This window comes from Aulonocara sp. 'chitande type north' Nkhata Bay, linkage group LG22 (genome assembly GCF_057382095.1).
Source record: "Aulonocara sp. 'chitande type north' Nkhata Bay isolate Kocher_YH1m ecotype deep benthic linkage group LG22, A_spYH_male_GT1.1, whole genome shotgun sequence".
NCBI lineage: Eukaryota > Metazoa > Chordata > Actinopteri > Cichliformes > Cichlidae > Aulonocara > Aulonocara sp. 'chitande type north' Nkhata Bay.
The window spans coordinates 27,305,407-27,375,342 of record NC_141364.1 but is presented as its reverse complement, the minus strand read 5'-3'; the positions used below and the strand labels follow the sequence as shown (position 1 = coordinate 27,375,342).

The 69,936-nt window shown below is 41.3% G+C and overlaps 5 protein-coding genes across 19 annotated transcripts in view; 3 read left to right on the top strand and 2 right to left on the bottom strand.

Moving 5' to 3' along the window:
- The window catches only part of LOC147304359 (uncharacterized), a 6,532-nt gene extending 2,893 nt beyond the window's left edge, over positions 1–3,639 (top strand). The window contains exons 8-10 of one of the 2 annotated variants that reach the window (XM_086280976.1): positions 1,678–1,707; positions 1,976–2,017; positions 2,294–3,639. In XM_086280976.1, coding sequence (XP_086137102.1) covers positions 1,678–1,707; positions 1,976–2,017; positions 2,294–2,523 — 302 coding nt within the window. In that variant the 3' untranslated portion in view covers positions 2,524–3,639. The remainder of the gene's footprint in view (positions 1–1,677; positions 1,708–1,975; positions 2,018–2,293) is intronic. The other variant, XM_086280977.1, reaches the window with a different exon arrangement.
- An 11,781-nt stretch (positions 3,640–15,420) lies between these two features.
- On the top strand, positions 15,421–26,183 carry stm (starmaker). 3 transcript variants are annotated; one of them, XM_086280635.1, is made up of 16 exons: positions 15,422–15,566; positions 16,365–16,423; positions 16,680–16,697; positions 16,875–16,907; positions 17,059–17,094; positions 17,200–17,229; positions 17,324–17,353; positions 17,492–17,533; positions 20,289–20,318; positions 20,425–20,475; positions 20,567–20,599; positions 20,783–20,803; positions 23,223–23,966; positions 24,273–24,329; positions 24,469–24,518; positions 25,928–26,183. In XM_086280635.1, exons 1-15 carry the CDS (start codon positions 15,556–15,558, stop codon positions 24,477–24,479), a joined length of 1,206 nt encoding a protein of 401 aa, XP_086136761.1. In that variant the 5' UTR covers positions 15,422–15,555; the 3' UTR covers positions 24,480–24,518; positions 25,928–26,183. The 3 variants fall into 3 exon arrangements, with proteins under 3 accessions (XP_086136764.1, XP_086136761.1, XP_086136763.1); XM_086280638.1 differs by lacking the exon at positions 17,059–17,094 and having other exon boundaries at positions 15,421–15,566; XM_086280637.1 differs by lacking the exon at positions 20,783–20,803.
- A 9,475-nt stretch (positions 26,184–35,658) lies between these two features.
- LOC147304357 (uncharacterized) lies at positions 35,659–52,186 on the top strand. 9 transcript variants are annotated; one of them, XM_086280927.1, is made up of 29 exons: positions 35,659–35,705; positions 36,593–36,657; positions 36,742–36,807; positions 37,735–37,770; positions 38,057–38,122; positions 38,859–38,888; positions 39,491–39,559; positions 40,948–41,001; positions 42,632–42,673; positions 42,802–42,831; positions 43,572–43,628; positions 43,720–43,779; positions 43,913–43,957; positions 46,015–46,056; positions 46,245–46,280; positions 46,356–46,406; positions 46,606–46,722; positions 46,830–46,880; positions 47,093–47,119; positions 47,222–47,260; positions 48,509–48,559; positions 48,965–49,006; positions 49,089–49,121; positions 49,219–49,278; positions 49,531–49,596; positions 49,684–49,719; positions 50,556–50,591; positions 51,246–51,290; positions 51,765–52,186. In XM_086280927.1, the coding sequence occupies exons 1-29, from the start codon at positions 35,695–35,697 to the stop codon at positions 51,797–51,799; spliced, it is 1,398 nt and encodes a 465-aa protein (XP_086137053.1). In that variant the 5' UTR covers positions 35,659–35,694; the 3' UTR covers positions 51,800–52,186. The 9 variants fall into 9 exon arrangements, with proteins under 9 accessions (XP_086137053.1, XP_086137054.1, XP_086137055.1 ...); XM_086280928.1 differs by having other exon boundaries at positions 39,491–39,550; positions 51,765–52,185; XM_086280929.1 differs by having other exon boundaries at positions 43,720–43,767; positions 51,765–52,185.
- Positions 52,187–55,782: 3,596 nt separating this feature from the next.
- hsf1 (heat shock transcription factor 1) lies at positions 55,783–64,319 on the bottom strand. 3 transcript variants are annotated; one of them, XM_086279829.1, is made up of 15 exons: positions 63,938–64,319; positions 61,809–61,917; positions 60,760–60,896; positions 60,357–60,481; positions 60,209–60,284; positions 59,979–60,040; positions 59,524–59,596; positions 59,228–59,346; positions 58,966–59,147; positions 58,737–58,890; positions 58,026–58,097; positions 57,440–57,545; positions 57,306–57,359; positions 57,155–57,200; positions 55,783–57,069 (listed from the first exon to the last, which is right to left on the bottom strand). In XM_086279829.1, the coding sequence occupies exons 1-15, from the start codon at positions 64,055–64,057 to the stop codon at positions 56,900–56,902; spliced, it is 1,605 nt and encodes a 534-aa protein (XP_086135955.1). In that variant the 5' UTR covers positions 64,058–64,319; the 3' UTR covers positions 55,783–56,899. The 3 variants fall into 3 exon arrangements, with proteins under 3 accessions (XP_086135955.1, XP_086135956.1, XP_086135957.1); XM_086279830.1 differs by having other exon boundaries at positions 58,737–58,887; XM_086279831.1 differs by lacking the exon at positions 58,026–58,097 and having other exon boundaries at positions 63,938–64,316.
- A 2,874-nt stretch (positions 64,320–67,193) lies between these two features.
- ntaq1 (N-terminal glutamine amidase 1) overlaps positions 67,194–69,936 on the bottom strand; it is a 10,841-nt gene continuing 8,098 nt past the window's right edge. Inside the window, exon 6 of one of the 2 annotated variants that reach the window (XM_086279615.1) lies at positions 67,194–69,936. This exon is cut by the window's right edge and continues 252 nt beyond it. The gene's annotated coding sequence lies outside the window, so the exon portion shown is untranslated. The other variant, XM_086279614.1, reaches the window with a different exon arrangement.

Here is a 69,936-nt window from a genome sequence, read left to right as displayed (position 1 = left end):
GAGAGACAACAGGATTTACTGCAAGCAGAATCAGAATCAGATTTGGCAGTTTATGTGGTGATTTGGTGCCTGGCTATTTATGTAAGAAACATAATAATCTGCCTCATGTAGTGATACAAAAAGGGACAGTAACCCATAGCTCTCTGGTCTCATTGCACATACACTACTGGTCAAAGGTTTGGGCAAACCTTCTAATTTAATGGTTTTTCTTTATTTTCATGACTATTTATGATGTAGATCATCAAAACTATGAATGAACATATATGGAATTAAGTTGTAAACAAAAAAGTGTGAAATAACTGAAAACATGTTTTATATTTTAGATTCTTCAAAATAGCCGCTCTTTGCTTTGATTACTTCTTTCCACACTCTTAGCATTCTCTTGTTGAGCTTCATGAGGTAGTCACCTGAAATGGTTTTTCAAGTCTTGAAGGAGTTCCCAGAGATACTGAGCACTCCTTGGCCCTTTTGCCTTTGCTCTGCGATATATCTCATTCCAAACCCTGTTGATTGGGTTTAGGTCAGGTGACTGTGGAGGCCAGCCCATCTGGTGCAGCACTCCATCATTCTCCATCTTGGTCAAATAGCCCCTACACAGCCTGGAGGTGTGTTTGGGGTAAAAAATAAATGATGGAGCGGCATGTTGCTGCAGGATGCTGTGGTAGCAACACTGGTTCAGTGTGCCTTCAGTTTTAATAAATGCCCAATAGCATCACCACTAAAGTATCCCCACACCAACACACCTCCTCCTCCATGCTTCACTGTGGGAACCATTCATCTCAGTTCCACAGTGAAGGACCATCCATTTACCTGCATTGCACAAAGACACTGCAGGTGGACACAGATATCTTAAATTTAGACTCATCAGACCAAAGCACAGATTTTCACTGGTCTAATGTCAATTCCTTGTGTTTCTTGACCCAAACAAATCTCTTTAGCTTGTTTCTTTTCATTAATAGTGGATTCTCAGCAGCTATGTCCCCATAAAGGCCCAATTCATGCAGTCTCCTCTGAAGAGTTGATGTACAGATGTGTATGCTACTGGAACTAGAGGTGCTGGTATTTTGTGATTTCTGGGGATGATGACTTGGATAAATTTATCCTCAGCAGCAGGGGTGACTCTTGGTCTTCCTGGGGCAGTCCTCATGTGTGCCAGTTTCATTGTAGTGACTGATGTTTTTTGCGATTGCACTTGAGAATACATTCAAAGTTTTAGCAATTTTCCGGACTGATTGATCTTGTGTTCTTAAAGTAACTGTCACATTTCTTTACTTAGCTGATTGGTCCTTGCCATAATATGAATTCTAACAGTTTTCAAATAGGGCTGTCAGCTGTGTACCAAGCTGACATCTGCACAACACAACTGATGGTCCCTAACAGTGTTAAGAAGGCAAGAAAATCCACAAATGAACCCTGAAAAGGCTCACCTGTGTGGTGAAAACTATTTCAGGTGACTGCACCATAAAGCTCATTGAGAGAAGGCCAAGAGTGTGCAAAGAAGTAATCAATGCAAAGGGTGGCTACTTTGAGGATTCTTCAGTTATTCATCAATTTTTTCTTTGCTACATTATTCCATATATCTTGCTTCATATATTTGATGTCTTCAGTTTGTAGCTACAATGTAAAAACTTTTAAAAATAAGTACTGTACATGTAAATGTATGCTTTTTATTTTCAGTTCCAGTAATCAATCGTATAACAGCACCTGGTATGTCCCTATATATATATATATATATATATATATATATATATATATATATATATATATATATATATATATATATATATATATATGGACAAAGTACTGGTCAACCTTCTCTGCTATACATTCAGTGACATCTTTGGAACCAGCCATTATTTTACAAATGTCTGGATATGCAGACTGCATGGATAGCTGCTGGATTTTGAATTCATCAGCTGAAATTAAAAGATGATTGATTGCTTGATTGATTAATTAATTGATTGATTGATTGCAGAACCCGCTGTAGCTGCTCCAAACAGTGAGGAAGAGGAAGATGGTGAGACAATAATACTCTGATTCTCTAGACCAAAAAACAGTTTTCATATTGTGAACCACCAATACGTTAGCAAATAAATTAATATCTAACTTGTTTACCCAGCAGCCAGAGTCCATTGGAGGTGAAAACTTTGTGACTTTCGAAACTTCTTTCTGATTGTTTTTTTAGTATCAGTTCATGAGCAGAATTTTTTTTCTGTGAAGTTGTACGCCTTCTTTTTCTTTAAACAGTTTCAAACTTTGTTTTTTTTTGTTTGTTTTTGTTTTCCTTTTACAGATGACTCTGAAGAATCAGGGAAGAAAAAGTCCAGCTCTCGTTTGGCTAAACCGCGGAACTCCGCCCTCAACCACCAGAGTCCCGACCATGCCATTGAAAGCCCCGCCCTCCCACCACAGCCGGTAATCCCTCAGCCGGTAATCCCTCAGCCCATCATCCCTCAGCCCAAAACCCCGGTGAGGAGCCGAACGTCTAAGAGACGATCCAGGAACAACCGCCGCCAGATATAGAACATCAGCAGTCACAGTTAGAACACAATGTTAAACCAAATAAAACCCAAACGCACACAGATCTGTCACATGATTAACGCAGACTCATACCACACATGAACTCACCTGAACACTCACAGCAGGTTGACATTTACCTTCAATTCGCTAGAATCACCAAGCCATTGATTTATTCCAGGGTTGAGTGAAACTGCTGTCCAGAATCCAGGGGTCATATTCATTATATACTACAGGTAAACTTCACGGAAAAAAAGTATTGGTCCACTTAGACTCTTAAGGTGTTTTAAAATATTTAACATTATTATTGTGCTCTGAATCAGAAGTTGTAAAAATTTGGCTTACAAAAAACAAATACACGAAAGACACGATGTCTTTTCTTTTCACACAGAAAAAATTCAGAGAAAACAAAATTTGTCAAACCGCGTGACAACCTTGGCAGTCTGCTTGGCTGCCAGATGTTTGGGGCAGGAGCAAGAAATGTAAGAACAGGAAGAAGGTTTTGGGTTCTTGCCCAGTGATTAACATGGGGAACTTGGATTAATTTTACGGCTAGGTGCTTGATTGACTGTATGTTTACTCTGTGTAAGGAGGAAAACGAAACAGAGCTCAATTTAACTGGAATGAACACAGCAGGTGTGAAAATCTTCATCTTTTTAATTCAGGTGTTTTCAATTCCGTTATCACAGGTGTATGTAATCTAGCCATGCAGTCTGCCTTTACAAACATTTGTGAAAGAATGGCTCATTCCAAAGAACTGAATTTAAGTATACCACTACATCAGGATACCACATTTGCAACAAGTCAGAATTTCTTCCCTTTAGATGTTCTGTGTCATCTGTAATGTACTACTGTTATTGCAAAGTGGAAGCATTTAAGAACCACAGCAGGTCAACCATGAAGTGTCAGACCAAGTTTTATCTTTGGCCCTAATGTATTTCATTAGCTTTGACCCCTGGATCAAGCAGACCTCGGAGTATTAAACCTGCTCTTTGCTGTTTTTATTCTTTCTTTTATATGTGTGTTCCTGAAACATTTAAACATTTGTGATGGGAATTTCTTTTGATTGTTTCATTTATCAGATTTAAATAAAGTTAAACTGAACATGAACTGTGGACCTTGTGATGCTGTAGCTGTTATAGGTACTGTGCTACAGTGGTTTATCTAACAGACTCCAATTTGTTCATGTAAATGGAGAGTCCTCTTCACACACTAAGGTTAATAATGGTGTTCCACAGGGTTCTGTGCTAGGATCAGTTCTGTTTACATTATACATGCTTCCCTTAGGCAGCATCATTAGAAGGCATGGCATAAATTTTCACTGCTATGCCGATGATACCCAACTTTATTTATCCATGAAGCCAGATAACACATACAGATTAGTTTAACTACAGAAATATTTTAAAGATGTAAAGACCTGGGTGACCTCATATTTTTTTTGCTTCTAAATGCAATTAAAACTGAGGATATTGTACCTAGCCCTCTCAGAAATATAGTACCTAACCAAATACTTACTCTGGATAGCATTACCGTGGCCTCCAGTAACACGGTGAGGAATATTGGAGTCATTTGTGACCAGAATATGTCCTTCAATGCGCATATTAAATAAATAGGTAAGTCTGCTTTATTGTGTTTATATTTCTAAAATTAGAAGTTCATGCATTTATTACTTCTAGCCTACTGGGCTATTGTAGCATGTTATTATCAGTATGTCATAGAAATCTCCCTGAAAAGCCTTCAGTTGATCCAAAATCTGCAGCTACAGCTGCAGCAAGAGTACTGACAGGGACTAGAAAGAGAGAGCATATTTCTCCTATAATGTCTTTTGTTCATTAGCTCCCTGTTAAATCCACAGTCACAATCAAATTTAAAATCCTTCTCATTACATACAAGGTCTTCAATAATCATTTTATCTTAATGACCTCATTGTACGGTATCACCCTATTAGAGTTGAAAGCAAAGATGATTATTTAACAAGTAATTTTAGTTTTATATATTTATGTTATGTATTGTGTTACCAGACATAAAAAAATCCTGAAGAGGTGTTCCTCACAGTGTTACTGGTGGCATGTTCAGGAGGTAGAGCAGGTCATCTGCTAATTGGAAGGTGGTTCGATCCTTGGCTGCTGTACATGCCACATCTCCTTTGGCAAGATACTTACCTCAAGTTGATCCCCGATGCATCTATAGGAGTAACACTTACATTGAAAAAGCATAGCAAAAAGTGTTTGTGTGAATGAGGCAAGTTGTGTAGTGTGCTCAGTCACAGAAAAGCACTGTATTATAACCAGTCAACCACTTATCAGAGCTAAAAAGGGAACTCATTGGAGGAGGGACATTCCCCATGAGACACAAGGAAATAGAAAATAATTAATGTGTGGTATGTTCTGCATTTATATGTATATACATATATCAGAGGTTCATGGTTTGTACTCATGGGTTGTTTAACAAGATATTACCTCTTTCATACAGTCCCTGAGGCAACCTGTAGCACCTCCCGGGGGAGGAAAAATGAAAATGGAAGGATTCAGGGAGTCTCACGTGGCAAATGGGGGTTTACACTGTGTGTCTGTGTGCTGGTTTTTAAACATGCTTGTTTGCTTGATGGTTGTTGCTGCAGAAACGAATCAATAGCCTCTCCACATGCTTGCAGTGTGTTATCAGTGAAGGTAGCAACAGACAGGGAGAGTCTGGCTGTGATCCGGGTTTCTAACATCATTTCAGATCTACAGGGTGTTCAAAACACACTCAGGCTTCTCAGTTACAAGACTCAGTTTTTTTTTTTGTTTGTTTGTTTGTTTGTTTTTTTATCTCCGGAGATTAAAAATCTCTTGATAAGTGGGTCTTGGCTAAGACACACAGCAGTACAATCAGCAGTGTTTATACAGACTAATAATACACACAAGTACCCACAGCAAACAGCACAAAATAAGTTTACACAGATATCTGACACCAAAACTAAAATCAAAATTCCAAAACTTAAAGGTGAAAGAAATTTAATGCACCAGAATAATTCACAGTTATACTGTCTGCAGCCTCGAGATCACTAGAATAAATCTAATAAATAATTTTTCTGAGAACAGCTCAGGAGGACAGAGCTGCAAATTTTCCAGATTCACTATGAACTACTGAGGACAGACAGAAGGAGTCTTTGGAAAGTGACAAAAGTTGTTTTTTGTTTCCTTTCTGTCTTCCTGTCTCTCTTCATTGCTTTGGTTCCCGTTGGTCTCTCAGCCTTTGGATTCCTTGACTGAAGGCTTTGTTTCTGTAGGTCCTCTCTGAGCTATACATGCTTCTCTCCTATGCGCTCTGTTTTTGGTTCTCTCATTGGGCAGCCTCTGACCACTCTACCTGACACATCTGTTTCCTGTGTTGGTTCTAACATGTTTTCTTTTCACTTGCTACATGTAAGATATTTTTCTTAGCTCTTCAGTTGAATTAAATTGTATATATACAGTGCCAAATCACAACAACAGCCTGTGGAGGTAAGCACAGATGACATGGAGCTCTTAGTTCTCACTCCTGCTTTATTACTCTCCTCACATCAACTGAACATATCGCGCCACAAAACACAGCAACACACTTCCTCAACACTGGGTGTGAGTGTGGGGTTCTCCTAAAGGAAAAAACAGAATCCATCAGCCTGGTGGTAGGTGGGCGGCCGCGGCGGGGCCTGGGCCGGAACCACCTGATCATCCTGCAGAACATGCGCAGGCTTAAGTGTTTCAACAGAGACAACCTCCTGCCGACCTCCAAAGTCCAAAAGGAAATGTTTTTGGCCCGGTTTAATAACCCTGTACGGCCCGTCATACAGTGAACGCAGTGGAGTTCTATGGGCATCGGAGTACAGAGAGAAGCTGGATGGCTTCTACTCTTCTGCTGACCCCAGGCGGATGTGGCAAGGCCTGCAGCACATCACAGAGTATAGGGTCACCACCAGCACCATCAGCTCTACAGGCAGTCTTCTGGATGATCTCAATGCATTCTACACCCGCTTCGAGACCTCCCAGACCCTTCAGACCCCCCAGACCTCCCCGACCCCCCATGTCTTCCAGACCTGCCAGAACCCCCAGACTACCCACCCCCGCCAGCGGTCACAATAGACCAGGTGCACAAAGCCCTGAGGAGGATCAACCCCCGCAAGGCAGCAGGACCAGACAACATCCCGGGATGGGCTCTTAAATCATGTGCCAATGAGATGGCGGAGGTTCTTACCTCCATCTTCAACCTCTTCCTCAGCCAGAACACTGTCCCCACATGCTTCAAGACTACAACCATCATCCCTCTCCCCAAGACAAGCCCAGCCACCTGCCTGAACGACTATAGACCAGTTGCACTCACTCCAATCATTGTGAAGTGTTTTGAGAGAGTGGTGCTGGCCTACATCCAGAGCAGCATCACAGACACTCTGGACCTCCTGCCATATGCCTACCGGTCCAATAGGTCCACGTCAGACACTATCGCTGCTGCCCTTCACTATTCATTCTCCCACCTGTAAAACAAAGAATCAGGGTACTTTTTGTTGATTACAGCGCCGCTTTCAATACTGTTATCCCACACAAACTCACTCACAAGCTGGCAACACTCGGCCTGCACCCCGCCCTATGTGACTGGCTACAGGACGTTTTGACTGAGAGGCCTCAGTCTGTCAGGATCGGCAACAGGACTTCAGCCAGCATTATTACAAACACTGGCATCCCACAAGGTTGCGTCCTCAGCCCCATCCTCTACACCCTGTACACCCATGACTGTGTCGCCTCCAACAAAGACAACATAATTTTGAAGTTCGCGGACGACACTGCAGTGATCGGTCGCATCACTGGAGGGGACGAAGCGGCTTATAGGAGAGAGGTGGCCGGTCTGGTGTGAGGACAACTCTCACGGCAGCTGTCGGAGGAAGAGGTGGGCGAAGAGGTATCCTCCATCATCCGGTCCGAGTAAGGACAACATGTTCTCCATGAGCTCCAGAGCCGTGCCACCACCCAGGCCTGAGAAGGAGAGAAGCTTTTCGGCACGCTCTGTGTCGGAGAGGGCATATGCCGAAGAAGCAGCCCCTTAAGGACAGCGTATTTCCCTTGAGCGGGTGGGTCCCAGAGGAGGGTCATCGCGCGATGGGTGGCTAGCGGGTCCAGCAAGGCCACCACATGGTGATACTTCATGTCGTCAGCCGAGATGCCGTGAAGGGCAAACTGTGCCTCCACATGCACGAACCACGACGGCGGATCGTGGAGCCAAAAGTCCGGCAGCTTCAGCGCCACAGCAAAAGCAGCTGCAGCTGCAGCAGGAGGTGGTGGACCGACGGCTGCTGATGCATCCAGAGCGGAGCCGGCGTCATCCTTGACCTGTAGCATGTTCGAGTCTGGAGTCACCAATGTGGAGGTAAGCACAGACAACACGGAGCTCTTAGTTCTCACTCCTGCTTTATTACTCTCCTCACATCAACTGAACACATTGCGCCACAAAACACAGCAACACACTTCCTCAACACTGGGTGTGAGTGGAGCTCTCTAGTGGTCCACCACAGCCTATATTTTAAGGTAGACCCTAAAATACTACATGAAGAGAAAAACCCAACAATCATATGACCCCCTATCAGTAAGCACTTTGGCGACAGTGGGAAAGGAAACCTCCCTTTTAACAGGAAAGAACCTTTGGCAAAACCAGGCTTAGGGAGTGACCGGTTGGGGTGAGAGAAGGAAGATATGACAAACGACATGCTGTGGAAGAGAGCCAGAGATAATGCCTACAGGCTCCTGCTGAAATCTAAATACATGAAACAAACTGACCTTTATTGGCACAGAAACAACTCAGTTCTACCTGTCTGCAAGTGCTTACTTTACTTATATTGGATTTGGACACCTTGCATTAACATATTACCATAAACAGGTCTTATTTGGTGTTCATTTAGTGTACTTTATTTGGTGCTTCCCAGCAGGAAGACTTCATGACAGAGACAGTATGAAGCTTCATCTTCAAAGTAATACCTTCCATTTTGTAAAGCTGGCATTGTTTAACATATTTCTGAAACATGATCAGTCTTTGACTTGGAAAAGTTCAGAGGTCACTACCAAAACATTTAGTTTTTAGGTGAGATTTGTCACAATGGCCACAGGCCGATAGCTAAATTGGACTCAAACGCAGATAACCACAACAGAGACGGCTCGCACGTTTTACAGTGTTTGTTTATTAGATCAACAGGTGAATTTGTGGCAAAGTGTTGCTAATGGTGTGGCCGTGGGTCAGTGGGGTGAACGGGGAATTGACAGGTAGCGACGGGGACGGAGTGCGTCTGGGAAGAAAAAAAGAACGGGGTTAAGAAGGCGGCAAGCATAGGGTATTTAGCAGAGGTGGTTATGACTGATAATGCTTATGGATAGTTGGGGTAACCTTGGCTTTGAGGGAGAGGTGGTGAGGATCCAGGTGAGTAGTGGCAAAGGCTGGCTGACCTGAGTTCTGCTGTGTCCAAGGTGGTGAGTGGTGGCCGGAGGGCAGGCAGGTGAGGTCCTTTGTATTGCCCCAGAATGCGAGGTTAATCCGAGGAGCTCTGGGGGTTGAAGGCAGTGGCAAAGAAGGTCCTGGAAAACAATGCGAGGTCATTGACAAACTGGTGTTGAAGAAGAGGCTCAGTGGAGCTTAAATCCTCAACCTGATTACCCAGAATCAGCCTAAGGTGTGCAGGACTGCAGGAGGGATGATGGCTCCACCCAGGGGTGGAGACCAAGGAACTCAGGTGCCTGATGGACCTTTCCAGTCAAACCTCCAGATCCTGAAAAGATTGAGGATGTGCAGCTCTGCCTGTAATGTGGGTAAACAGTTCACGTGCACATTTATCATTTAATGTAATATTTAATGTGTCAATCAGGATGTCAGTGACACTATGACCTGATACCAATAAAACATACATGGATTTATTTACAATTAATCTGGTTAATTACATTCTTGTTTCATTTTGGAACAAAGATGTTGTGTTAATAAAGTTTATTTGAACTTCATTGTTTGGTTTAAAACAGTTTCTGGTGCTGTTCAGTTGATTATCAAAGTGAAGTGAACACAGAGCTCATTAGAGGCTGTTAGCATGCCCTTGCACACACACACACACACACACATACACACAGACACGCCCACACACATACACAGATACACAGTCTGCAGTAGCAGATTTATGGCTTTCTTTGTGTTTTGCTGTTTTTTGTCCTCAGTTGAACTCGACTGAATCTGAAAAGCCAGATTTTTGGTTTTCTGTTTTAATTTTCAAAGCTCATCGTGGCCACTAAACAAAGGTTGAAGTTCAAAGAAACAACACAAATATAAAAAAAACTTCTCTTTTTAACTTCAATAAATAAATCTGACTATGCTCAAATCAGACTTTCACCCCTGTATTTTACTGTACATGACTAACACTGTCAGGTTCCTCTCTGTTAAAAGGGAGTTTTTCGCTCCTCACTGTTGCCAAAGTGCTTGCTGGTAGAGGGTCAAATGATCGTTGGGGTTTTCTCTGTATTATTGCAGGGTCTTTACTAACAGAATGTTTTTTCTCTCCTTATTTTAGCAGCTGCTGGGGGCCTGGAGAAGGCGGATCTGTCCAAGGCAGAGAAAGTGACGGATGGGCAAGGGTTGAGCTGAGTGAACACGCCGATTAAATGTAGAGTCACAAAAATAAGAATAAAAAGTGTGAAAGAGAAAACACATTCATCTGCTGTGTGTCAAGGTGTTGCGCTGGAAAGGGTGGCCAAAGTGCTACAAGGGTTCAAGGTTCTTTATTATTTGTCACATGCATAGTTATACAAGTATAACACACAGTGAAATGTAGCCTGACACGCTCCTCGACATGTGCAAAAATTGGGGGGGGTGTAGAGGAAGAACGTTATATATATATACACACATATAGTATATACACTGGGTGAATGTGCAGTAGTAGCAGCAAGCAGGTGAATTCTGTACATTAATATGAATAGACATCTGACTATTTTACAGGATAGACAATATAAACATATTTAAAATTAAAGGAATTGAAATGTACATTGTGCCTTGGTTTAGTGTCTGGAAGAGAGTCGTGTCTCAGTCAATTATAGATGATGTGAGAGGGCGGGTGTGTGTGTTTAGGGCACGGATGGCTTGGGGATAGAAGCTCCTCTTGAGTCTCTCTGTCCTTGCCCGGAAGATGCGGAACCTTCTACCAGATTGCAGAAATTGGAACAGTTTGTTGCCAGGATGGGACGGGTCCTTCAGTATCTGCGCTGCTCTAGTCCGGCATCTCCTGGTGTAGGTGTCCTGAAGCGGGGGGAGAGCAATCCTGCAGCAGCGTTCTGCTGTACGGATCACTCTCTGGAGAGCTTTTTGGTCCTTCACACAGCTGTTCCCGAACCACGATGTCATGTTCTGTGTGAGGATGCTCTCCACAGCGCCTGTATAGAAAATCCTGAGGATCTTTGGAGAGACCCTGAACTTCCTCAGTTGTCGTAGGTGATACAGTCGCTGCCTAGCCTTTTTGGTCTGGAGCTGAATGTGGGCAGCCCATGTCAGGTCTGAGGAGATGTGGACACCAAGATACTTGAAGGACTGCACCCTCTCCACTGGAGCTCCATTGATGATAATGGGCTTGTAGTCTCTGTGCTGACCCCTTCTGAAGTCCACCACCAGCTCCTTGGTCTTGCTGACGTTCAGCTGGAGGTGGTTGTCCTGGCACCACGATGCCAGATTCTTCACTTCATCCATGTAGGCCGTCTCATCGTTGTTGGAGATGGCACACAACATCACTGTGTCGTCAGCAAACTTCACAATGGTGTTGGAGCCATGGGTGGCCACACAGTCTGAAGTGTAGAGGGAGTAGAGCAGTGGCGAGAGGACACATCCCTGAGGTGCTCCTGTGTTGATGGTGATGCTGTTGGAGAAGCACCTGCCCACCCTCACCACCTGAGTTCTGCCAGTGAGGAAGTCCAACACCCATGCACACAGACGGCTGTTAAGTCCCAGATCCCTGAGCTTTGTGAACAGTCTGCAGGGCACTATTGTGTTAAACGCTGAACTGTAATCAACAAACAGCATTCGCACATAGTTACCCTGTTTCTTGTCCACGTGGCTGAGAGTGGTGTGTAGGACGTGGGCGATGGCATCCTCTGTGGATCTGTTGGATCTGTAGGCGAACTGCAGCGGATCTGTGGTGTCTGGGATGGAGGAGGAGATGATGTTCTTCAGCAGCCTCTCAAACACCTTCATTACTACCGAGGTCAGTGCAACTGGCCGGTAATCGTTCAGGGATGAGGGTTTGCTGTTCTTGGGCACAGGGATGATGGTGGATCTTTTGAAGCATGTGGGGACCACAGACTTCGCCAGGGACTCGTTGAAGATGTAAGTGAACACACCTGCTAGCTGGTCAGCACAGCAGCGCAGCAGACGGCCGGTGATGCCGTCTGGCCCCGCCGCTTTCCTTGTGTTCACTCTCCTCAGTGCCGCTCGGACGTCATGCTCCGTGATGCTGGTCACCGGTCTCTCGCTGATGACGTCACTGTCCTCGGTAGTCAGGCGGTAGATAGCATTAGCCGCCTGGCTAACCTCGAAACGGGCGTAGAACCGATTCAGCTCGTTGGTGAATGCAGAGTCGGCGTTGATCGGCGCAGTGTCCCTGGCTTTGTAGTCCGTAATGGTGCGTAGTCCGTGCCACATACTCCGTGTGTCGCCCTGGTGGAAGCGGGACTCCACACGTTCCCGGTACCTGCGTTTGGCATCTCTCACCGCGCGCCGCACGCCGTATGAGGCCGCTTTGTAGGCACTCATATCGCCAGTGGCGAGACCCGCGTTGTAGGAGGCGGTCCTGGCGTTTACTGCAGTGCGGATCGATCTGTCCATCCACGGTTTCTGGTTTGGGAATGTGGTGTCTCTCGCAGTGGGGATAATCTCCTCCGCTAGCATATTGACGAAGCATACTGCTACTTCCGTAAACTCGTTGATGTCGACTGCGCATGCTCTGAACATGTCCCAGTCTACGTCGTTGAGTGCGTCCTGTAGCGTAGCTTCTGATTGGGCAGTCCACCGTTTTACTTCCTTCGTGGTCACGTCTTCCCTCCGTATGCTTTGTTTATACTGGGGAATGAGGAAGATGGCGTTGTGGTCAGACTTCCCAACAGCCGGGTGTGGTAAACATGCTGGTAAAAGTTTGGCATGACTTGTCTGAGGTTCGCTTTGTTAAAGTCTCCTGCTACAATGAGGGCTGCGCCCGGGTCCTTGTTACAATAACTTTAGCTATTCTAACTACTGCTAGCTTGAAGGCCTGCGGTACTTCGCCGATTAATAGAGGTAGGTTGATCATATTTAAGATTGAAGCATTAATTAATGGTAGGACTGATAAAGGTAGGGGTCTAACAGACATGTTGATGGTTTGGAGGAAGGAATTACTGAAGTTAGATCAGAAGTGTCAGGGTTAGTGCTGTGGCAGGCAGGACAAGGATCCAATTGCTGGACTCAGAACACAAGAGGGGTAAACTAAGAGAGGAAACAAAAACCTAACACAGGAAACTAGAAACTAAGATCTAAGAGTGTAGGAAACTAGAACCTGGGAAACTAGAAATGAGGAGACAAATGAACATTAAGACAAAGGAGACTAGATGTGAAACGTAGAATACAGAGGAAGAACAGTAACCTAGGGATTAGAAACTATTAAAGCACAAGCAGAACCATGAACAACAATAAATCAAAGAATATTAATTAAACCTGAAACAGTGTGTGACAAAAAGATCAACTGGAGAAAAAAAATCTAAACAAATATCAATGGCATTGAAAGCAGCTGTACATTATGTTGTGTCTGTGAGATTGTTATGAGTTTTCTCTAATGCTTAAAATTTTATTTGTGAAGCCATTTCTAGTTAATGTTAAAAGAATGGTTCTCTCAATAGTGTTCTGACTTTTTGTCAGCCTGGCTAGAGTGCTATTGGCCATTTATTTTACATGAATTTCTTTCTTCCTAATTATGTCCCTTCATCTATTTTCTTACCATATTAATTTTACCTTCCTCTGTCTTTTCCTCACTCTTTTATTGGGACTGCTGTTCCTCATCCAGCACTTCTTCATAGCTAATGTTAGCAACAGCTGCCTCTTGTGATGGCAAGGGCTTTATATTAGTTGTTGTTGGTGCTACTGTTGACTATGCAGCTGCTAAAGTTACATGTTTCTGCATCTGTTTCTAGTTTCTTTCTTTCTCTCAGCTTTTCAGCTTTTCAACCACTTCAACACTACAGTCTGTTGTACAAAGTACACAAGTACAACGGGAAGTTAGGTAAGGAGCCAGTTGTGGTAAGAGATTTGATTGGGCAAACCATTGTCAGTATTAAGAATGAAGCCTGTACCCTGTGTAATTATATATTTGGCCAGATTTCTAGAAATAGGAGCTGCTCCATCAAAGTTGGAATGTTTCTGCTTAATTAGACCCAGTTTTCACTAGAAAGTTTCTGAATTAAAAAGCTCACCTTTTTTTTCAGTCCTGGTGTGCTGACTGTAAGCTCGTCTGGAATCTGGTGCAACTAGGTTCCAGAAGTGTGACTAGCTGGCTGCATGGATGAATTCATGACTCATGAGGATAATTCACAGTAAATAAAATGTTTTCACAGAGACCACGCCTACCACACAGTTATTGCCAAATCTGTAGTCAGCTACTCTGACATCATGTTTGCATAATCAGCACTGCAGGATAACTATATTTGTTCACCCACACTGTGAGCGCCTGCTCTTTGTTTTAACAGAGCTAGCACTCTTTCATGCTGCAACAGTGGTCATGTTAAAGCTTACAAGGAGTGTCTCAAAGTCAAACAAGTTCATTCTTTCACTTCTTTTGAACACTGGAACTCAGAACTCATTGTAACCATTTAAAATTATAAAACAACTTTTGGATAGAGGGAGAGCAGGTCATCTAACAATTGAAAGGTTGGTAGTTTGATCTCCAGCTAGGGCAACTACTGAACTCTGAGTGTGCGTGAATGTAAGATACCTTGCTTAGACACTTACTATACAAGTACCAGTCCAGCCAAAAAAATAGTTTCTATACAGATTCATAGTCAAAGGAGCTTGCAAAGAAAAGCGTCTGGACTTATTTAAGTTGCTTGAAGACGTTTCACCTCTCATCCGAGAAGCTTCTTCAGTTCTAAGGTCAAATGGTGGGGAGTCCCAGATTTAAACCTAGTGGGAGTATCCCTCCACAGAGGGACAAAAGGATCCCCTGATGATCCTCTGAGCCAAGGTGTGAAACTGGGTGTGGGTCCCAATCAGGGTTTCGGGTGTGCTCATTGTGAAACCTGGCCCCACCTTATCATGCGAATTCCTGAGGGCAGAAATGAATATACAGATTCATAAAAAGATCTAAAAACAAAAGATCAACAATACAGACGTGAAGAGGAAAAGAAGACGCTCTTTGTTTTTGTGGTCCAACCGGTTCATGTCTGAGGACATATTCATTCCAGACACACACATGCTCACACACACATCTCTGTACATTTCCTGGTGGAACAGTTAGACGTGGTTACAATGCTTTGTCTCAGCGTTACGTTTCAAACGTTGGTGCTGCGATAACAATCAGCTCAGAGTAATTTAATGCTGATCAGACGAAAGCACGAGGAGTTGAAGTTGAGAAAACATGAAAAAACATTCTGCAAGGAGAAACGAGTTAAAGGCTTCATTAACTGGAGTTCAGTCCAAGGGTCATTTAAAGGAAAACACACAGGAAGCAGAAGCTCTGAGACCACCACTTTGGTTTCATTATGAACAATAAGTGAATGCTGTTCTGTTCTAACCCTGCATCTCTTTGCTTTTCGTGCTGATTCACCACAGGGTCTAGAATAATTTGGATTTAATTCTGTGCTCTGAATGTAAACAGGGCACTTTTAAAGAAGCTCAAAGTGAGTCTGTGCAGATGCCCAGGTGATCGGAGGAGGGAGCAGAGGAGGAGGAGGAGGAAGAGGAGGAGTATAAAAAGCTGCTGCTCTCTTTCAGTCGAGTTTAAATACACTTAAGTTTCACCTGATCAGAGCTTCCATCAACCTGCGGATTACCGACATGCTGCAGCGGTGAGTTCATTCTTTAGCTACACATGAGCCTGCTGGGTCAAGACTGTCTTCAAACTTTGAACCGCTTTAAATGGTTTCACAAAGCTCAAGAGGCACTCCTGCTCTCTGCCTGGAAAAAATCATGAAGCTGATGACTCAGAGTTTTTCAAGAGCTCCTTTTCAACCTTTGATCTGATTCACATTGTACAGTAACAAAGAGAGGTGAAATAATTTCAAAGTCAACTACAGCGTGAAGTCTGGCTCTGTGTGGTGCTGCTGTCTGAGTTCAGGCCGTGTTCGGTTGTTTGCTGGCTGAATAAATCCTGTTTCCTCTCACCAACAGTAACACACTGATCCTTAAAGGTTCTCCGCGCTGGCTCGCTATATGTTGGTAAAGAATAGATGCTTTGTGTGTTTCTGAGGAGGAGACACAAAGGAGCCCAGTCATTTAACCTGAGATTGATCACCTGGCATTCATCACTTCATGTTCTTTAGTTTCTTTCCTGCAGTTGTGTTGAGAGAGAAGTCCTAAAATTATGGCTTTTGATTAGATTTCCTGATAAATCTGTCCCTATTCTGGGTTCAGATTTACGTTTAGCTTTAAATTTCCATTTAGACTATTAGCAAAAACATCGAAAACATGTCAAAACCACAGCAACCGATTCATCGAAAAGCTTTTGTTCTTCATGTTTTTACCAAGATAGTCAAATTATGCAAACAGGCTGCAGTCAAATCACACTTTGCAACGAAAATTGTGTGTGTGTGTGTGTGTGTGTGTGTGTGTGTGTGTGTGTGTGTGTGTGTGTGTGTGTTTTGCAGGTCAACTGTGTTGCTGCTCTTTGCGCTTGTTGCTGTTTCACTTGCAGCTCCAGTCCAGAGTAAGCCATGACATCATTATCATCATATCATTAATCAATCACGTTTATCAGTCTGTATTTTCATATGAAATTATAATTATTTAACAATTCAAGTGTTTTTACAGATTTATTTTACAGATTGAATTAACTGTAGTGACCTAATTAAGGGTCATTAGTATTAAAAGCCCGTAGTCATCAGTTATGATTTTACATGTGGCATGTTTGATATGAAACATGTGGTCAGTGTGTCTGATGTCATCATTTCTTTTCCTTCCAGAGAGAAACTCAGAAGATGGTAAATATAAGGTCGCTTGCATTAGTTAAAGATTTGACCTTTGATCCTGCCGTTTCAAAAACAATTCAATTTAAATCAGTGTTCAGTCTGTGTCCGAGGTGGTGAGTGGTGGCTGGAGTACCACCTACAGACCTCAGAGGTCGATATATGAAAGTGGTTTTTTTTTTTCTGTTCCAGAGAGAATTCTGCCTCTGTTGGAGCACCTGAATGGTAGTGCGCGCACACACACACACACACACACACACACACACGCACACAAACACACGCACACACACACACACACACGCACACACACACACGCACACACACACACACGCACACACACACACACTATTGTTCATTCTGTTGATTTTGTTTTTAGGTGGCAGGACAAGTGAACCTGTCACAACAGAGCCAGGTAACAATACAACACACACTTCACATTGTTTACACTTCACACTAGACACACACACACACACACACACACACACACACATACATAATTCTTTTTCTGTTTCCTCAGATGTTCATGAAAGTGAAGAGCAAACTGAAGGTAACTTTTCTATTCATCTTTCTGCTTAGCTGTTTGCTTACCTGTCCGTGTGCTTACCTGTCCTTCGCTTCCTCTCTCTCTCTCTGTGCTTCAGCTCCTTCAGTTGATGCCACTGGGTCACCAGGTCAGTGGAGGAGGGAGTGTAATTTTTTTTTTCATTCTTAATTTAAAATAAATCTTATCCAGATTACAGCTGTGATTCAGTTCATCATTGCATCGCTTAATCCAAACTCTACCATGTTTTTTCTGTATATTGATTCAGATGTCAGCGATGAAGGTGTTGCCATGACTGACAGCGATGAAGGTGAGATGAAGGTTTTAGGAGCAGGTCTACTGTTTTATGTCCAGACAAAGAAGGAGGAATGAGAATCTGCACATCTGGTCAGACACAAACGCAGCTGACTGATCCTCTGGCTCAGCGTAGAGCTGTGACAGAGGCTTTATATGCCCAATCCTGCACATCACAGCGGGGCATACAAAAGTATTCGGCCCCTTGAACTTTCCCACATTTTGTCACATTACAGCCACAAACATGAATCAATGTTATTGGAATTCCACGTGAAAGACCAACACAAAGTGGTGTAGACGTGAGAAGTGGAATGAAAATCATACATGATTCCAAACATTTTTTATAAATAAATAACTGCAAAGTGGGGCGTGCGTAATTATTCAGCCCCCTGAGTCAATACTTTGTAGAACCACCTTTTGCTGCAATTACAGCAGCCAGTCTTTTAGGGTCTGTCTCTACCAGCTTTGCACATCTAGAGACTGAAATCCTTGCCCATTCTTCTTTGCAAAACAGCTCCAGCTCAGATTAGATGGACAGCGTTTGTGAACAGCAGTTTTCAGATCTTGCCACAGATTCTCGATTGGATTTAGATCTAGACTTTGACTGGGCCGTTCTAACACATGGATATGTTTTGTTTTAAACCATTCCATTGTTGCCCTGGCTTTATGTTTAGGGTCGTTGTCCTGCTGGAAGGTGAACCTCCGCCCCAGTTTCAAGTCTTTTGCAGACTCCAAGAGGTTTTCTTCCAAGATTGCCCTGTATTTGGCTGCATCCATCTTCCCATCAACTCTGACCAGCTTTCCTGTCCCTGCTGAAGAGAAGCACCCCCAGAGCATGATGCTGCCACCACCATATCTGACAGTGGGGATGGTGTGTTCAGAGTGATGTGCAGTGTTAGTTTTCTGCCACACATAGCGTTTTGCATTTTGGCCAAAAAGTTCCATTTTGGTCTCATCTGACCAGAGCAGCTTCTTCCACATGTTTGCTGTGTCCCCCACATGGCTTGTGGCAAACTGCAAACGGGACTTCTTATGGTTTTCTGTTAACAATGGTTTTCTTCTTGCCACTCTTCCATAAAGGCCAACTTTGTGCAGTGCACGACTAATAGTTGTCCTATGGACAGATTCCCCCACCTGAGCTGTAGATCTCTGCAGCTCGTCCAGAGTCACCATGGGCCTCTTGGCTGCATTTCTGATCAGCGCTCTCCTTGTTCGGCCTGTGAGTTTAGGTGGACTGCCTTGTCTTGGTAGGTTTACAGTTGTGCCATATTGCATCCATTTCTGAATGATCGCTTGAACAGTGCTCCGTGGGATGTTAAAAGCTTGGGAAATCTTTCTGTAGCCTAAGCCTGCTTTAAATTTCTCAATAACTTTATCCCTGACCTGTCTGGTGTGTTCTTTGGACTTCATGGTGTTGTTGCTCCCAATATTGGGTGGCTGTAGCTCAGTTGGTAGAGCAGGTCATCTACTGATTGGAAGGTTGGTGGTTCGATTCCTGGCTTCACCTAGTCCGCATGCCATATATCCTTGGGCAAGATATTAACCCCAAATTGTTCTCCGATGTATCCATCGGAGTGTGAATGTTACTTAGAAAGCACTTAGAACAATATGCTTGTGTGAATGCACAAGTTGTGTAAAGTGCTTTGAGTGCTCAGAAGAGTAGAAAAGCGCTATATAAGAACAAGTCCATTTACCAATATTCTCTTAGACAACCTCTGAGGCTGTCACAGAGCAGCTGTATTTGTACTGACATTAGATTACACACAGGCGCACTCTATTTAGTCATTAGCACTCATCAGGCAATGTCTATGGGCAACTGACTGCATTCAGACCAAAGGGGGCTGAATAATTACACACACCCCACTTTGCAGTTATTTATTTGTAAAAAATGTTTGGAATCATGTATGATTTTCCTTCCACTTCTCACGTGTGCACCACTTTGTATTGGTCTTTCACGTGAATTCCAATAAAATTGATCCATGTTTGTGGCTGTAATGTGACAAAATGTGGGAAAGTTCAAGGGGGCCGAATACTTTTGCAAGCCACTGTAAGATGCCAGCAGGCAGTGCATAAATAGAGCGCAGAGGAAGCAGAAGCAGGAAGCAGATGGAGATGGCTATAATCAGATGTAGCTATATGAAATAAAAGCAACATCAGGAAGAAGGAACACAAAAAGTTGGGCTGAACTCTAGAAGATGTGAAGGGTGAAGGTAACTGTGGTCTCAGTGGTAATCAGAGCACTCTGTACAGTGACATCAAAGCTAGGCAAGTGGATCCAGCAGATCCCAGGAACAACATCTGAGATCTCTGTCCAGAAGAGTGCAAACCTAGGTACAGCAACGATACTGTGCAGGACCCTCAAGCTCCAAGGCCTCTGGTAGAGGACTCAAGCTTGAAAGGCTAGACCTCCTGCTGGGATGAAAGGGTTTGTTTTTTTTACCTGAGATTTTTTTTTTAACTCATTAATTACTGTGTGTGTGTTCACCTATCTGTCTATGGGACTGCTGTAGCAGGAGGTAGAGCAGATCATCTACTAATGGGAAGGTCAGTGGCTTGATCCCTGGCTGCTCCAGTCTCTATGCCAAATATCCTTGGCCAAGATACTAATCCCAAGTTGCTCTCCATTCGCATTATGAATGTGTGTGAATGTTCAATACAAAGCACTTAAGGATGAGCATGTTTATGTGAACATGTGAATGTTTTAAGGGGTTCCAGGAGAGTAGAAAGGCTCTATACAAGAATCAGTCCATTTAACATTCTGTGTGTTTCAGCTCCTTCAGTTGATGCCACTGAGCCACCAGGTCAGTGAGTGTAATAAAGCTGATTTTAACTTAAAATCCACTTTGAAGTCTGAATTCATCAAATAATTACCCAGATTTTGTTCTCACTCTGTTTCTTTCATGTAAGGTGGTTCAGACATCAGCGATGAAGCTGATGTTACAGCTGACAGCAATGAAGGTGAGAGGAGACAGTCTGTTGTTTCATGCTGAGACACAAATGATGAAACACACACAAAGCATCACTCAAGTTTTATTTATATCTTGCTCAGGTGACGTTAAAGATTCTCCTGAAGAAACTGAAGGTAATGTTTTCACCTCTCTGTCCAGCTGACTACAACCCAGTAAAGCATGGAAATCTCTTCATATTTGTTGGTGGGTTTGGCTTAAGCATGCAGGAAGGAGCTAGTTTTGAAATGTTGCTTAAAATGTCACAAAGCACAAAGAATCTACTTTGTACACGTCTTTACACATGTTTATCTCCATAGATGCTGCAGAACAGTCAAATGGTAAATATTTTCTTGTCTTTAGTTTTCTTAAACTTTCTTAAACTTGATGGACTGAGACTGAGAGCAAGCAAGCAAGCTGAGAGATGAAGGAAGTTAAATTTTTCTAAAAACATACAAGGAAAAACATTTTTACCTTTGTTTCTGATCCTTCAGAGGAGACTGATACACAAGGTTAGGGCGTGGTTTGGTTTTTAAAAATAGCACACTGGAGGAATGAGGAACAAATAGAAAATCAATGTGATAGACACCAAAGCGTTAAAGGGATGATAACAGTCAGCAATAAAGACTGTTCCTCCTAAAAGCAGGACATGCTTCACACGTCTCTGTTTAACCTCCTTTGACTCTTTGTGTTGTTTAATTTCAAACTGTTCCGGAGTAACTACTGTATTGTAATTGTATATGCTACTATTTTTAACTTGTGTAAGATATTTTAACAGAAAAGTAGTTTATCATCATAAGAAAAGCTACTCCAAACGACTCCTGTATTCATTAATTTGGCTGTGAAAGCGCTTAGACATAGAAACGAGAGTTTGTAAGAATGGATGTGAATGGGTGAATAAGTTGTGTTGAGTGTTGGGAAAGTTACTTTTCAAATGTATTCCACTACAGATTACAGAATACATGGCCCAAAATGTAGTTTGTGACATATTCCATTAAGTTACTCAATATCTGTAAAGTATTCTCAACATTATGGATTACTTGATATGTTGTCATGCTTTTTACAACTACATGAATGTACTATTGCTGTGTGATTTATTACTATTACTAAAGGCTACTTGCCACCCAGCTAACATTGTTAGCTGCCATTAGCTGAGGTTAATTCATAGACTGCAAACTGTTAGACTTGATGGATAGCATTAACAGCCTGCTAACTGGAAGTAATCATGTGCAGTTCTGAAAGCAATATCAACTAGATTTTTAAACCTAATATAAGATGAGTAACAGTAGGGTGGACATTAGGCAAGGCTGCACTTTTTGCAGTGATCTCATATAGAAAAAGAAAATTCTGTATCAGTAATATGTTTTCTTTCTGTCTGCTTCCAGAGCTGCACATGATTATTTGCAGCTAGCAGGTTGTAATGCAGCCTTCAGTAATAGTAATAAATCACACAGCAATAGTACATCAAATATACTACAAGGTAGTTGCAGTATGCTAACATCAGTTTTTAAAAAAGAACTTACTTCCAGATGTTTCTTTAGGTTGAAGTCTTTTGACGCTGAGAGCAGTTTGGTTGTTGGCAAACAGAGTTTCCCATATGGAAAAGAAATAGTAAAAACTTATATTCTTCAAGGGGTCTTATATCTGTTTTCACTCTTGTATGCTTTTCATACAAGTTTCACACAAGACAGATACAAACTTTATAAGATTTATATATATCTTTTCCATATGGGTTGGATTGAACGCTCAGATTTCACCCATTCCTTTCTTCTTTAAACGTGAAGTGGTGTCGGAATTTCCAAGTAAGAAATGAATTCCTGCCCGTGCACTGCTGGTTCGGTTGTGCTGGCTCCAGGTCCACTGTGTAACTGACACCACCAACATTAACAGGACACGTACATTAGAGCTTCTTATTGCATGTTTTGTTTGGGTTTAGGACAATGCGTGGAATTACCAAAATTAGAGAGGGGATAGCCAAACATATGAAACAGGTAATGACTGCCGTGTAATCCATTTATTTCAACAAAGTAACTGTGTTCTAATTATCACCTATTTAAGCAGTAACTGTAACGGAAAACAGTTACTCATATTTTGTATTTAAAAACGTAAAGCTGGTACATGGATTCCGTTACTCCCCAACAATATGCGTTGACTAAAGCACTTTGAGTGTTCCAGTAGAGTAGAAAAGTGCTGTATAAGAACCACACCTTTTCCCATTTAACAAACTTGAGTAGTGTAGTGCATCTGTAGCTGCTGGAAAGTTGTTAACAAGTAAAATTCTGAAGGGGTCCTGGTCTGTGCCGACTATGTCATTGATATGTCAGCCACAGAAATGTGCATGTCAAGGTTCACTTTACTTCTAAGCCAAATGCCAGTCTCGTCAATTTTAGGAAGTCAGCAATAAAAAGCTCATTTATTAATTTATTAATATGATGATTATTAATATGAGTATATCTGAGCAATTAACAACTCAGAGCTGGCATACATTACCTGGTGGGATGATCATCAGGTCTGTCAATCATTAAGAAATGAGGGAGTGCAGCGTGAAGCAAAACCAGTCCAGCATGTGTCCGCCTTCCAACCTTTGGGTGACGTCCTCAGGAAGTGTTTTAAATGATGAGGAGTGTTACAGCTCTTATTGAAGCAGAATCCATGATTCATAACAAAGTTTTTTTTTACTTTCTGTGTAAGCACAGTTGTAGGACAATGAGCTTATTCCTCATGTTCATCACAGACATAATTATTATCTGCAATCCACAGAGACTGCAGAGTCTGTGCCCGAAAACAGCGCCGACACCAGCACGGAGTCTGAGCCAGCACCTAATGGTGACAAAGAAGATGGGGGGGAGGCATTGAGTGATGAAGAGCAGGAAGTGAAGGAGAAGGGAGATGAAACGAGTGAAAAAGATACCAGTGAGGAGGAGGAGGGGGGGGAGGTGGTGCCTATCATAGAAGAGGACAGCAAAGAGGAAACTCCAGCTGAAGAAGACAGCCAAATGAATAACAGTGAGATTGAAGACATGGTGGAGATAGAGGAGAAAGAGGCTGAGGAGGAAGAAACAGAAGAGGAGAATGAGGAGGAGTTCAAAGAAGTGGAGGAGGAGAAGGAGGAAAAAGAGAACGATAATCAGGATGAGCTAGGGGAGGATAAGCAGGATGAGCTAGGGGAGGAGAAAGAGGAGGAGGATGAGCTAGAGGAGGATAAGGAGGAGGACGAGTCAGAGGAGGAGGAGCTAGAGAAGGAAAATGAAGAGAAAGAGCAAGATGGGGATAAAGAGGAGGATGAGGCAGAAGAGGAGAAGGAAGAGTTAGATAATGAAAAGGAAGAGAAAGAGGAAGATATGGATGAGAAGGAGGAGCAGCGGGAGGAACTGGAGGAAGGAAATGAGGAGGAGCAAGAGATAAAGGAGGAGGAAGAGGAGGAGGAGGATTTCAAGGATGAATCTGAAAATGCAGATACTGAAGAACCTGATGAAATTGATGATGGTCTGGACTCCACTGAAGGTAAAAAATGATGAACTGGTGTGATTTATGTCACAAATTCATGTGGTCCCAAACAACAATCAGAAAATCCAGAGTGAAAAATCAGAGGCTGACAACGAAAACACTCTTGAAGAGTTCAAAGACCAACTTAAAGAATTTGAAGTCATTAATAGACAAAGATTTAAGATGCTAATGAAGGAAAACATTCACACAGATATTAGATGAGTTTCATTTGAACATCTCAACTGGGATTAGAGGAAGCAGACAATAAGACTAAAAGTTCAGATGAAGGGAGCCACAGGTTCTTAATTCTTATTCTTGTTACAGCAACACCTGCTGGTGAACTGGACCAATCAGATGATGCCACCCCCGTCACCAAACAGGGTAAATTTCATATCACATCTGCAGCCAATCACATTTCAGACAGAGTCAAATCTACTTCTTCTCTGAGAAGCACAAAGTGGAAACATGAAGTGTTTTACATCTTGTTGAAGTAAAAATGAACATCTGTGTTTTCTTGTAGCTACCAGTTAGATGCTTCGCCTCTGAGCTGTGGGAGCTCAGCAACTGCAGGTACCACACCATATTGTTTTCACTGATGGAGACAAACCTCTCCATAATCACAGATTATAGGAAAACACAGTCTTAGTTTTCATGGGACCTATTTAAGTTCTCCGAAGCCCAGAGTATCCTTTTCCTATAAAACATAGGAGTAGATCCTGAAAATGTTCATGCTAAAGGAACCATACATTAACAAACCAGATGGTGACATATCTTGAGAAAAATAAGTGCATTTTCAACAATAATGTGTCATTTCTTTCATGTAGTCAATCTAACGTTATTAAATGCTCATTAGAATCTAAGTGCTAGAGTATGTCTTATACTAGTTATACTAGTACTAAATTTAACTTCCTTTGACTCCAAAAATAATGTGTACAGATTAGAAAAAAACTTTACTTTTCTACTGACATCATTTGGAGACCTCTGACTCGTTTTTCACCAATTCAAGGAACATTTTTTTAATTTTGTTTTCACGAAAGTGTGACTGTTTGCAGCTTCTATAGATGTGATGTTTGCTTTTAGAGTGTTGATGGAGAGAACTATAGAGAAGGTTGGTGTTCGCTGTGTCTTTGTGGATCACCAGCTGCTGAGAGTAGCTATGGTACTGCATGAGGAAGTATGTGTAGGGAAGGATGGTGGTGCAGGACATTTATGAGGACAGAGGGTGACAGGTGAGTTCAAGGTAGGGGTGGGATTACATCAGGTCTGCCCTGAGCCCTTCTTGTTTACTGTGGTGATGGACAGGCTAAGGGATGAGAACATGGACCTCCCAATGCAATCCTCTACCTGCTCCCTTGAGCCTCTTCTCTCCAGGTATGCCTCTGCAGAGAGAAGGAAAGTGAGTAAAAGCAAGGCAAGAATACATGTGAATGAGAGGGCGACATGTAAGGAATACAGACAGTGAAGGCAGATGAGTTTAAATACCTGGGCTTAGTGGTCCAAAGAAAGGTGAAGAAGAGAGTGCAGATAGGGTCGAGACAAGCATCAGGGGCGATTTGTGACAGAGCATAGCAGCAGCAATGAAAGGGAAGGTTTCGAAGATAGTAGTGAGACCTGCTGTGATGGATGGTTTGGAGTTAAAGATATTAGGATGAGCAGGATGGACTAGAAATCAATGAGAGAGTGGATATATCGGATAAAGGATGATGAAGTTGAAGCTATAGGAAGAAAAGAGGAAGACCTCAGAGGAGGTTTGTGGGTGTAGTAAATTGGGGCATGCAGAGGGCTGATGTGACAGAGGAGGATATAGGGATAGGAGGAGAATGAGCACCTGATAGAGAAGGAAAAAGGGAGTGGAGTGGCTGCAGGCCATATGTAATAATTGTTACTGTGAAGAGTCCATCCCAGATAGACTTGAATCAGTCACTGAGCAGTGAAGCAGTATGAAGTGAACCGAGGTTTTCTGTGCTGTTTCCTGACAGAGCCAAGCCCACAGCCTCCACAGTGGAATCCAGCTGCCATGACTTCAACAACCTAAACTGCATGAATTTCAACGTTCAGCCAACTGTTGTTTCCTCTCCCCATTTTCTAGCAGTGTCTGTTTTAACCTCTGGCTTCTTTGGTTTTCTCAGATTAAAAAAGGAAATGTCTTTCACCTGCTGACTGTCTTCTTTTCTGCCATGTGTCTCTCTTTCCAGCTTCTTGTCTGCAGAAATATTAAATCAGCTGCTGAGCTCAGATCTGTTTTGTGTGTCTGATTTCACACATTAACATGTACATAAGTCCCTCTTTAATTTACAGAGAATGTTTTTAAGGACGTGAAAAACCAGTCAGTGGTGTATACAGAGGAACTGCTAATAAAGTTTGAATTGTCGAAACCTCATCGACTCTTTCTTCCAACAGTCAGCATGCTTCCCTGAACCAGTAATGACGTGATTTCAGTCACACATTTTTATCATAAAATGTGACGTTATTGTTCAGAAGCTGGAGCAGAACTGAGATCGGAAAGGACCAACAAGTGTGTGCTTTATTCATTATTTAGAAAAATAACTGATGACTGGTGGCTCATGTGGTAGAGCAGGGTTCAAGGTTCTTTATTTGTCACATGCATAGTTATACAAGTACAACACACAGTGAAATGTAGCCTGACACGCTCCTCGACATGTGCAAAAATTGGGGGGGGGCTGTAGAGGAAGAACATAATATATATATATATATATATATATATATAGTATATACATTGGGTGAATGTGCAGTAGTAGCAGCAAGCAGGTGAATTCTGTACATTAATATGAATAGACATCTGACTATTTTACAGGATAGACAATATAAACATATTTAAAATTAAAGGAATTGAAATGTACATTGTGCCTTGGTTTAGTGTCTGGAAGAGAGTCGTGTCTCAGTCAATTATAGATGATGTGAGAGGGCGGGTGTGTGTGTTTAGGGCACGGATGGCTTGGGGATAGAAGCTCCTCTTGAGTCTCTCTGTCCTTGCCTGGAAGATGCGGAACCTTCTACCAGATTGCAGAAGTTGGAACAGTTTGTTGCCAGGATGGGACGGGTCCTTCAGTATCTGCGCTGCTCTAGTTCGGCATCTCCTGGTGTAGGTGTCCTGAAGCGGGGGGAGAGCAATCCTGCAGCAGCGTTCTGCTGTACGGATCACTCTCTGGAGAGCTTTTTGGTCCTTCACACAGCTGTTCCCGAACCACGATGTCATGTTCTGTGTGAGGATGCTCTCCACAGCGCCTGTATAGAAAATCCTGAGGATCTTTGGAGAGACCCTGAACTTCTTCAGTTGTCGTAGGTGATACAGGCGCTGCCTAGCCTTTTTGGTCTGGAGCTGAATGTGGGCAGCCCATGTCAGGTCTGAGGAGATGTGGACACCAAGATACTTGAAGGACTGCACCCTCTCCACTGGAGCTCCATTGATGATAATGGGCTTGTAGTCTCTGTGCTGACCCCTTCTGAAGTCCACCACCAGCTCCTTGGTCTTGCTGACGTTCAGCTGGAGGTGGTTGTCCTGGCACCATGATGCCAGATTCTTCACTTCATCCATGTAGGCCGTCTCATCGTTGTTGGAGATGGCACCCAACATCACTGTGTCGTCAGCAAACTTCACAATGGTGTTGGAGCCATGGGTGGCCACACAGTCTGAAGTGTAGAGGGAGTAGAGCAGTGGCGAGAGGACACATCCCTGAGGTGCTCCTGTGTTGATGGTGATGCTGTTGGAGAAGCACCTGCCCACCCTCACCACCTGAGTTCTGCCAGTGAGGAAGTCCAACACCCATGCACACAGACGGCTGTTAAGTCCCAGATCCCTCAGCTTTGTGAACAGTCTGCAGGGCACTATTGTGTTAAACGCTGAACTGTAATCAACAAACAGCATTCGCACATAGTTACCCTGTTTCTTGTCCACGTGGCTGAGAGTGGTGTGTAGGACATGGGCGATGGCATCCTCTGTGGATCTGTTGGATCTGTAGGCGAACTGCAGCGGATCTGTGGTGTCTGGGATGGAGGAGGAGATGATGTTCTTCAGCAGCCTCTCAAACACCTTCATTACTACCGAGGTCAGTGCAACTGGCCGGTAATCGTTCAGGGATGAGGGTTTGCTGTTCTTGGGCACAGGGATGATGGTGGATCTTTTGAAGCATGTGGGGACCACAGACTTCGCCAGGGACTCGTTGAAGATGTAAGTGAACACACCTGCTAGCTGGTTAGCACAGCAGCGCCACCGGTGGGAAGGTTGGGGGATCGATCCCCGTCTCCTCTAGCTGTAAGCCACAGGAACCATCAGTAAGGTCTTAGCTTAACTGTTGTTAAATCTTCTGCACGGAAACAGTTTGATATCACCTTTACTGACTTGTAAGGAATTTCCTGTGGCTGGGATTGAGCAGTCAGACCGGAGTTAGCTGCATGGCCACATTCCTCAGGCTGCTCTCTGCAGCACCTCAACACTATTCACACCCTCTACCATACCTGCTGTTATAGCCCTAAAGTATAATGACTGGTGATTTGTGGCACAAAGTGATACAAATAAATAAAGCAGACTAAACATGCTGCTGAGGTGATTGCTGCACATTAGAGCTGTGAGACTTTTTTGTGAAAATTTATTCATAGAAACAAAGCTTCCTGTGCGCAGCCCAACCCATAGCTTGCTCCTGAAAGTCTCGGTTCTTTTCCTCTCAGCTGCAGACTCACTGCTGTTTATTGTCTGAGAATAAAGATTAAATCTTAAAATAGAATTCAAACTTAGTACAGATTTCATATGAGGTCAGCGGGTGCAGTGTAGATGTCCTGTTTTAGTATAAAACAATATAAAATTGTTGTAAAATTGTTTGCTGCCAGTAGAAAAAAATATAATCAAAGAACAAATTTGTATTGATCTCTAATTTGACAGCATAAGTTACCATGGCGATACACCCAGGTAAGAATGGACCACCTTCACAGCGCAGAGAATCCAGGGTTAAACCTGAAGTTAGCTGGATAAGATGAAGCCCTTCTTTGTAGTACAAGCCTCTGACGGTGCCAGCCCCATCCCTTCTTGTAAACATAAAGGTTAAATCCTGGGTTAACTTGATGAGTTGATAACCAGCTTCATGTGACCGTTCTAAATCTAGAAAACAGAAAGAGACTTTGGCTCTGTGGGACCTTGTAGTATGGGAGCTTGCTCACTTCCATCTGTTTCACCTTGTATCATGTTTTGGTTTCACCTGTTTCTGAAGCTGCATTTTGTCTGTCTCACCTGGTAGTCTCTGTTTATTTATTTCCTATTTGCAGCAGTGAGGCCTGTGGATACTGACATTTTAAGACAGCCTGGCGAGGTGTGTGGGAGACGGAAAAGTCAGGCTTACTGGTGTGGAACACTGATTCCTGAGATGAAGTTTCTTTGTGATGATGAATGAAAGGTGACCTGCAGGTCCTAAGAGGAGTCGCACATACCAAAGAAGAAGAGAGGGGTAGGGGGGCATTTCCTGCCAGATAAAGGGTGTTTGTTTCAACCTGTGATTGGTTAATGGGGTCAGGACAGAGGCCAACAGCAGGGGGCAATTCAATAGATCCTGCCACACCTGTGTGTGTGTGTGTGTGTGTGTGTGTGTGTGTGTGTGTGTGTGTGTGTGTGTGTGTGTGTGTGTGTGTGTGTAGGTTTTGAGTGTTCACACTGATGATAAGTATGTGTGATGAAGATCAGTTTGACCCGCATGGTGGAGTGCATCGTTGTTGGTCACAGATGGAAACTTTGGCTGTGGAGTTTCTGCGGTCTCACCGGCTTCCTGTTGCTCGATGGTCCCACAGCTCTTAGTTTCAGTCAGACATGAGGATCAAAGGTGCAGGTGAGCTCCAGTCATTCAGAACCAAGCTGGACCTAGACTATAGCTTAAAGTGCCCCTAATTCCTCTTCTGGACCTGATCCCAGAGTCCAGCCCAGCTCCAAGTTGGTTCTAGTTTCAGGATGTCCTACAGCAGATGGATTCAAAGTCTTGTTCTGCCCTGATTCCCACAGACAACAGGAAGCTCACTTCAAAATAAAAGCACAGAAGGTCATTGGGTTCTGTCACATTGACTCAGACTCAGGAGATAAACTACAGCTTCAGCTCTGTCATGTTGCTGTACCTATGCGATACCTGCTCCGATGTGACTTTTAACCCCTTCTTCTGCATCCAACAGACCAAGGAGTCAGCCACTTTGACAGGCTTCACAGTTCAGAATTAAAACAAAGGTGGAGGGAAAGTTTCGTTTCATCTCCGACTCTGTATCGGAGGTTCCTCTCACTTTAAATCAGTTCAGTCAGTTCAGTCCACAACCTTTAAACGCCTGCCTGTACACACCAGCTTTTCTTTAACGTCCTCTCAGTGTTGTCCTATTTCCTTCTTCATTATTTTGCTTTAATTTATTTTTTTAACTGTATGCATATTTCTGTGGAACACATTTTCACTGTGATTTGGAAATAAACTTCGTGTGTGTGTGTGTGTGTGTGTGTGTGTGTGTGTGTGTGTGTGTGTGTGAGAGAGAGAGAGAGACAATGAGAAAACGCACAGTAACACAGCAATTGCATTTCCTGCTTGTTTTTGTTGTTGTTTTTTTATCAGAAACTCTCTGGACCACACAATAATTCTGTGTTCCTTATTAACATATAATAAGTTATAATAAACTCTTCTCTGTCCCCTAGTTAAAGTTGGGTTTGTAAAATTGATTTCCAAGATTCAAATTGATTTTCGTTTGAATAATGTGATATTAATTCATTAAAGGCTGAATCCATTTTTAAATATAGATATATTTTGCCACAAACACAGGTTAATCTCAGGTTAAAGCTCACAAAACTATTTCAACAACCGTCAAACAGTTAAAACAGATCATTCCCTCTTACTTTGGTATTCTTGCTTCCACCACAATAAAATCACACTTCCTACACAGCTCTTTCTGTACTTCATTTTCCTTCTCTTGTACTAAAAATCTCAGTTTTCTGCATTATTAGCTTGCTTGTTACGCACCGTCTACCGTTGTGTATAGTGCTGTCAGCCTCTGTTTGTTTGTTTTTTCATAAATGATCTGCTGTTCAATCCTGAAGAAATTTAAACTTTTACAAATCTTGCCAAATTGCAAAATGCTTACTATCTCTCTAATAAAACCTCTTTAACTTGGCCCTGCTTCATTTCAGCAGCATCAGGTAATGTTCGTATGCTGATTCGCAGTTTTCTTCCCTTTTTGTTGTACTTTTAAGATGGTTATAAAAAGCCAGGCCAGGAAAATCTCCTTCATGTTTTTCTGTGTTTTATCCTTAGTTACTTTGACACAAAGGCATCTGCTGTGATGCTCACACCTCCCATGAAGTAGGAGGTCAGCTTTGTTTTTATGCATTATGCACAAAAATGTGTAAAAATGAAATCATGGATTCAATAGAACCCTAGTCCTAATATGTTCTAGTGTGTTCTAGTGTGTTCCAGTGAGTATTGCTTGTGCTGAGCTTGTATTAGTTCAAAGCTGCTTAATGTCACTGCAGACAGGAGAAAAAGCTTGTGAAGACTTATTAAAGTTTATTAAAAGTATTTAAATACCGATACATTTGATTTTCATGATAAATATTAATAGTAGTCACAATAATAATAATATTTTTTCACAGAAACCCCTGTCATAGTCCAATGCCTATGCAGGTGTACCCCACCTTTCACCCTATCACAGCTGGGACAGGTACCACCCACCATGACCCTAGAATCCAAAAAATGGATGAACCTTTAAAAACTTTGATACACTGAAGCAAAATATCCCAAAATCGAACGTTTAAATAAAAATTTTGCAGATTATTAAACAAGTAGATCCTCTGTGGATCAATTCCCACTGTTTTATTATTAATATATTTATCTTTATTCCCTGAATTTGGGCTGGCAGAGTGTGAACCCAATCAGAGAAACTAAGGCAAAACATGATGTGAGAGGATTGCCGGTGACCTCTACCAAATATCTTCATTGTGCAGACCCAGTTGTTCCATGTTTCAGTGGGAAAGTGTTAGAAGAGCTGCAGATGTCCTGCTGCTTTTATTCAGAATTTTAGTTTTCAGGCTCGAGAAGTCATTTGTCCACAAGGTGGGAGCAGTTTACACTGTTACAGCTTTATGTCACTTCAGGATAAGGCGATGTGATGTCTGTTTCCTGCAACATTTTCAGAATGAGGCTTGTTTGTACTGTCTTGCTGTGTTCATGCACACAAAAAATAAATGAATGGAGTCAGTTTCACAGGAGGAGGAGGAGAAGGTCACAGATGTAGTTCGAAGGAATGTTGGCAGCTTTTCTCTGCAGCTCTGTATCGCTTCAATAAAGCCTCCTTTCTATACATCCTCTGAGCCTGAACACAGAAAGAGACTTCAAGCTGAGAAGATGAAAAAACAAACTGCTCTCTTTCTAAATGAAAGTTGATCTCCAGCATTTCAGACAGAAATCCATCCAGTTCTTATCTCTCAGCAGGTTATTCACATTATGACTATCAGATTCCATCAGGACCAGTATCATCTTGTAAGTTAGCGACTCAGAGTCCAGTTTGGAAAACATGTTGTTTGAAGTTCATGAGCTCTACAACTGAAATATTTATCTTCAAAACCTTAAATGTATTTCTTCCTTCTTCTTCTTCTTCTTCTTCTTCTTTTTAAATTGAGACTCTTCTCAGTCAAAAAGTAGCAGGAGTGGCAGACGGTTGAAGCTGTTCATGTATGGAAACAAGAGAAAGAAAATGAAGAGGGGGGAGAGAGAAGATGAAAAGATCAAGAACAGTAATGGGACATGTAGCAGGCATTTTAATTATATCTGTCTCCAATAATCCAAGGATTGCAAAGGTTGTGTAAAGAGTTTCTGTGGCCGTCGTGCATGAGATTCATTAAAGAAGATGGGTAACTCCTACATCCTCCCTGCAGCGATAGGTTTTCAGTGTTCATATAGTCCACAGTTTCCACCATCCACTGTCTCCTCCGACATGCTCTGTGAACAGGTCTGCAGAGGTCCCTGTGAGGAAGGATCAAAGGTTAGGTCAAAGCTGTGCTCTGCGCCAAGAAGGGAGCCCCTGTAGCCTTATAGTTCATATAGGCTTGTTTGGATGGGAGGAACAAGACCTTATAAGACTTACAGGAAGTCCCGTCCCCCCCCCCCCCCTTTTTTTTTTTTTGTCTGCATGGTAGGAACTAGTAATTTCCAGAGACCCTGTTTGTGGAGTAGCTCCTACTTCAGGGTCGGTACTCTTCAACACAAGACTAACTGTTCAGTGGTTATAATGCACTCTTCTGGACATAGGCACACATCAGAAGAACAAATATTATAATAAAATCCATGTAAACATGGGGAACAGTTATGTCTAAAAATACACAGGGTATTAGAGAATTTTTAGTACGCCTATATGTGACTTAGGAAATGCAATGTGACTTTCAGATCTTGCATTCCTTCATCATCCAACAGTGTTCATCAACACAAAGCTAACTTCTATAGAGAAAAAAATGAAGAAACTGAAACGCCACCACTATGTGTGCTCACAACTTTTATGAACAGGATTTCTGGGGATAACTACATGGTGGAGAGTCTCCACAGGAGCTTGTCTCTGATTTTTTCCTATAGTAATTGGTTGTAGAAAAACCTGATAATGCCCAAATCTAGGTCGGGCATTATTTGCTGCCCCAGTTGAAGGACTTTAAGGAACTTAGAGTCGGGAGACTAACAAGTAGATCATGTGGCAAGTGCAGTGATATGGACAAGGTACTGGTCTGTGATGGTGTAGCCATTGGCTCTGTTTGTCTGGGCTGAGGCTTGGTGGTGACGACAGGGGCTCAGTCATTCAGATGAAGCTCAGGTCAACATTTCAACAGTTGCCTCAAGGTGCTTTATATTGTAAGGTAGACCCTACTATAATACATACAGAGAAAAACCCAACAGTCATAAGATCCCCTAATGCGAAGCACTTTGGCGACAGTGGGAAGAAAAAAATGCCCTTTTAACAGAAAAAAATACTTCCAGCAGGCTATGGAGGGGCAGCCATCTCCCACAACCAGTTGGGGGAGAGGAAGAAAAAACAAAAGACATGCTGTGGACAACAACATGCAGTGATATAAAATCAGTTTAAGAACTGTCTGTCTGTTTCTCACAGACTCTGTATGGCTTGAGCTGATGGCTTCTTTGTTTGAGGAGATTTTGTTTTTAATGTGCTTTCATAAATCTGATATTATTTGTATAAAGGTTTCTAAGAATGTGTCTTATCATCGGTGAAAAACTAATACCGCTTTTTTCCAGAAATCTGCATTAAAAGGGACTTCCTCTACAGCTGGGCTCACAGAGGAGACCAGATTGAACCTCGCTTTTTAAACTTTTTTTGTCTGCTGCATTTCTGCCTTGAATCAAAGGGGGCTGTATGATCTTAAAAACAGATAAAGCTATTGTGTTCAGAATCAGAATACAAAATCTGTATTTGTGTTCAGTTTTAAGAACAGAGTGGATGGTTTCTGAAAAGTGTCTTAGAGGTGGTGAAAAACTGTAAGACTGCAGGTCAGCTGGGGTCTCAGCTCAGCTTGGCAGCAGAGAGACCACTCTCATCTTTCAGTCCAACAATACAAGTCTGTTTTAACCAAGAAATTAATTAGAGTTGAAAGCTGAAACCCTGGGAGAAGGGGGGTTGAAGGTTATATGGCCTTTAAGGTTTTATAAAGTGTCTATAGTTGTGGAAAGTTTTATCATTTCTTTATTTGTACATAGAAAACAAACAGAAAACACAGCTGCTTCAAAATGATTTGACATGCACATTGGTCCCTGACTTTTTAATGTCTTTAATTTATTGTTTTGCGTTCATGACCACAATTGGCTGAAAATCCAGTTCATGGCATGTTTTTACTGCTCCACTTTAACAGAGGAGTTTCCTGTGTAATAATGATTACGATGCAATAAGCACAGACACTAACGACAGAATCTCTGTCGTCCTTGTGACACATTGACAGGGTGGAAGCCCCCTTCATAACAATTTTTTTTGGTTCACCATGAGTTGAATATGTGGAGGAAAATGGATGGATGAATGGTTCATTATGCGTCACGGTGAAGTTAGCTGGTTTGGCCAATCAGCTTTTGATTCCTACATGATGTCAGAGCTAGTCGTAATTTTTTTTTGAGCTACTCATAATTGAATCCGAAATTGAATGACACATCCTCCCAGATCAGACGTGTGTCCCTGGATGATGTCATTCCTGCTCTTAACCCTGCCTACAAAGCTCTGATTGGCTCATTATTGCTGCCAGTTAACACAAACACAGACTTCAGAGTAACTAACAAGCCTGAGATGTAGTGGAGTGATTTGAAGGTGGGTTTTGCAGGTAACAGGTGACCAGCAGGTCACATGAGTCACAGTAGTTACAGTTCACTTGTTTTCACTTGATTGTGTAATCAATATGTTTGACTGGAAGTTAGCAACAATTTCTACCTGTCTAATCTAAGGTAACCTCCAGGGGCAGACCTGAACATCACCTGGTTAGGATGGGTCACCTGCTGTTGAACCCTACTCCAGTGCAAAATGGGATGGATTTCAGGGCCAGTGAGGACCAGGAAAGTAACATTCATATAAGAACCAGTACATGATCTAGTAGTTTTAGTCTCAGTCGTATTTGCAGTATTTTCATAGATAGCATGAGCAGCCCCTCCCTTCCTGTCTGAGTATAAATACGAGTGGTTGAAGGAGGAGCTGCAGCTCTTCAGGTGCGTCTCTTTAGCTCAGCACGCACCTGTCACACAGCAACATGCTGCCAGCGTGAGTATTTGCAATACTACTATTACTACAAATGTTACTCTATGTACTGCTAAAGATACCAGCATGAGTGATACTACTAATATTACTGCATTTTAAAATAATAATACTGCTCTACACAAAGCTATTGATGACTACTCCTTCATTTTATTCTTGTTATACTGTTATCCTCCTGTGCTTGTACTACCAAAACTGTTTCTACTGCACTATATACTTTTGATACTACTGCTACTAACAATAGTATTAATAATATTAATAATAATAATAATAATGCACTTAACATTGATAAAACTACTAATGCTACTGCATTTTAAACTGCTTCTATTGCCACAACCATTATACTGCTAACACTAATAATACCACCGCATTTTTACTGCAGTAGTATTAATAGTCTACTATTACAACTACTAATAATAATACACTTTATACTGTGAAGACTGCTGTTACTCATATGACTTGTGCTAGTGCTACTATAACTGCACTATACAACAAACACTGCTGCATGTCGGTGTTGTAATACTTTAGTACTTTTGCAGTTCTGCTGTGCTTCATGAAATCATTGGTATTACTTCATCCTGACTGGATGCAGATTATTACTGACTGTTTTTGACTGTCAGCTCATTTGTCCAATCAGATCACTAAAAAAGTTTCTTGTTTTTTGATCCAATCAGAGTTCAGCCATCCTCATTCCACGTGGTGATGGTATTGATTATATTGACAGCGGTTTGTGTATTGATTGATTTCAGCAGAAATGAACTCATTACTAATGATCATTGATGAGGTTTATTGGTGCTGATTATTGTATTGTCCCTGTATCTTATTGATGAGTGTATGTGAGGCTGATTCTGACAGTGTTGGTCAGTACTGATTAATCTCCTCTGTCACAACAGAAATCTATTGATCATGTCCATGGCCGTCTTTTTGACAACAGCAGTTTCTACCGCTCCCTTGGAGGGTAAAAAAAAGAGAAGCTATGTTTTGTATCTTATTTCATTTTATTATTTCTGTTTGGAGAGAAGACTTTCTGTGTGTCTTCCAGAGAAGGAGCTGGAGGAGGTGGAGGTTGAGGCCACAGAGGAGGGGGAGGTGTCCGAGGAGGAGGAGGGTAGGCCTTGTGTGTGTGAGAGAAGCCAGCTTTTATCGTGAAAAGCAGATTCGTGTCAAATTGTTCATGAAGCATAAACTCAGAGTTTATACTGATGACAAAATGAAACCAAACTGAGGTCACACGAATGGAACCTGACCCTCACACAAACCTCAGAGTGAACAACAGCATCATCGTCTGTGATCTTTTCAAACCGGTTTAAACTTATCATAAAGACACAAACATGTCACACATTTCAGTCACAAAGCTTTTTAAAATAACTCTTCAGGCAGTGAGATTCTTTCTTTATTAATGAAACACTATATAACCATGACATAACCTTAGGTAATCAGTGTTTGCCAAACATTACCTGGTGTTGGTTCTTGGGGTTTGTTTGGGTGAGTAAATGTGTGTGAGACATTCTCAATGACCCCTCTTCGGGTCCCTGTTCAAAGTAGAGTGGGTGTGAGACTGTAGGGCTGACAGTGAAGGTTTGGAGAAGGTGGTGTTTGCTGTTTTTGAGGGAAAAATGACAAAATCCAACAGCTTTTTCACAGTACTCAGTCCTCAGAACATCACCTATCTCTCATTTGTGTACTAAAATGTTTTTACTGACACAAATCACTACATCCGGGTCAAGATAATATAGGTTTTCTTTGTTTATTGTTAATTTGTTTGTGTTTGACTGAATTAATTTCAGTGTAACTCCTGTAGGATGCGTGGCCTCTGTCCAGTAAATGAAATATTAGAAATCATAAATCTTCGTGAAGCAGTGAGTGCAGCACATGTGTTAATGCTAAGCTAGGTGACATACGCGCATAGGGGAAAGGTAGAAGGAGTCAGAGGTCAAAAGTCAGAGCAGAAATAAAAAGACACTAAAACAGAGAAGTGTGACATTTGTTTAAAACTTCTAATTAGACATAAATGTTGGATGTCTTCTCTTTCCAGATGATGATGACTCCAAGAGTCAAGATAAGATTGGGGGTGAGAGGCAAAACACACTGTGACCTTTGCCCTGTAGTATTATCTTATAAACCTGCATAAACACAAAGAAATGAAAAGTTCAAACATCAGACTGTTTAAATGAACGTGACGTGAGAACCTTATAAACATCTCTTTAAAAATCTGTGTGTAATATATGTTTTTCAGTCTTATCTAAATGTGTCACAGAATGAAGCTCAAATGATGCCTTTAGGTTTATAATAATATCTGGAAACACAAGCTTCATTCATGCCGAACACCTGACAGTTTGCTCCTCCCCCTCCTGCAGGAGCATTTGGTGGGCAGCGGACCACCACGGCAACGGTGGTGGCAGTGGGGGCTGCTGGGGGTTCAGGTGAGTAGACCTGATCAGGTTTTTCCTTTCTGAATAGTTTTTTTGTTTGTTCCAACTGGTCTCAGGTTTAATCCAGATTAACTGGCTGCTTTTCAGACCAGGATTACCCACTTCCTGAGCTCCTCAGGTTACTGCAGGATGTCCAGAACCACGGCATCACGTACAGGACAAACTCTGCAAAAGCAAAAGTAGCAAATATGTTACTAAACACAAGAAGTGAAGTCTCTGCAGTCTTTGAGAGACTAAAACTCTTAGTTTGTGTTTCTTATATTCATATGTAGCTGTGTACAGTCTAATTTCAGCTAACTGTAATAATCTACTGCCTGTTCATTTTTTAGCTTTATTTGATAAACACAGTGAAGAGAAGACAGGAAGGCAGGAGCAGAGAGAGAAGGAAGAAGGCATGTGGCCGCGGGTCGGACTCAAACCCAGGCCAGCTCTCAGTAGTATGGCATGTGGTTGCCCGCTCCATGCATTGAGCCAAACTAGCGCTCCCAGACTGTTCATTTTTAAAAGAAATATGAAATCACCATTATGTTAGAAAGTACTGAAAAATAATATTTAGTTTTTGTATTTCACACAAGCGAATATTGAGGAAGAAATGTAAATGTTTTATGATAAAATCGTGCTTCTTTTTTATGGAAGTAAAGATTATAAATGTGTTTTTCAGCAAGAAAACATGAAGATGAGTTTTTGGTGACATGCATGGTTTGACTCAGGTGTATTTTCTCTGCAGGTGTCTCCTCTGACATTCAGGATCTAAGTGGTAAGTTCAGCTAAATGTATAGTTTCTTGAAGATGTTAGAGAAAAGTACAGAATGCTGATAGCTTATCAGAGTCTATCCCAACTTTATTGAGAGACATTCTCTTATTTGATTGAAATATTACTGATATTTCTGTGTTCTGTGTTAGGCTTTTGGCTTTGGGACCTTGTGTAGTCATAGAAAACAGAGCTTCTCTGACATTTAGTTGTTAAACTAAGGTTCACGAAACAAAATAAGTAAGAGTTGAAAATTCATGACGGTTTACTGTTTTTCTCAGAGCCTGCTGTACACCCTGACAGTTATCATTAGAAAAAACACTCAACGTCAAATCCCAGAAACCGCATCATGGGAAGCCCCCAGCAATCTGAGGCTATTATAACATAACTAGCAGTCAGGCTCAACTGACTATTTCCATTATCAAAGAGGAAAGTTTTAAGCCTAATCTTAAAAATAGACAGGGTGTCTGTCTCCTGAATCCAAACTGGTTGCTGGTTTCACAGAAGAGGGGCCTGAAAGCAGAAGGCTCTGCCTTCTATTCTACTTCCATTCTAACTCTACGGTCTGAGAGCAAATATACTTGTTTAAAAATGATGTTTATTTTCAGCTTCCAGTGGTCAAACAGCAGGGGGAAGAACACATGAAGGAACAGCCGGAAGCTCAGCAGGTAAACCAGGTGAATCTCATCCAGAGAGAAACGCGATGACAAATATGAACATCTTAGACAGTAAAATGTTTGATTTGAATGGTAATCAGATTTCAGTCACTCTGCTCTGATCACTTCTCTGACTTTTGTTAGGTTACAGTCTCATCAGTGGAAACACTCCCTACTTAAAGGATCGCACAGAAATCTGTGTGGCAATTTAATACTTTTAAGAGACATGTTACACTCCAACCTCTTTACAACGGTTGAACTATCCAGTCATTTTGCTACATCAATACAGTGTAGTGCCTCTACTCAGGACCAGTAAAGATTAGATGGATTCTATAGCGTTTTTCTACTCTGAGCACAAAGCAGGTTCTACAACTTGTCCCATTCATCCATTCTCATAAGCACTTTTTACTTATGCTATTCCTATGTAAGTGTTTCTATCTAACATTCACACATATTTATACTCTTGGTTGCTCTCAAGTGGGGTTAATATCTTGGCAAATGTCTTTGGCCTGTATTTGCATGCAGACTGGATCAGACAAGGCTCAAACGACCAAGCTCCCTATTAGTAGGTGACCTGCTCTATCTCCTGAGCTACAGCCACCTCTTATTGTACTGCAATATCAATTTCAACACAGACTCCAAATATCTACGTAGGTTTGGAAGGAGGTTTTGATTTTAGGGTCTCAGGAAAAAAGTCATCACTGAAGTGAACAACTGGGAACTTGTTACCTTAGGAAAGCTCATAAACAATACACAGTACACAGTCACACAACCTGGAAAATAACACCTGCTCTTCATAGGTGTAAAACAAACAAAATAAAAGGAGAAATGAAATTAAATGAAATTAATAAAACAAAATAAAGTCTTCCTGTTGTAGAATGACAGAAGTCCAGTCTGAATTGTCTTTTAACGTTCCTTGTGACCCAAAAAGCAGTGCCTGTAAGGACGTGTGTGTCCCTTCAAAGCAGTGCTTTAAAGCACAACTACCCATCTACTACCCGGATAGGACTAATAAAACATCTGAATCCCAAGGAATAGCTTGACTCAGCCCTTCAGAGATCTCCCACAATCCAATCGCATGGCTGGCCACACCATTTCACCATCATCCAGAATGTAATTGGGCTGTACTCACCATCAGTGGTTCTCTACAATCCTGTGTTGGGATTTTTCAATACTAATATTGCAACACCAGTTGTTTTTTTTCTACTCAGAATTCATGGCCAGGATCTCTTTGTCTTGCTCTGATACACACTTGGCCACCATTACTGGAAACATTCTCACATGGAAGTGTTAGACAATGCTTCCTGTGCTCAAGACATAAGTTCATTGCACGGTCTGTAAGGGCTTTGAACATCTGACCATTTTACTTTTTTTGTATTTAGAAGCTAAAACTGCTCCTGTTGTTACAGGTTCTGCAGCAGCTGAGATCTCTGATGTTTCCACAGCTTTGATCCATTCTGCAGGTAAACAGCCTGGGCTTTTTAAAAAATGGCAGATATGTGGACTTTTATTTTGAAGAACAAACAGGGTGCAGTCAATAACTATATGCGACCTGTATGCATTTGGATGGAACAAAACTTCATGTCAAAACACTGAAATCATCATCAAATGGCATCATGACATTACAAAAACGTAAACACAAGAATTAAGGTGTTTATCATTAGGGGGAAACAAATCCAAGCCTATGTGGCTCTGTGTGAAAAAGTGATTATCCCCTAAACCTAATAACTGGTTGGAAAAACCTAAGCAGTAATAACTGCAGTCTAGTGTTTGCGATAACTGGAAATAAATGCTGTGGAGGACTTCCCTCTCATCTTTGCAGAATTGTTGTAATTCACCCACAGTGAAGGGTTTTCAAGCCTGAACCACCTTTTTAAGGTCACCCCTCATCTCAACCAGATTCAGGTCAGAAATTTGACTAGGCCCCTCTAAAGTCTTCGCTTTATTTTTCTTAAGCCATTCAGAGGTGGATTTGCTGGTGTGTTTTGGATCATTATCCTGCTGCAGAACCCAACTGCACTTCGGCTTGAGATCACAAGCAGATGGCCAGACATCCTCCTTCAGGTCGTTTTGGTAGACAGCTGAATTCATTGTTCCATTTACCACAGCAAGTCTTCCAGGTCCTGAGGCAGTAAGCAGTCCCAGACCATCACCATACCGGCATCATATTTTACTGTTGGCATGATGTTCATTCTCTGAAATTCTGTTACTTTTATGCCAGATGTACTGGACATACACCTTTCCAAAAGGTTCAACTTTTGTCTCATTAATCCACAGTATTTGTGAGCAGAGGTTATCATCTCGGAACTCTCTTTTTTCCCCGTCTTGTAGAGTCATGAACCTTAACTGTGGCACGTGAAGCCTGAAGTTCTTTGAAAGTTGTTCTGGGGTCTTATGACCTCTTGAATGAGTCGTTGCTGCGGTCTTGGAGTCATTTTGGTCGGTTCACCATCACACCTCTTCCTTCATGGTGGTAACCATGTAGTAGTAGTAGAGAGCATCCTTTCACAGCGGGTGGAACTAAAGATCTAAAATTTGGACTCATCAAAGGAAAGCAGATTTCTACACATCTGATGTCCATTCCTTGTGTTTCATGACCTGAAACAAATCTTTTCTGCTTGTTGCTTTTCCTTAGTAGTGGTTTCTTAGCAGCTTGTTGACCATAAAGACCTCATTTGTACAGTCTCCTCTGAACAGTTGATGTAGAGATGTGTCTGCTTCTGGAACTGTGGGCATTTATCTGAGGTGCTGCATAACATGACTGAATGTCCCAACCCCATTAAGAAGGCAATAAATGCCACAAATAAACCCTGACGAGGCACACCTGTGAAGTGAAACCCATATCAGGTGACTACTCATGAAGCTCACTGAGAGAAGGCCAAGGGTTTGCAGCACTGTCAACAAAGCAAAGGAATCTAAACTATAAGACATATTTAGAGTTATTTATCATTTTTTTCTTTGCTTAATAATTCCATATGTCTTGCTTCACATATTTGATGTCTTCAGTATGTATCTACAAGGCAAAAATAGTAAAAAATAAAGATAGTCCATTAAATGAGAAGGTGTGTTAATCGATGATTTCTGTGTTTTAAGGAGACAAGCATTCCTCTGCTTTATCTCACACAGAAACAAATGGTAAGTCCAATTATTACTCTGCTGGCATTTTGAGAATTATTGATTCATTAAGCTCAGCACAACAGCTGACTGTACGAGCCCTTTAGCATAGAAAGCTTCACATCTTTAAACCTGGTCTTTGTCTGCAGGTTCTGCAGGAGCTGGCTCAGAGACCAACAGTAAGTAGCTTTCAAATCCCTCAAACAGAGACCAATCAATAGATCATTGAGTTGAAGACCTTTCAATATGTCTGTGAAGATTCTCAGTTCATTGTAGTCTAAGGAGCTTGGAAAGAAAAGCATCTGGACTTCTTTAAGTTTCCTTGAAGAGGTTTCACCTCTCATCCGAGAAGCTTCTTCAGTTCTTGGGTCAAATGGTGGAGAGCCCCAGATTTAAGCCCTGTGGGAGTGTCCCCCCAAGAAGGACAACAGACCCCCTATTGATCCTCTACCTAATCACACGAACCAAGGTGTGAAAACGGGTGTAGGTCACAATCAGCCAAGGTTTTTGGTGAGCTCATTGTGAAACCAAGCTCCATCCTATTATGTGATTTCCTGAGGTCAAATGGCCAAGGACGTGAGTGGGCGTTAAGGCGTCTGGGAAGCGATCTGGATTATAGATGGTAGACAGTTGGTGTCGTAACCCACCGCCTCTGTTCAAGGATGGTCGTTCACAGTGGACATAGATGGCATTGGCATCTTCGAAAGAGTGACCTTTGTCCTTTAGATGCCATTGTCCCTCTCATGGGGAAACACCCACAGGGCTTAAACCTGGGACTCTCCACCATTTGACTCTAGAACAGAATAAGCTTCTCGGATGAGAGGTGAAACATCTTCAAGCAACTTAAAGAAGTCCAGACGAAAGATCTTACAATCTCTTCAAAAAATTATCAATTCTTGTTTTGTTTTGTTTTTTCGAGGTAATGGACAGAAGCTCCTGAATGGAGGAGGAGGGGGTGGAGTTGGCAGTCAGACAGGTAACGCGGTATGGAGAGGGGCTACAAGGGAGACAGGTGAAACCTATTTTTTAAGAAGCTCAGAGACATTAAGTTCAACTCTCTTTTCCAGATGCTGTGGGATTCTTTCAGGGTGACGTTTCTCACCTGGGTCTTACAGGTGAGTGTCCAGGTGAGGTGTCTGTGACATCACTTTTACTTCATCAGATCCAAGTCAGATTTTTAAGTGCTACAAAGGCAAAGAACACTTCTATGGCTTTAAGGAGGAATCTCTCAGCAGCTGTCATTGACTTTTTCTCCTTTAGGATCCATAGAGCCATCTAGCCATGACTTCCTGCTTGGCATGATGGGTAAGTTCAGCTGCTCTCATTTTACAAACCAATAATTTTCTTAAATCTGAAGCTTGATTTGATGATAAAATCTGAGGTCATTCCAGATACACACTGACTCTTTTGGTCTTTTGCTCCAGCTCTGACTCACAGAGGGATGTGGCGAGTTTCAACACAAACAGGCTTTCTCTGCAGTAGCGGGCTCAATAAAACCTTAAACCCCAGTCAGAGATAATGATTATCAGATTATTAGTCTTCTTTGTTAGGCCAGGCTCTCTGCTTCACTCCCTGAGAGCCCTCAGACAAAATGGGTTATTTCACAGATCATGGTCATTTGTGAGTGACACATTATCAGATGATGATGATGATGATGATTAAAACGTCAAGGAAGAATATAAAAATATCACATAGAGCAAGATGGGGATGTATGTCACAGAGCAGTAAAATATTTTAATGACAGCTAATTATTTTACCTATGAGTATGGTCAATGCTGCTGTTTATTTCTGTAGACACTAAAACTGGTGAGCCAAATTGTGTAACAGGAAGTTCTTTAAATAAAAGGGGATCAGATTCCCAGGGCACAGAGACTACAAGTCTAACAAGAAAAAGTTTATTCATGGAGGTGGAAAGCAGGAATAAAAGCAAACAAAATTCTAAAAAACGTATGCAATAAAATGTTCTTGGTACCCTAAAATCCCCCAAGAACAAATAAAAACAATTCTTAAAACTACAATAAAATGTTCTTTGTACAGTAAAATCCCACACAGTCCAGCAATTCAATTGTCCTACAACCCAATACCAATGTTCCTTATATGTAAAAGTTAAACAGAGGAATTCCTCTTCTGAAGTGGGGACCACCTCATCCCTCCACTGGGCACCCCACATCACAACCCAGCTTGCACTCCGCACTCGAGTCTCTCGCTCGCTGCTTCGCCCTGTAAATAAACATACTGGCCAGAACCATCGTCTGACCTGGCTAATAGCCATGTCATATCTGGCCCTTCCCCTTGCTCAGCCAACTTTCTTTAAACAAGTCCTTTCCCCAGCTGATAGGCCACACCCACACCTCAACAGACGCCTGCTATTTGCTAACTGTCCAGAGTCCACAGTGGATTAAAACAATAGCATGCAAAAAAAAACAAAAAAAAACACTAAAAACATGCAATACAAATATCAGAATAAAATCATGCAAATATAATCAGAACCACACTCACAAATAAACACTAAAATCAGAATAAGACCAATTATAAAGAAAAAAATCTAAAATTGGATCTATTAAGGCTTCCTGCTACCTGCTGCTCTCTGGCAGGTAGCTAAATGCAGGTAGCTTATATTGCTCTCCTTTTTTTGCTTGTTTGATATATGTATTTTTTGTCTGTTTGTTTTGTTTGTTTTGTTTTTTGCCCTTTATCACTGTTCCTCTTCCCCGCTGTTCGCTCTTCCCCTACCTCTCTTTCATTCTCCCTTTTCTTTCCCCCAGTCATGTCTGTCCCGTGTGTAGCAAGTGAAAATAAAATAAACAATTATATATATAAAAAAAAAAGGCTTCCTGTCCCACAGCCTGATGAAGGAGACATGGAAATCAGATCAGAGTGAATGAATGTGACTGGTTGAACAGGTGTTCTTGCCGTCGATGAGACTTAGCAGGAAATCACAATCAAGTAGAACAATATTCACACATTTTCTAAATAATCACATGAACACATTCTTGTGACAATGTGGTGCACAGCTTGTGCTTCATTTGGTGAGTATGGTATGATTTACCACACATATAAAACATATTCCCACGGCAGAGAATCTCTATTACACTCAAAACATGCTGGAAATAATAAAAATAAATAAAAATAAACAGTGACAATGTGGTTGATTCAAACCAAAACTCTGAATATAACATTTTGCTGATCAGGTGATATTTTCATATGAAAAGAGAGCCTCTTTCATGAGATATAAAGACAAGACACAGATAAAAAGCCATTAATGTCGTTTTGCAGTATACCTGTCAGATGTCTGAGCCAAGAAGAAACACAATAAACATAATTCTGTATTTTATTGTAGTGGAATGTTTCTGTGTTTTTAGGTGGTGATGCTTTCGGTCCAGATGGTCACGTTAACATCCCAGGTTTGATTTCTTTCTGAAACACTTAAAGTGATTCTTTGATTAGTGAACTTAACCATGACTACTAAAGCTGGGGGAAAGGGCTCTGATGTGATTTAGGGTTTGTTGTTGTTGTTGTTTGTTTGTTCTTTTTTGATTGTTTGATATTGGTGTTAATTATTGTTTTGCTTTTTGTTTCTGAATTATCACAGGTAACATGACAGCACCCTCTCACCTGGAGCCTTCAGGTATGACTTCCTCTTCATTTAATAATGTCTGAAATTGGACAAATCACGCTGGTTGATGTTTTTCTTTTGGTTCAGGTGTGACAGCAACTCCACATGCAGATCAGAACAGTCTGAACTCACTTGCAGGTGAGTACAGACTCCTCCCCCACTAACGTCATCCAAATATATCACATGATGTTTTTGAACTGTCCAATTATTTTTTATTCAGCCAAAAGCATTATGTAGCTGCTAGTGGCAGTTCAAACACAGCATCTGTGTTTGTATCTCTGCTGTTTCCTTTCCTTGCTTGTTAATCTTTCCTACCTCCTGTTTCCTGGTATTGAAGATCTTGTTCATCATTCTGATACCACCGTTGATCAGCCAGGACCAGATCAAACTTTCCTGAGTTCAGGACCTGACCAATCATTACCCAGCTCTGTCTCTGGCTCCTCCCACTCTGCAGGTTGTGAGAGGAAAGACTTTTACTCTGAAAACCAGATTAACTTTTACTCTGAAGTTTTCCTTCATCTCTTATTTAGTAAAGTAAAACAGCATCTTTTTCCTTTTCAGGGGCAGTGTCTTCATCCTCAACGCACATTGAAGCTCTCAGAGACCAGAAAGGTGATCTCACACTAGCATAAATGTAATCCCAAAGGTTTTAAACTTTACATCAGCTCCACTGTAGACTTTTCAATGTTGTTTCTTTTTTTTCTAAACTTAAATTTAAAAAAAGACACATTATCTGGCACCTGAACTAAGGAAAATATCAATAGTCCCGATCCTTCATTATCTGTTGACCATATTTCATATTGGTGCTGTATTTGTCCTCACAGATGCAGCTGATTCAGCTGATACTAATGGTAATTCCTCAGAGCTTCATGCTCTTAAATTTACTGCATATAAAAATACCTTCAACTATGTAATTATTGTTTGATTTTCTGAATTTACTTTGTGTTGTTTAGGAAACGGTCGACAGACCCTGTTGACAGACACAAATGGAGGTAAATGTTCACCATTTTAGTTCACTTCGATAAAAACATTCAGATCTGCAACAGAACACACCTGAGTAGACCAGACTATCCATCTGTCACCCACCTCGATGATTTGCCCATTCACGGTAGCAGCAGGCTAAGCTCCACACATTATTCTCCTCAACAGTATCTTCCAGTTCCTCCCTGAGAATTAAGAGTCTCTCACAGGCCAGATGAGATATATTACCTCTTTGATTTTCTTCATAAATAAATGAATCATGGAACAGAGGACCCCAAAAAAGGAAGAAGAAAATCCCATCTTTAATCGGAAACAGGCATTATTCATACACTCTGCGTTTGCAAAAGGCAAAATTTAAAAGAAAAAACTCCAACAGGTCATATGTGAAGGGGGGAAAAAAGAAAAACAAAAGAATACATTAAAGACCCGCCTTACTTGACTGTGATCAGTTGCTATGAAGGAACGTATCTTTCCCTTATCTGGATTCACTTACCATAAGATTTATGATCTGGATAAACGTTCACTTACTATCTGTCACATTAGCCCAGGGTTTCCCCTGTATGTTTACATAAAAGTGGTAGTGTTGGCTGTATCTGATCAATAACAAAGGTCTCGTGACTCTTGTTCCACAGAAAATGATCTGTGAATGTTACTTACTGGGCAGCACAGTAGTATGGTGGTTAGCACTGTTGCCTGCATTCGACTCCACCATTTGGCTGGTTGTATGTTTTTCCCACGCTTCTTCCCACAGTTCAAAGATATGCAATTAGTGGGATTAAGTTAATAGGTGATGCTAAAGTGTGAATGCCCCCCCGTTACCGTGATAAGGATACTTGGAAGAGAACTGCAATTGCACTCATCCACTGGTCCATCTCAATCATCACTCAAGATTAAGATCCTGAAATACTTAACTTCCTCACTTGGAGCAGCAACACGGAGGGAGTAATCCACCATCTTCTCGCAGAGGACCATGGCTTCAGAGAAGGAGGTGCTGATTCTCAGCTTGGCCCTGGTGTAAGATAATGGTCATGTTCTGAAAAAAACAACAGTACTACCTCATCTTCAAAAAGCAAAAGCCCTCTGTATCAATTTAGTGATTCTTCATTTGAACACAGGTGAACATAAGACATTTGTTGAAAAGTCAGATAGTGGGTTCAGAAGGATTCCTGGCTCAGATCACCCCCTTAGATACTCCTCACACCACCTTCATCGCCAACATTTGTTTCTGCAGTTTAACTTTGCTGTTTGTGTTTCTGCAGCAGAGACAGAAAAACTGGTTTCCTTCAGCGATCTTTATACTGATCTCACAGGTACAGTCTAATCAAGCTAATTATTTATACCAGATTATATGTTGGAATTCAGTGTCTCCATTGTTCCATCGTTAGACTAGTAAACTGTTAACATTATGAGCTAAAAGAAGCTAAAAGTCCGGAGTATGTAATGTTTACGTCACCAGGTCAGGGAGTGGTACTGCTCAACATGAAGCTCTTTAAATGGTTTGAACACTTCTTACAAAAATAGCCTCACATTTTAAGTTATACAATTTTCAGTCAAAGACAAGGCGTACAGGAAGTACAGGATAACAGCCAAAGTGCAGAATAACTGGAAACCACACCCGAGTCACCTTATCCAGTCGTTAATCTGGAATCAGGATTGTATTTTAAATGATCAGTGAAATAATGTGATAAATAAAAATGTGCTGATGATGTCATCAGGTGGTGCAGAGTCAGTAACCAGGATTAACGTCAATCTCACAGGTGAGGTGAACAGATCAAAAAAAGCTGTTTACTGATAAACAGTGTTAGTAATGGATGAAGCTCTGTGTTCTGTTATTTCTAGCTTCAGGTCTTGGATTCGGGCATGATGTCACAGGTACTACTACTTACTATGACTATGAAGCTCATTGGTTCATAATCCGGTGTGGGAGAGGGGGGTTATCCACTTTCTGTCACATGATCATGTGTTACAGAGTCTCCATCCATTATGATCCAAACTGCGTCTGTCGATGTCACACAGACACATAACCCAGGTACACATATCTTTACATTTGTCTTTACAGTTGTCCCTGGTTCTCTTTGTGCATTTGTGTGCATATCTTTGTGTATGGCCGTCTGTCTCTACATCTGTCTTTCTGTCTGCCTGACTGTAAATCTATCTGTACATCTGCCTGTCTTTCTGTAGGTCAGCCTTTGCATCTGTCTGCTTCTGTACACCTGTCTGTACATTTGTCTGTATATCTAGGTTTACATTTTCCTGTCTGATTCTCCTCTGCTTTATTCAGTTTCAGGCATTCACCCTCACACAGATCTGGTTACCATGACAGCAGACTTCTCTGGGACAGATACAGGTATGTCCATCTCCCTTCAATATACTAACAGTTAATTAACAGACAGGTGAGAGGTCAAAGGTCAGATGTATGTTCTGTGTGTTTCAGTTGCAACAGATCATACAGGAAGGCTTCTCGACTCTAGTAAGTTCTACTATACCTATTCCCACCTAAAAAAAAAACAGTCCAATTCCAGCAACTTGCCCTAACTCACAAGGGTTGTCACAAAGCCAAGTATGCAACATGCTCTTTATACACTTAGAGGGAGCCTGCAATTAATCGAATTTCCAAGGGCTATGGTGTTTACTTATGGTTTTGTAGGGGGGGGGGGGGGGGGGGGCTTAAAGTAAAAAAAAAAAAAGGTTTATTGATCATGTTTTGATCATTTCTTTGATCTTTGCTTATTGATGCTGTTTAAAAAAAAAAAACCCTAGATGTCCTTTGTCGCCTCTGAAGGGTGAGGTCTAAGGAGCTTGGAAAGAAAAACGTCTGGACTTCTTTAAGTTGCTTGAAGACATTTCACCTCTCATCCGAGAAGCTTCTTCAGTTCTAAGGGTCAAATTGTGGAGAGTCCCAGATTTAAACCCAGTGGGAGTATCCCACTGTCCAGACGCTTTTCTTTCCAAGCTCCTTCCATTACGATGACCTGGGTGACTGAGAACCCTCACAGACACTCTGAAGGGTGAGAACTTTACAAATCCGGCAGTTTAAAGTGTGAGCATGAAACAAAGCAGCATCGCTGAGAAAGGTGTAGATCAGTGTCATGTGGTCTATCACGAGGTTCTGGCTCATTCCCGTTAATAAACTCACATTCAAACGCAGGAGAAGATCAAGTTGTGAGGTTTAGTGTTTGTGACTGACTGGGATTGAGTTCATGTTTCAGAGTGTCTGTTCTTATTCTGCTGTAGGTCTGTGTCTCTTTGTGGGTGTGTCAACACCCACTGAATACACAATGTGTGTGTCGTTTTTTTCTTTTGCAGGTCCTCCAGCTGTGACAGATCACACACAGATGGCTGGTAAGTCTTAAAAATGTTCACAGCTTTAAAAGGTTTAGAACACATACCTGAAATATGGACAGAGCCTGTATGTCACGTGGAAACCTATGCCCTCTAGAGGACTAAGACTGCATATGCTCTTTTCCACATTGCCACCATATTGGAAAATTCCATGTATTCCATGGCTTCTATGTACTAGCGGGGAATTGTAATCTTACCAAGTAGTTAAAAACACACACATTGGGGGGATTCTGTATTTGTGATTTTTGTATAAAAGCATCAGAGGTAATAAGTAAGAAATCTTTGTCATCCTCAGGGTAAAAACATCTAGTATATCAGACCACTGACTAATGATTGCATAGTTTCTTCAGGGGGAGGGGCTTAAGCTTTTCAAGCCTGGGTTAATGCTAAGATAAGTTTCTTCTTTGGTTGTTAATATCAGTATTTTTGTAAAAAATAAATAAATAAATAAATTGCAGATTGGATGAAGAGAATTCTTCCCTCCAAGTGTACTTTCTCCTTTGCATCTGTGCCCCAGAAGGTTCAAAGGTGTGCTGGATGCGGTTTGGGGTCCCATTTTTTGGTTAAAGGATATTTTGCTGTTTGTATCTGATATGAGATCAGGTGCTGAAGGCTTGTTCTTTCTCTTTTCTTGGTTCTGCTTGTTCTCTGCAGGTTCAGTTACTGAACAGTACAACCCATCTGGTCAGGGTCCTGAAGGTTTGTTATCATCACACTCTTGACTCGAATCTTTACAATATTTCATTTAATACATTTTCTCTATCACTGAAGATGTCCTGAGCAGTCTGATGTTTCCTGTTTAGTTTACACTTTCTTTGTATTCAATGTTCATCAAACCCTGAAACTGATTTTTATTTAAAAGAACCTTATGTCAGGGTCATGAAAACCCTGCAGCATCAGTACTGGATGTGTTAGATCTGTCCCTCCAGATCCAGATAGTAAAAACCCCCACATAAATTCATTATGTGTTTTAACTCATACCAGAGGGTATAAAAATGATCCAAAATATGATCCATTATTTAAACCGTCTATTGTAGCATGCAACAGAGAAGCTTTGCAAACACATGCTGGAACATGTTGAAAACGTGTGTTAATTAATATGTTTGTTCGGAATGTTTTTATTTTTATTGTTCTCATGTGAAGCTTTTCACTGAATCTTAGTTTCTCGTTCAGGTACAGAAAATGTGGAACTGGAGGATACCTGCTGACTTCCACATCAAACCGCGAGTTCGCTTCCTGCGTTACCGTTTCCAGTGTACCGACCAATCAGCACGGCCAATGAAATCTGACCCCTCCCACTAGCTGTAGGCCCCTCCAGTGAATGGCAGCAGGTGTTTTTTTGTTTGTTTGTTTTTTTAATATTTAAAAATGTCGGTTTATAGACATTTATTTTGTCTTAGAGAATCATGGAGGGAAAGTAAAGAAAATTAGTCTCAACAGTGTGCTGATTCAGATTTGATCTGATGACAAAAAGGAAGTGACATGTTCATTGTAAAACATGGTTTAAAAATTCTGTAATAAATGTGTTTGTTGAACATCAAAACTGAGAATTTGTCTTTTGCCCAAACTGGTGACTAAACTGTCGTCCTGGATTTTGTGAGCTCTGAATAAATCTTATTATTCATCACTGATTGAAGAAAATAAGAACAACCCCAGGTTTCTTAGACTCCATTTCTTCTGCTATCTGGACCACCACGCCACATGATGTCCATCTAGTTGACACAGCCCAGGTCCACATCACCCTGAACCCTGGTGAAGGTCTGGTCTGGTGACCCCAGTATGACACTATAAACAGATTACTGGAGGCCAGCATGATCATCCCATATCAGTCATCATGGAATATGCCAATATTTCCCGTCTTTATGGGCCCAGGTAAGGGTAGATGAATGGTACAGGATTTTAGACCCGTGAACAACACCACAACACCAGACGTTCTTCATCCCACTGTAACCATTTGCTTTACTCATCTTCCTGTTTAGGTTTGGAGGCAAAGTCACCCTCTACAATGTGGGCGATTGTAAATTCTCCTTAATTTTCTCTGCTCATTTTCTACATCCTGCTTCTATCATTTAAGAAACATTTCTAAATTGAGCCCTATGGTATCTCATTCTGAACTGGAGATTGTTATTCGTGCATTCATTTCATCGTAATTGGACTACTGTGATTCACTGTTTACATGTGTAAACAAAAACTCCCCGGAGCGTCTGCAGATTGTCCAAAATGCTGCAGCAAGGATTCTGACAAAAACATCTAAGTACTCTCATGTAACACCATTGCTTATACAGCTGAACTGGCTCCCCGCTGAATTCAGAGTCCATTTTAAGATACTGGTTCTGACATTTAAAGCTCTTCAAGGACAAGCACCAGCCGACATTATTGACCTTTTACAGCCCTATGTCCCTATAGTAGGTCCCTGAGGTCTTGTGATCAGGGCCTGCTTGTTATTCAGCATATAGAGTGGGGCAAAAAAGTATTTAGTCAGCCACCGATTGTGCAAGTTCCCCCACCTAAAATGATGACAGAGGTCAGTAATTTGCACCAGAGGTACACTTCAACTGTGAGAGACAGAATGTGAAAAAAAAAATCCATGAATCCACATGGTAGGATTTGTAAAGAATTTATTCGTAAATCAGGGTGGAAAATAAGTATTTGGTCAATAACAAAAATACAACTCAATACTTTGTAACATAAACTTTGTTGGCAATAACAGAGGTCAAACGTTTACTATAGGTCTTTACCAGGTTTGCACACACAGTAGCTGGTATTTTGGCCCATTCCTCCATGCAGATCTTCTTGAGAGCAGTGATGTTTTGGGGCTGTCGCCGAGCAACACAGACTTTCAACTCCCGCCACAGATTTTCTATGGGGTTGAGGTCTGGAGACTGGCTAGGCCACTCCAGGACTTTCAAATGCTTCTTACGGAGCCACTCCTTTGTTGCCCGGGCGGTGTGTTTTGGATCATTGTCATGTTGGAAGACCCAGCCTCGTTTCATCTTCAAAGTTCTCACTGATGGAAGGAGGTTTTGGCTCAAAATCTCACGATACATGGCCCCATTCATTCTGTCCTTAACACGGATCAGTCGTCCTGTCCCCTTGGCAGAAAAACAGCCCCATAGCATGATGTTTCCACCCCCATGCTTCACAGTAGGTATGGTGTTCTTGGGATGCAACTCAGTATTCTTCTTCCTCCAAACACGACGAGTTGAGTTTATACCAAAAAGTTCTACTTTGGTTTCATCTGACCACATGACATTCTCCCAATCCTCTGCTGTATCATCCATGTGCTCTCTGGCAAACTTCAGACGGGCCTGGACATGCACTGGCTTCAGCAGCGGAACACGTCTGGCACTGCGGGATTTGATTCCCTGCCGTTGTAGTGTGTTACTGATGGTGACCTTTGTTACTTTGGTCCCAGCTCTCTGCAGGTCATTCACCAGGTCCCCCCGTGTGGTTCTGGGATCTTTGCTCACCGTTCTCATGATCATTTTGACCCCACGGGATGAGATCTTGCGTGGAGCCCCAGATCGAGGGAGATTATCAGTGGTCTTGTATGTCTTCCATTTTCTGATGATTGCTCCCACAGTTGATTTTTTCACACCAAGCTGCTTGCCTATTGTAGATTCACTCTTCCCAGTCTGGTGCAGGTCTACAATACTTTTCCTGGTGTCCTTCGAAAGCTCTTTGGTCTTGGCCATGGCGGAGTTTGGAGTCTGACTGTTTGAGGCTGTGGACAGGTGTCTTTGATACAGATGATGAGTTCAAACAGGTGCCATTCATACAGGTAACGAGTGGGGGACAGAAAAGCTTCTTACAGAAGACGTTACAGGTCTGTGAGAGCCAGAGATTTTCCTTGTTTGAGGTGACCAAATACTTATTTTCCACCCTAATTTACGAATAAATTCTTTACAAATCCTACCATGTGGATTCATGGATTTTTTTTTCACATTCTGTCTCTCACAGTTGAAGTGTACCTCTGTTAACTTTTGACTGTTTTTGTTTTATACCTTGTGAAGCACTTTGTGATCTTTTATCTAGAAACATGCTATATAAATAAAATTTTACATACTTACTTACATAATTGATTCAACCTGAGTACATTTATTAGAATTGTTTTTATTAGAATTTAGACTGAAATTATGTTTGCATTTCCATCTAACTAATATGATTTTATTGTATTATTATAGCACAAGGTTCAGTTAGCGTTGCAGAACTTCTTTTTTACTTTTACTTGAGTAAAGACATTGAATCACTTCTTTAACTTTTACCAGAATATTATTTTTAAACCATGTCTGCACTTATTTCAGTTGCTCCAGGGGTCTTAACAGCGGATTATCTGCCTCCATGTCCTCCTATCCCAGCATTCTCCTCTGTCACAACAGTCCTCCCTCTCTACATCCATGAACCTCCTCTGAGGTCTTTCTATTCTCCTTGTGCCTAGCAGCTCCATCTTCATCCTCCTTTGTCCAGTGTATCCATTCTTCCTCCTCTGCACGTGCCCAATCTTACCTCACCTCTCTGTATCCAAACTGCTCAAAGTGGGCATCCTACACATTACCATCATATGTCTAACTACATTCTCCTCTAACACCACCTTTTAGATTGCAGTCTCTGCATACAATACAGTCCATCTGTGAGTACCTTCCTCCCTCTTGATGAAGTAAATGTTCACCAAATTTATTTACATCATTTTCTCACAGTGCTGCTGTGTATGTCAAAGAATGTGCAAATGTGAAAGACAAAAGCTATGCTTTAAACTGGATCTGGACTGATACATTTAAGCTTCCTGTTCCACAGCCAGATATAGCAAACATGGAAATCAAATTAATTTTGACTGACTGAAAAGATATTTCTTGTGTGTTCTATTCTAGTAGCTGCAGGGGGTAAAAGGTCTGAGCTAACTTTACAGCTGAGCTTCACTGACTGTTGTTAGAAAAGTAGCGCTTACTATAAAACATGGTTTCCTAACAGATAATCTATCAGGCTGAAAACATGCTGGAAATAAACATAGTTGATGTTAAACTGAAACTCTGAACTTTACCTGCTCCTGCCCAGGTGATCTGTTCAGCATCAGTTAACGTGGTGATTTAGCTTACTCACACATTCATTTCACTTTGTAGAGACAACGCAGTATTACCAACCTTATGACATCCTCACAGTTTGATTTAAATCAACCAGTCATTCATTCACATGCTGCTGTTTAAAAACATTTTATTGAATCAAAATTTTACACTCAGAATACATCAACATTTCATCTGCCCTTTGACCCCGTCTTTGTCCTCTCTACACGTGGAGCGCCATCATGTTAGCCTGGAGGACTCGGGTGGATTTACCACTTGCCTTAAATATAATTGTACTATATTAACAGATGTGTTAATACTGAAGGGAGCTTTCTGTTTGTTCAGCTCTGACCATGTGACCAATAAAATATCCTCAGGACTTCAGGTGTTTCTTAGCCATCAAAGAGACGACTGGTTCAGGTGAGCCACAGGTGACTTAGCATACAGAAAAGCTGCTCAGTAAGAATGACGACATCACAGATGAGCCCTGTATCACAGCACTGAGCCTGAGATGTGGTTAAGATCTCGGCCTTTGTTTAAACTTTAACCAAGTGAAGCTGTGAGGAATGTTAACCCTGTGTCTGATGACATAACAACGTGCAACCCCGACAAATTCAAACAAAGTTTCCTTAAACTGGCCTTGCAAACACAAACACAATTGGCAGCACGGACCATCATTTGGTTACCTTCAGAGTTCCATCCATGAAGCTTCTGCAGACAAGAATCTCAAATCTGATCCAAAGCATCTCTAATATACAAGTCAAAAAAGGCGCTCATACCATCTCAGACATGTCTCTGCATTATTTCTGAAACATGGGGACACAGCAGTGAGCAGTGATGTGAACTCACGTTTCGGGAACTAACTGAATATAATAGTAATATAAACTGATGGAAACAAACTAATGAGAAATAACACTGATCCACATGGCTCTTTCATATGGGTGGGCAGTCAGTCAGGTCGCACAGCACTTGTTGATAAAACTCCAAAAATATTCTGATTCTTTTCAATCTATTTTACACAAGAAAATAAAGACGACCATAAAATCTGACTTCAACATGCATTCAACAGCAACAAAGGCTTCCATTTAAGCTTCAACAAAGAAGAAAAGAACAAGAGTAGAAGAAGAAGACAGATTAATATCAATAACATCTGTGTAATAAAAACACAACCTTTGACCTATCGACTGTTCTCATCTATTGCTGCAACTGAGTCAGTGCTCAGGTGTCACATTGCTATGGTTACTCGAGAGGTCAGAGGTTGGAGTCCAGATTGCCATGGTTCAACAAGGTGATGCCTGGGTCCTCGGTGTGGGGGTCAGAGCTGAGAAATGGCTCAGTTTCCAACTCCAGCAGCGCTGGCAGGTCAGCCCCGCTGTCAGATTCAGACGTTTGGACAGGTGTATACTGAACCAGCTGCTTTCCTGCACCAATCAGAGAGCAGCACAGTGTCATGACATGACAACAGACAGGTGGATGGAGCAGCAACTTACTGAAGGCATGACTCACCCGTTCCGCTTTCTTCACTTCCCTTAGGAGCTTCATCAGACAGCAGCTAGTGGGAAACGGTAACATCAGTGAGACAGGTCTGACATCATCGGCAACAGTACGCTCTTATTTTTGAAACAGCAGACCAAAGAATGTGAAATTTGCAACTCACGTTGTCCAAACTGTCGAGGTCAAAGTCTGCAGGCGAGCCAGATGAACTGAAAAACTAAGCACCCACACACACAGTTAGTGACACACAAACACAAGTGATAATAATGTGAGGTGGTAACAAGAAGTCAGACTAACCTCAATAAATGGAACTGTATCCAAGGAGAACGTCTGTGTGTTGAGTATGTTCTGCAGGTTCTCTAAGCCGCTGTCGATAGTATCCACATGATCCAAAAGCTCAGACCTGAGGCACACAGGTGAGACAGGTCTGATGTTAGGTCACATGTCTGCCGTTATTCTACATTTTCCTTTATGTCTGCAGAGATCCAAATAAATACATGATCTGCATCTCAACTGTTCCATACAGGTGAGCTCAGTTTGAACCTGCCAGTTCTCTGCTGTTAATAATCTTATGCAAAGGCTCCACCCCTCACTGTGGCCACACACAGTATTTCCTGTAGTCAGAACATGCCTGAAACATTTCCTGCTGTGAGCCACCTAAGAAACCTTTTTTGACCTGTTGACCGGATTGCTTACTTCTGCACTTAATATTGACCAAATATAATCAATTAACTATCTCATGACCTCTGACATCTGATCAGCTAAAGAAGCTGATCTGGACCTCACACATTTGACAAGAAGAAAATGCAGAATGTCACCAGAAGACTTCAAAACTTTACAAATATTTACAAATCAATAATTGTTTGTAGAGTTAGTGATTCACTTGTCAGGTTGTGCTGAGAGGAACCGCCAAACATCAGGTGGGAGTCCACCTGCAGAGGGAATGGGGCGTGGTCTGAAGGAAGCACAGGGGTTTTAATGACACACTTGTCCTGCAACAGGACCATCACCTTAAATGTAAGACAAACTGAAACCACACCATGATTAGTTAAGAGGCTTTCAGATAAGGCAGCGCTGCACTTGCTATTCAAGTGAGCTGAATAGGAGGAGGTTCCTAAACTTGTAGCACAAACTTCAGACTGAGGTCTAACTCGCACACTCCTGACACAAGCTTGCAATCTGCATTCAGCAGAACACTTTCAGTATCCTGTCTGAAAGACACTTTTCAGAAAGACACTCAGAATGTCAAGGTGACGGATGCAGGGGGTGGGGCAGCTGTTCAGGGAAGCTGCAGGTGTTTGTTGGGGCAGTTTCTGGAGAGATGCTGGGGAAGCTGTCAGTAAAGGGTGACGCCTTCCCCAGCGTAAGGGTGGACTGAGGACAGTTTAATAGACAGTCTACTGAGACGGTTTGTTGGGCAGCTCTTTGCAACCTCGAACACAGTTTCAGCTTTAGTCAGAGCAGGGCCACTGTTGGGGAAATACTTGGGCTAACTCTTGGTAAACACTCATAGTTGTTCATTGCAGGTGGTACTAACTCTATTAGAAGTCTCTATGAATGTTTCACAACTGCATACTGGTGTAGTCACACTTACCTGTCAATACAGGCGATGGCTTGACATTTCTTCTGAGGTGCTGTTGTGCTGGGGGCTGTGTTTGCTGTGGTAACAGAGGTGAGTGATTGGGTGGATGAGGCAGAAGACAGGGGGCCAGTGGAGACGGGGCTCATCACCACAATGGGACTGGCTGCTGAGAGAAAGATTTTTATTTACCAGAAATGCTCTGAACAGGAATCAAACTGCTAACCACAAACTTAATGTCTACCAGTGGGAGCACTGCTCGTGGAGGTGACTGGGGTGGGTGGCTCATTCTCCTCTAGGATGGAGTTAATGAAGGTGGTGGGGGAGAAGGGCGTGTCCACTGGTGCAGCCACTTCCTCCAGAACAGGACACACCTCCACCTCTGGACTGGACGGCTCCTCTTTGATATCGACTGATTGGCTCTCTCTGCAAGGAGGTTATGCACTCTGACTTCTGAAGGATCAATCACTTACTGACTAAGCAGGACTAATCTGATCAGTACTCACCCTTGGTCCGTCCAATCACTAGCCAATTCATCTGAACCAGATGTGGCCATGTCTGTGATGTCAGAAATGATGGGTCCTGAAGTCACAGAGGTGTCAGCTGAGAAGAGATTGGCTGCAGCCTGAAATGAAAAACACAAAAGCACAAGTGACCAAGTGAGGACAAAGATCTGCACAGGTAGATATGAAGAGTCTAGTTTTCAAAGCTAAAGCTAGACAATCAGCTAATGTCACTCTGAAAGATAATCACCGCTGACTGTGCAGCTCTGAGTGAAAGATGTAAATCAGAGACAAGTTACCTGCTCCAATGAGAAGGGACGGCTATATTTGGGCATTGAGTGGGTGTTGCCAGAGTCGTTGAGCATCAGAGGACTGCAGAGAGAGTTAAAATGAATAAACGAAAATGCAAAACATGTAGCAGCTTAGGCTGCTGCCCCTGCGACCCGGCCTCGGATAAAGCGGATGAAGATGGATGGATGGCAAAACATGTACAGACGAAACTGAATTTAAGGTCAGGTATGAGAGGGAAATGGAACTGGTACTTCAAAATAAAAGCAAAAGTCAGAAATTTGGGCAGTTGGATCCTCATTTTATCACCTGGGAACATTTTCTTGAAAATGTTCTTAGCAGAGAAAATTTCACAGCATCCAATCTGCACTTTGAAATTATCTAGTGTCTAAGTCACAATTGTAACATTTTGTGGTGTACAGTGTAGCATTTGTTGTAGTATCTATGGTATCAAAAAAACACTTGCATCTTCCTCTTGACTCCTAGCAGTCTGTTGGACTGAATGAGAGACACCAGGAACTGTATGAGCTGGAGAGAGAGAAAGACAGGCAGAGAGTTCATTAATGTTAAGATAATGTCTGACAACTATGTGGCATCACTCTCCCCTGAGGTTTTCATATTTTTAGAGGGATCACATCAGGTGTATTCTTACAGAGTTCTGCTAATTGGAAAGGTGTGGACAGTGAGAACAGGTACCTTGTTGACAACTTTCTGCTGCTGAGTGTGTTTCTGTCTCAGACTGGCCACCTCTCTCCACAGAGCCTCGTTCTCACTGAAATACAAAATCAGCCTTTAGTCAACACTGCCGAGTGGTTTCTAGCCCCGATTCTGGTTTGGTACTTACTGTTTCATTGTGACGATCCTGGAGTCGATGGTTTCTTGTTTTCCCTTCATCAACTGGACATCGTTCAGGATCTTATTCACTTCCTCTGCTGAGATTTTCGCATCATCCTGACGCACTGATGACACCTGTTCCAATCACAGCATACCGTTACCAAGGAGATGGACAGGACAGGTCAGATTGGGTTCTGAGTTCGTAGTACCACATGCACAGCGATAGATTAAAGGCCACTCTGACCCCACATTAAGGGGGCTATACAAAGTATTTATGATTGATTAGCTGTATCCTGTGATGTCACACAGCACTCTGAATCATCACCTTTCAGAGGAAGTCCAGCAGAGTCTGCCTTTAGTCTATCACCTGTCTGCATTTTTAGGTATTCTCTGGTGTGTGAGGCACTACATACGTTGGTGACTTTGCGTTTGATGTTCTCCAGCAGATGTTCTTGTCCTCTGATGAAGAATGGGTGCTGAAACTCTGTGTCATCTCTCTCTGGTTTCACCAGACCACCCTGCTCAATGTGCACCACCTTACGGAAACCATCTGAGAGAAGTACCATTACACCATCAATAAAGGATGTGGACACCATCAATACAATGCTACACTTGCTAATATCACAGCTGCTCTTTCTGGCTCTTCCATAGTCCAGATGCCTTTGCATGCACAGTGCTAGAGGTGGAGCATGCACAGGTGGGCCTGTCCTTTTCTTCTATCCTACTTTTTATAAAGATGGTTCTGCTGAGTGTTGAGAAAAGTTCAGCTTTTCAGCATACCAGTCAACTAGCACTTCTTCAGTGACATGGAGAAAAAGAAGTTGCTCATGCACAAAGATCATCATGATGAACGATCAGTTGATATACACAAACCGGTACCTCCAGCGCACAGACCAGTACCGGTCTGTGAGTCGTTTGGTACCGGACCACGAGAGTTGAGGCTCAGGTGTGAAATTTGTGGTTTTTATCCGTTTTTATCGTTAACTCTGTTTCCCTGGGTCTTTTCCCATGTGTTATGAATAAATGTTCTTTTTTGGGGGGTACCGATACTCGTTTTATTTGTTGTATTTATCCACAACACCTTTAAAACCAGTCCGTGAAAATATTGTCGGACATAAACTAGTCTGTGGCGCAACAAAGGTTGGGGAGCACTGGCTTAGCTCATTAACTGCTATCTTCTCATTAACTGCTATGTTAACTGCAGGCTACCTTGCCTTGTGATGACTGGTTGTTGCTGCTATGATAATTACAGCAGCAAAGAAAACCCGCTAAACACCAGACATTTCACTCATATCTCAATGTTTCTTCACAAAGCACACCTGATTGGGTGAATCTTCTTTCCCAAAAAATAAACCAATGAAAAAAAACAAAAAAAACAACCAGTGGTGATAGCCCCACCTCTGAACAAGCTACCATTCAGAGGTGGGGCTAACACACTGATGATTCCTTGCTGGTTACTCACACATGTTGAGTTGGCGGATAAAAGAGGCCATGTTGTTGTGCTTGAAGAACTTTGGGAGAACTTCTTTGGAAAACCGCCCCTGGTCGAACACATGGAAACTGGTACCACTCTTATACAACAGGAGAAAAAGAAAAAGAATCTGTATTATTGTGGTGGCTGTGATTCAGGATGCAAAGCAGGTCATCTGTTAATCAGAAGGTTAGTGGTTTAATTCCTCTCTGCTCCATTCCTTGGGCCACAAACTGAACCCTGAGGTCCGGGTGCTCTTCGATGCGTTCATTAGTGTGTGACTGTTCGACAGAAAGCGCGCAGGTTGAAAAAAGTGTCGCATGAATGTGTGTAAATGAGACATGGTGTATAAAGCACTTTGAGTACTTGAGTATTAAGGAATGTATAAGAACCACTCCATTTACCTTATAATCAACCGATAAAAACAGAGACTATATACACTCTTACGCTCTCAGGAATCTCCAGGAATAGATCTGAAAGTCAGAGCACACTGCTAACACTTTAATCTCAGCTGTCTGCTCTCCTGCAGACTGTGTCTGACCAGCTCACAGTTTATTGATTATTTCAACATTTTGGTTTTTTTGCACATCAGGCACTGATGAATAGATTACTGATTGGAACTCTTATTTAAACAGAACACACACACACTGCAGATGAAAGTGAACTCTTTATTTGGATCATCTATCCATGGAAGAAAAACAACGATATAAAGAGAACCCATTAATTTTGGGGACTTGTGATCCATATCCTGCCGCGGAAGCTTTATGTAAAGGAGGTGAAGAACAAGAAAATGTTTGTTGTTAAAGCAAAAGTAAGCGCTACATAGCTAGCTTAATTATGACAACCTCAATCAGGATTTTTTTTTCTTAAGTATTTTTAATGATCTTTAGGCATGAAAAAAATATCTTGCAACTTCATTTCTTAAACATGTATTTTTCAAATAGTTTTTTACATGTCCACTTAGGTGGACATTTGGAATGGGTGGCAGGGTATGGGGTGACACATCAGTGTCCAGTGTAGTGGTTTATGTGCAAGTATACCATCAACTCTGACACAAATACAAGAAAACAGCCTTTGAATAGGTGTCCACTGTAGTGAGCACTGTGCGTGAAAGGGTTAAACACAAACTACCAAATGTAAATCGTACATTTTGTTGACTTGGATATTTACAGTGTAGTTCCAGAAAAGTTCAGGTAGTATTAACTTGTCACAATAATATCATGTCATGTCATAACAGTAAAGTTGACCGAGTATTTTTCTAATGCCAGTTAAATCATTCCTGCACTGCACAGCCAGGGTTGTTGTGAAAAGCAGATGTAGCCAGTAAGAGTTAGGAGGTGTGCTTACATGTTGGTGCCATAATCAAAACTCCTCTCTGGCAGTTGTAAATAAATGTTGATTACTGCATCTGATAGCCCAGCAACTATCTGGCACTTTGGTTTCTAGTTAAACTAGGAGACGTTCACAGGGAGGCTGGAGAGCAAAGGACCGCAGTATTGTTTTTGCCATCTAGGTGGGGGTGTGGCAGTAATGAAAACCATGGATTAAAGGTTCATTTTCCTTTTTAAACTACACTAGGAAATTACACTTGAGAATCTTTAATCTGGTGTTACATGACCTTCAGCTGTGGGCGGAGCCTAATAGTTATGCAATTAAAAAAACAAATAAACAAAAAAAAACAAACACCTAAAAATCAGGAAAATAAAGATGGAGACCTCTTGGTGATAAGTGACTGATTTCAGTGCAACTGGTAGTTAACACCTGCAGCTGTATATTGTGTGGGCTATGACACTACAGTGACATCAGCTTATTTGAATTCAGGCTTTATGCCAATCACCAAAACAGCTGCTGGGATCTGTTTGTCAGAGAAACAACCGTCAACTGATCATTTACTGACTAGCTGATGATGTCTGAAATCATTTGACCTCTGACGTGAGATCTGTTAGCCTTAATAGCTCACTGAAGCCAAGCTAACTGAGCTGACCTCTTTTCCTTAGTCAGTAAATAAAGTTTGTCAACAAACCTGTCTGCATTCCAGTTTAAATAAAGTTGTGTCTGTTTCTGCAGTGTAATTAAAGTTAAACTTGTCTGCGTTAGCTGTTAGCTATTAACGTGCGTACCGGACTCCAACAGATGAGCGGGTCGGTGTCCGGGTCCTCCACCAGGGTCCACAATTTGGTCAGGAAGGCCGGGACGTTCCCGCTGCTCAGCACCGCCCCCCCTCCTCCGGGATATTCCATCTGAGAGACGAAAATCGAGCACACACCTGAGCTAACGACGCTAACTGCTAGCTGCGTCAGAAAGAAAACAACGAACTACGACTCGGGTCCTTGATCTGACTCGGACCGTGCCTGTTTGGTCCCGCTGCTGAATTCAGAGTTCCCCGCGGGGCTGCAAACAGACGTCCTGAACTTTATTTCACTTAGAGCAGTGACAACTCCGCAAATCCGATAAAACACAACTGCGCAGATAGCTGCCCAGCGCGGTCTGATGGCGTCAGCACAATACGTAACCCTAAAGTTCTGTCGCGCTGTGATGTGATGTGCAGTAATGCGGATTATTATTATTATTATTATTTTAACTTCATTAGCAATTCAAACATTACAGATATAAATGAGCAAAAGACAATGTCAGGGGGTTTCGTGTAATAACAATTAGACACAGGCTAATCACAAGATACCAAACAAGGAGCATAAATTTATAGTTTTATTGCTTTTATATTATGAGAATGTTGTATAGTTTTAAAAATATTGTCTGGTTTCATTTATAAAGCATTGAAAAGACGGTTTTGCATTAGAAATTTTGGATTCATGTATATGAAATTTAGCCATTAAGATTAGTAAATTAATCAAATGAAATGTGTTTGACCTATTTGCAGGGCAATCAAAAAAGCCAAACAATATTTTTCCGTAACAAAGATAAGATAAAAGAAACAACAAAAGCACAAACATCTTGCCAGAAAAGATTAGCGCATAAGTAGGATCAAAATAAGAGAGAAATATCTTTCTTCTAACAGTTAAAAAAAAATAACAGCATCAATGTCTTTTTATATCGTACAAGAAAGGTTCTGGTGGGTTAAAAACTATGAATAATTTTAAAAGATATTTCCTTTAATTTCTTGGTTAACAGGAATTTCAATGGTGTGGTCCAAATTTTCTTCCATTCCAGGTCCTAGTATAAATTATTCCAGTAAGCAACAGCCATTGGGACACAAGTTCTGTCTTTCTGAAACAGAGTTCTTATGCCAGGGTTGTTTTTCTTCTTTATAGTATATATATATATATATAATTATATATATATATATATATATATATATAGATAAAGATATATATGTAGATAAAGATATATATATATATATATATATATATATATATATATATATATATATATATATATATATATATATATATATATATATATATCTTTATCTACATATAGATATAGTTCCAAATATAGTATCTGTGCAGAGAAAAGTTGTGTTTATAAAGCAACGACCAGGAAAGAAGCATCTGGTCGTTGGCAAAGTTGGACAGTTTTAAGGGGATTTTATCAATACTGTAATTACAAGATAAAACAAAGACTAAAATTTATTTATTTATTTTTTAATTTGGAATAAAGTTCCAAATTGATGTTGGGTTCCTGAGAAATTGTTTGATCCAGTTTACTTTAAACACATTGTTTACTGTAGAAAAGTCAAGAAAGTTTATTCCACCATGTTGGTATGAGTTGGATAAACTGCTCCCTTAATATAATGTATTGTATTCTTATAAAGGAGTCTGTCAATATCCACCAGGGTTTCTGTATTTACATCAAGAGACAAAGCAGCATAAGTCAATCGAGATAATCCCTCCGCTTTGGTGTGTAAAACTGAAAAGCCTTTCAGAGATAAATCCTGTTGGAGCCAAGAATTTAGTTTTTTGTTGTGTTTTATGTCAAACTGGATTGAAATTGAAGAAGTATCTGGTGGTTTGACTTTTATTAATTACCAAGGTAAGTGATCGACTCTTTCACTGGAATGCCAGCAATAGAGGGACTGGTAGAGTTTCTGAGGGCAAGCAGTTCACATTTACCGATGTTTAAGTGGAGTGCTGAAGCTACAGAAAAAGCATCAGTTGTGTTAATGTTTATCTGCACCTGTGAAGCACTTTTTTAAAAAGAGGGTGGCATCATCAGTAAGCTGACTAATGAATTTTTCTTTTCTGCAATTGTAATGCCTTTCAGGGGACTACGTTTAATATAGTCAGAGAGGAGCTGAGCACAGATGAGAAACAAATATAGGGAGATGGGGCAACCTCGCCTGATACTACGGTTCAACTTAAACCTAAAGGATGTACCGGCATGTAATTTGATGGAACAATTAGCATTTTTGTACATTGTTTAAATAGCATTCTGAACATAAGGGCCAAAATAAGATGAGTGTTGTTTGCCTTCTTCTAACCACCATCTATCTCCTTGATCTCATAAAGCCTCCCGCATTCAATTTATAAATGTCATTTAATTTATTCTGTTGCAAAACAAAATCAATCTCATCATCTTCCGATCGGTTCTGGAGCAGTTATCCTTGTAACTACATTAATTCCTTCAGTTTTCCTTTGTTTTGCTGTTGAAAAGCCATACTCAAATATTTAGCGGCTTCAAATTTGAAAAGCTCCCAGTTTTGACAGTAAACATGACTGGCTAGGGATTTATCCCAGAAACATTTAATCAATACCAGAATATCTTCAATCCCTGTCTCATGTTTTAGAAGGGAATTATTACGTTTCTAGTAGCAGCTCCTACGCGCTTGGGCAGCATGAAGACTTAAAGAAACCTGAAGTGATACCGCTTTGTGTTCTGTAAGTGGAGTTGGCATTATATTGACTATTATGTTATTCTTATCTAAGCGATCAGGGACTAACCAGAAATCAATACAGGATTTAGAAGAGCTGGATTTATTATTCCATGTACAGTTTGGCTTTAGGGTTCTTAACTCTCCAAATGTCTATTAAAAGAATTTTTTGCATAAATGTATTTATAGCAGAGTTATTTGAGCAAGGTGGGCATCTGTCTAAGGAAGGATCTATTATATTAAAGTCACCTCACACTAGTAACAGAAGATTAGGGTATTTGATAATCAGAACAAAAAGCATGTTTCTGGGGCGTCCAACAAAAAGTATTTTTCTGACTGGCAAGAAGAAAGACATTATCAACACTGATGGTAAATTCTAACACATAATGACCTACTGGGGTATACTTCAGAGTGTATAACATTCTCATTAAATTTGTTCTTTTTTTTTTTTACTTTAATTTTTATTAGTTTTAGTTAACATTGAAAACGATACAGTAAAGAAAATTACAAACAAACTAACATATATGCAGTCTGGAGTTTACATTTCTTTTTCCACCTATCAAATTTCTTTTTATGGTGTGTTTTTGGTGCCACTTCGGAATGCTTTCCACTTCCTCCATTGTCTATCTTTACATCCCATCAGTCTAATATTGAATGTGATTTTTTTCCATCTCTGAGATACCCTCTACAATCCTAATCCAATCTTGTTGAGTAGGAGGGTCTGGGTGTAACCACTTCTTTGTGATTGCTTTTTTAGTTCCGGCTAGAATTATTTTTACCAGATATAAGTCCTCCTTTTGTATCTGTTCCTTTATGTTTCCAAGGTACATCACTTGACAGGTGTTTAGGAGTGCATAACCCAGATTATTATCTATGGTCATTTTAAGGTCTTCCCAATACTTTTTAATTCTTATGCACTTCCAGGATACATGTGAATGATCTGCTTCTGTTTCTCCACACAGTCTCCAACATTTCTGTGGACTTGAGATCTGTTTACTTTTTATTTTGGATGTAATGAAAAAACGCATCAAATTTTTCCAGCAAAATTCCCTCCACAACGGCGAATTCGTTGTGCTGTGTTGTATTTCACACATACTAACCCATTCCTTCTCTGTTATAGTTATGGCAAGTTCAGCTTCCCATTTCTTTTTAAGGTAAAAGGTTGTGTCCTGTCTATCTTCTTCTAAAGATCTATAGAAGGTGGAAATTGCTTTGAATTGTTTATGTTCATAGCAATTTTTTACTAGTCCAATAACACCCAATGGTTCTTCAAGCCATTCAGTCTTTATTTGCTTTACACAATAGTCCCTTACTTGCAGATATCTAAAAAAAAATCTCTATTTTCCAATTTGTATTTATTTTTTAGTTGTTGGAAACTCAGTAGTGTTCCATTTTTCATTAGAGTAAAAACTGCTGTAATCCCTTTTAACTCCCATCGTTTGAATGTTTGGTCCAATTGTCCCGGCTTAATTTTTTTTTCGTGTCTAAACCATCTCAGCAAAAATAATTGTTCTTTTAACTGATGTTTTTCTATTACTGTGTGTCTAATGTAAATTTCACAATTTGATTCATTCTACTTTTGTAAGAGGTCATTGTTTGTCAGAGATAAAAATTTGAATTTTGTTTCCCTCAATTTCTTTCTCAATTTCCTTCCACCGTGCCTCATAATCTGGTCTACACCAACAAACAAGAGGTCTAAATTGGGCTGCGTAAAAGTATTCCCTTAGGTTAGGCAAAGCCATCCCTCCCTTACACTTCGGGAGTTGAAATGTTGTTAACCTTGTTCTGGGCTTCTTCCCATCCCATATAAACCTTGACATCATCTTATCCCATATTTTAAATTTACTTTGAGGTATAGAAAGTGGGAGTGATTGAAACATGTAAAGCAATCTTGGGAGAACGTTCATCTTTATTATTTGGATTCTAGAGTAAAAAATTTGTAGGTATTGTTGACCACCGTTCTAAGTCTCTTTTGTTACCCTCCACCTGATTGTAGTTTGTGTCAAACATAGCAGATAATGATTTTGTCAAGGTTATGCCCAAATATTTCATGGTATTCAAGTGCCACTTTAGTTTATATTCATCTCTAATCTTTTGAGAAGGTGTATAGTTGAATGATAGAATTTGTGTTTTGGATACATTAATTTTGTAGCCCAATAAGTGTTCGAAGGTATGGAATAGTTGCATCAAACACTTGTCAGGATCTCGTAAAAAAACAATGACATCATCAGCAAATAATCCAATAAGATGTTTTTGTCCGGCTAGAGTTACCCCCTCCATTAAATTTGTTCTTAAGAGTAATAACTCCTGCCGATCTTCCTGATCCATTTGAAAACCATAGGTCATTGTCCCATTGCGTTTTCCAAAAAGCAGTATCCTTTTAAACAGAGTGTGATTCTTGAAAAAGATGAATAAAAAAAGACAGTATTCTGTTGATTTGCAAACAAAAACAAAGCTTTACGCTTAACAGTGTCTCTTAAACACCTGACAATGAGAGAAAAAAATTGATATAGACAATGTGGCCTTAACACAAAATAATGAACAGTTTACTTCCCTTAGTGAACATAGTACTGACATTAACAACTTTTAGCCTGAACCTCAAAATTGTAGATAATCCCTTATGTGACATCTGTAACTTTATACCTCATCAGCGCCGGTGCTGCTTGATCCTCAGGCGAAGTGGGTGCACCTCCTTTCCCTCAATAATCACACGGACCCCGGCAAAGTGAGCTCTTTTTCCTTCTTTCCTTGCAGTGCTCTGTCAGCAGAGGACATCTTCAGTGACTCTCAGGTAGTTTTTTCTTCAGGAAGGTGTAGTTTTTAGCTTTTCTCCAGATCTGGTCGCAAGCTGATCTTGTTGAAAACCGAATGATAACCAACCTTGACTTCTGATTTTCGTTGTAGCGGCCCAAGTGATGAACTACATCAACGCTGTCCCTAAATCCTGCACTAGTCTACCCGACAACGGCGCAGCAGATGTCAAAAACCTCTGATGTTATTTCTGGAAACTGACAATCATGTTAAACATACCAACTGTACCCCAAACAAACAGAAACCTACTACTGTTTCCTTATTTTTAAATTCTAACAGTGAATTGAAGATGCTCAAAGACATTATGGAGAGTTTTATTGATCGGGGTGAAAGCACTCTTCTGATCAACAAGTTCACCAATAAGTCATCAAATGATCAATATGTTCATATGTACATCGATGGTTTTTGGCTGAACAACTATCAAAATATCTTGGATTTTATAAGGGGGTGGGACAATGGTGAACAGTTACAAGAACCAAT

What these genes read in the sequence shown, in the direction of transcription:
- stm (XM_086280635.1), top strand. An exon ending in CATGACTGACAGCGATGAAG is followed by an intron (nt 17,534 to 20,288) that starts GTGAGATGAAGG and finishes TGTGTGTTTCAG; the next exon opens with CTCCTTCAGTTGATGCCACT. An exon ending in TGGTCTGGACTCCACTGAAG is followed by an intron (nt 23,967 to 24,272) that starts GTAAAAAATGAT and finishes TTCTTGTTACAG; the next exon opens with CAACACCTGCTGGTGAACTG.
- LOC147304357 (XM_086280927.1), top strand. An exon ending in AGCTCTCAGAGACCAGAAAG is followed by an intron (nt 46,881 to 47,092) that starts GTGATCTCACAC and finishes TTGTCCTCACAG; the next exon opens with ATGCAGCTGATTCAGCTGAT. An exon ending in AGATCACACACAGATGGCTG is followed by an intron (nt 50,592 to 51,245) that starts GTAAGTCTTAAA and finishes TGTTCTCTGCAG; the next exon opens with GTTCAGTTACTGAACAGTAC.
- hsf1 (XM_086279829.1), bottom strand. Translation starts at nt 64,057, where the DNA reads ATGGAATATCCCGGAGGAGGGGGGGCGGTGCTGAGCAGCGGGAACGTC. An exon ending in TATCCGCCAACTCAACATGT is followed by an intron (nt 60,897 to 61,808) that starts GTGAGTAACCAG and finishes TACTTCTCTCAG; the next exon opens with ATGGTTTCCGTAAGGTGGTG. An exon ending in AGTGATTGGACGGACCAAGG is followed by an intron (nt 59,148 to 59,227) that starts GTGAGTACTGAT and finishes ACCTCCTTGCAG; the next exon opens with AGAGAGCCAATCAGTCGATA.